Source organism: Bidens hawaiensis, unplaced genomic scaffold (assembly GCF_021521415.1).
Source record: "Bidens hawaiensis isolate Kalapana, Puna unplaced genomic scaffold, B.hawaiensis_p1.1 tig00000001_1, whole genome shotgun sequence".
NCBI lineage: Eukaryota > Viridiplantae > Streptophyta > Magnoliopsida > Asterales > Asteraceae > Bidens > Bidens hawaiensis.
In genome coordinates, this window is record NW_027491014.1 from 4,771,085 (window position 1) to 4,843,173 (window position 72,089).

The 72,089-nt window shown below is 35.3% G+C and overlaps 3 protein-coding genes across 3 annotated transcripts; all 3 read right to left on the reverse strand.

Moving 5' to 3' along the window:
* Nucleotides 1-5,598: 5,598 nt before the first annotated feature.
* Nucleotides 5,599-12,427, reverse strand: LOC143536652 (uncharacterized). Its single transcript, XM_077030830.1, has 8 exons — nucleotides 12,246-12,427; nucleotides 11,532-12,142; nucleotides 8,462-8,610; nucleotides 8,013-8,213; nucleotides 7,465-7,750; nucleotides 6,926-7,128; nucleotides 6,511-6,792; nucleotides 5,599-6,426 (listed from the first exon to the last, which is right to left on the reverse strand). Exons 1-8 carry the CDS (start codon nucleotides 12,425-12,427, stop codon nucleotides 5,599-5,601), a joined length of 2,742 nt encoding a protein of 913 aa, XP_076886945.1.
* A 16,704-nt stretch (nucleotides 12,428-29,131) lies between these two features.
* Nucleotides 29,132-32,134, reverse strand: LOC143596994 (uncharacterized). Its single transcript, XM_077075835.1, has 3 exons — nucleotides 31,454-32,134; nucleotides 30,800-30,900; nucleotides 29,132-29,954 (listed from the first exon to the last, which is right to left on the reverse strand). Exons 1-3 carry the CDS (start codon nucleotides 31,966-31,968, stop codon nucleotides 29,302-29,304), a joined length of 1,269 nt encoding a protein of 422 aa, XP_076931950.1. The 5' UTR covers nucleotides 31,969-32,134; the 3' UTR covers nucleotides 29,132-29,301.
* A 19,330-nt stretch (nucleotides 32,135-51,464) lies between these two features.
* On the reverse strand, nucleotides 51,465-52,316 carry LOC143537596 (uncharacterized). Its single transcript, XM_077031585.1, has 3 exons — nucleotides 52,073-52,316; nucleotides 51,841-51,987; nucleotides 51,465-51,550 (listed from the first exon to the last, which is right to left on the reverse strand). The coding sequence occupies exons 1-3, from the start codon at nucleotides 52,314-52,316 to the stop codon at nucleotides 51,465-51,467; spliced, it is 477 nt and encodes a 158-aa protein (XP_076887700.1).
* Between the last annotated feature and the right edge of the window lie 19,773 nt (nucleotides 52,317-72,089).

Below are 72,089 nucleotides of genomic sequence, written 5' to 3' on the forward strand. Positions count from 1 at the left end.
ACTTGATTGATGACGAATTAAGGGTTAATTGGACGAAAACGAGGCCGGCTAATAACAATTATGAACGATCAGATTCGGATTGTTAAAACTGTATAACGGTTAGGGGTTTTGATGTCGAGGGGAGGAGGAAGCTGTCCGCAAGTTCAATTGCAATTGTTTTTTCTTTCTAGCAAATTTTGTCATTGTTTCGAGTTTAAAACATTAAATAAACGTTGTTTTTGAGAAACCGAACCTCCGGCTTGTTGTTTTCTTGTCTTTAAACTTTATTAATCTTATACATATATATATATATAGGATGAGTATCTTTATAGAACTGTTAAATTATTTAAGAACTTGAAGGATCCCTGAAAAATAACGTTTTTTTATAAAAAAAGTTGTATGTTAATGTTATTTGAGTGTAGTTTTATCAATTTTTATATCTATATTTACAATTACACTATTGAAAATTAGTTTTTATACATATCTATGATTTTTTTACACTATGTAAATTTGTTAGTACATAAATTTTACATATATGAAAATTTGTGATTAATATATGTAATTAAAATTTTCTATATAAAATATGATAAAACAATTCTTAAATAATGTTAAGATATAAAAAAATTAAAAAAAATGTTTGGTCGTTTAGAGTTCCTAAGAGTTCTTAAATTTTTTAGAGTTCTTAAATGATATATATATATATATATATATATAATGATATTCTCTACCACTCTCTTAACAAACCGAACTATATTCTTTGTTCTAAATAAATTTTCGTTTAACCTTCTCATATTATATAATGTTTCTTCTTATTTACTTCTAAATTTAACACAAGATATAATAATAATAATAATAATAATAATAATAATAATAATAATAATAATAATAATAATAATAATAATAATAATAATAATATTTTAATCAAACTTTTACTTAAAACAAAAGCGAATCTCAAATCCATCATAAAACTTGTGAATATAACTATTTCATCAATAATTGATTAATATTACCCTTAAAAATTAGGATCACTTGTCGACGCATCTCGAGGAGTTTGACTGTTTCTACCATAACTTTATCATATCTCATCCTCATTAATCCACTCGATAATGTGAGTAATCACATCCCCCTTTTTATAGTTTTATATTTTGGGTGCGTTATGCTTTCACAAGTAAATCAATTTATGATTTTCACTGCAATTCCACTATTTGCATCGACACGAAATTGCTCAATTAATTGATACGTGTGAATGTGATTATGTGTTTATTTTTTAGTTATGTTGGTTTGTATCTCATCCTCATCCTCATTTAGTATGATCATATGCCGTCGGAGTAACTCGACCCATTTGGGACGAGGGAAATGACCCTTTTATATTATTGGTATCCTAGTTGTAGTAATTCATATTTATCGCAAAGAGTTGTCTTTTTTAAATATATATATATATGTACACACACACAAAACCATGATTACTTGCTCAACTTTATATTGACAAACTATATATTTCACGCATGACGCATGTATCTTTTTAGGATGAAGCAAATATTGAAGTTTAGATGATACCTTAGGGTGCCATGATGAATATGACAAGTTTATTTTTTAAAAATTTGATTGTAATGTTATTTTCTTTTGAGACATTATTTTTGGTTTGCGTGCTTGATATATTAAATGAGTAATTTAGATATTGACACGTGTAATTTAAATTAGTATCTTTTGAGCCATGATACAAATTATGTCATGCCTCGACATGTTCCATCATAGGTAGGGGTGTGACAAGTTGAATAACAAAAGTTGACTCGTATAGGAATAAATGAAATCTAACTTGTTGCTGCTCGAGAAATTAAAACATATTAGAAGCCACAATTATCATTTATTTGTGACTGATTTTACTCAAAGTTGCTGGCTTATCTCAAGTGATCAAACACATAATCAGATCAACTCATACATATAATCAGCTGCATTATCTGTTTGTAAACGCTTAATTTAGTGCAAGGCCCCGTTACCGGTGCCCTACATTGGACGTTGGATTTACTCATAAACACAGTTCTAAATATCAAAGTTAATTAAATATTTCGCGGAATAATATAAAATCAACCATTCGTTACAAACATCCAAAACTTGTCTTCTAAAATATAACGTAAATTTATAACATTTAAAACATCATGACAAATCTTTAGATGCCAGCCTCTTCAATCATGCCATGTGTCCATCTCAAACCAGTTGTCTCAATCTGTTAAACTGCGTGCATACTAACAGTCAGCTATGCTGAGTGAGTTCTAGTTAATCACATAACTTACTTTACATACACATATACGTGCCTGAAGGTACGCATTACATACATAACCTCTTCATCATTCATCCATACACATTCATAGCTAACCTTACATTATAAAGGGCATTTCACCCTACGTACCTCGGATATTATTAGGGTCCGGTGCGCTCCATCCTCGGATATTATTGGGTCCGGTCTCCCTTCATCCTCGGATATTATTAGGGTCCGGTATCCTCAATCCTCGGATATTATTAGGGTTCGGTCACCCTTTCTTCCATAAATCCATACCATACCTTTCTATATACATAATTGTAAGTTTCATACGTACATGCATCATTCATTCTTCATATACGACGAATATTCATCAAACCAATGCCTGGCAGTACATGCAATATCCGAAGATCGTTCACGTACCGACAAGCAATCATTCATACATTTCACATAACACATATATGGCATACACTTATCACTTAGGATAAGTGTATTAACTAATCACATCGAGTATGCACACAACCCCGAAAACAAAATAAGGAATGGGGCGGAAGAACTAGAGAGAAATCTTAAGTGTGTGTTTTAGGTGGTGTATGGAATGTGTGAGAATGAATTAAATGAGGGATTAATGGTTTATATAATTATGGATCATGGGCTTAAGCCCATGGTCCTTTCCTCTTTCTTTCATAATCGAAGTCCATAATCCATATCCATTTAACCCAACACTAGCCCAACTCGTATTCTATTTCTCTAAACTGATAACGACCCACTATAAAATAGACGATATTTATTCTATTAATAAAACCGAAATTAGGATGTTACAATAGTGTTTTTTAAAAAATTTATAACTGATATCCCATGAATGGTTATGATCAAAAATGAAGTTAATTACTCCAATTTGAAGCGAGTCTTGAAACTGGGATTCAATATTCTTCTTTGAAACAACCTGTTAGGAAAATACGAAAATATTAATCAATGTTAAATCCATTTTAATATAAATTTATAAAAGTCAGTATTAAATGAAAACAAAGAATCCGAATTTTACCAATTTATCACTCATTCTATTATGGTCGTATAAAACAAATGCCTGTCGATGCCCAGTACAAATGGCCTTCTTGGAAGGAGTTCTAAGTAACCATCTACTTTCATCTTCAAATAAAATAAAAACAAGCCGTTGATAAGGACGAATCTTCAAAGAAAACATTAGATCAGTGAATCCATAACCAAAAGAAATAGATTTATCATTTTTTTAACTCCACTGTCAATGATCCTTTGTAATGATGAATTTCAATGGTTTTCGGGAACCCTTTAAATATAATAGAATTTTGCTGGACAAATTCTTTTGGAATTTCTTAATAACAAAATTAAAACTTACAAAAATTAGATACTGCATGCTTATTGAAAAATGTTATTATGGAGTTAAAAAATAACCTGATTCGGTAATTTGGGATCTTCGATAAGCATGACAAAAGAGGTTGTCATTATCAACATATTCTTTCTACATGAAACACCATAATTTAAATATAAGATATTAGTTATTGACAAATTAATCTTCAAAATATAATAACTATAAGAATCGGCAGAACTTAATTATACATTACAAATAGCAAAAGTAGAAATCAAGGAAAGGAGGCATACATGAACGACGGCAGGAAGAAGGTCAATGTTAAACCTAAAATATGTTTCGTGATTTATGAATCTTTTAAAATAATAGTCTAACTTAAGTAATAGGAGGTAATTGAAGAAAATATAATTCTTGAAGAATCATTTTTAGTTAAGAAATTAAACACATTTATTTGTTACTTAAAATAAAATTCGTAATAACTAACATATGAAAATATAAAACATATATGGTTACATTAAGCTAATAGTTGTTGCTGGTTTGTTACAAAATATTATCAAATTACCTTAGATAAACATTCAAACTTAAAATTTACAATAACTAAAATTAAACAGTACCAACAAAAGACATTAACCAAACAACTAAACAGGTTCTTTATATTAAAACATCAGCAACACCTTCAAAACTTATGCCAACACAAACTTCAAATTCCTAACCACCTGAAAAAATACAAAAAAAAATAAAAAAATTCATTAAAACTAATTTTAACATAACAACATGTTTAATAATGAATAACATCTAAGGATTGTTACTAAGTCTAAAAAATTGTTATCTATATAATTCTTTTATTAAATCTATGAACAATATGTAATGTAAAGTATTAATATATTACCTTTTACTTCCTAAACGGACAACAAAGTTTCGGAACAACAATCATAATAAGTTTGATAGTGTAAAAAGGTCTTTAACATCTACTACTTGTATTAAATATAACAACAATACGTAAAGAGTTATATTTTACCTTAATCTTCGTCATCAGACTCCAAATTTTAGGGAAAATCATCATAATCACTCTCATAATTAGAACATTCTTCTAACCATTTGACCTTCGAACTAACCTCAGCTTCGAGCTCAATATGCGCAAGTTCTTTTCTTGCATTTGCTAACTTTAACACGTCAAGCTCCCTCAACATCACCAAATCATCACACGACAATAGTTGTTTCGGCTTAAAATTCTTATACTCTCCATTCTCAAACCATATAACAACCTTGTTTTGATAAGGGTAAAAGAACCACTCGGTTACATGTTCATAAGGTAAAACCTCTTGATAAAGATCATGAAAGAAATCATGTAAAACATTAATCAAATTAGTTTCTTCTTGACATGGCAAATTCTTCCTAAGACCGATCTGATGTATCTGATGCTTAAACTGATTATCGAACAACATTACTGATTCAATATTAACGTTGTTAAATTTCTAAAGACAAATTGATACTTACGGAATACTTGACAAAACCTCCAGTTCATAATCGTTGTCATTATTGAAGTTTAGGTATGTTGCTTCAAGTTAATAATTTTAAAGAAGAAGAAGATAAAGAGGATTAAAATGGAAAATAACAAAATTGATATAAGAAATGACGGTTGTAGTGTTCCAAGACAAGTATTAATGATGAAATATATCTATTTATCATAATGTATAGTTAGCCTATAGTTATTAATATTTAATTAAATATTTTGATAAATATCTTAAACATTTTACATTTAAAAGTAAATATTAAAAAGCTAACTTATAAAACGAATTTTAAGAAAACAGTTTTATATCCGGTAAATTTGTTTATAATATTAAAAATAACAAATTATATATAACTAAATAAACAAATGAAATAAAGGATACCAAAAAGATATTACACAAAACAAGTTAAGAACAAATTTTGTAAAGTATAAAACAAAATAAATTACATTATAACCCTTACATTTATTTTTAGATTCCAAATTAAATTACAAATGAAAGTTAAACAATTAACAATCTATGTTTGCAAAAATCTCCTTGTAAACAACATTTGTTGTTTTGTTTATAAGCTTTGATTTTTTGTCGAATATCACTAACTTAATACCATCTCTAGTCTTCACTCTTGACAAAGCAACATATAGCTGACCGTGAGAAAATACTGGATCTTTAAGATACAATCCAACTCTTGACAATGATTGACCTTGACTCTTGTTGATTGTCATGGCAAAACATACGGCTATAGGAAACTGTTTTCTTCTTAATTTGAAGGGAAGTTTCTTATCAGTTGGTGTAAAACTTACTTGACTAATTAGAGTGCGGTATCCGATATTCGTACTAGAGACAACTTTTGCTTTGATTACACGCCTACCGAGACTAACAGCTTGAAGCCGCGTTCCATTACATAGACCCTTTTTATGATTAATATTCCTTAACAGCATGATGGGAACACCAACTTTAAGACACAACCTATGATTAGGCATTCCAGACATCTTTAAACCATTTAACAAATCAGGGGAATACAACTGTGGATCAACAGCGTCGGAAACGTCTTCAGATTCAGCCAAACTGTCGGAACTTAAATACTGGACTTCGTCACCAGGAAAAAGGGCTAACATACGGTCGTTAATTTCTTGACCCACCTCATTCAAAGGTGCAAGCAGAGCGCAGTCCTGAAAGTAAGTAAGTTCGTTGAATCTATTTAATATATCAGGATATACAAACCTTATTAAATCACCAATCGGATCAACTGAGTTCAATATCAACAGATCATCTGGAATATCAATAATCGATTCTCCGTCATTTGGACCACCGAGTGTTCCTTGACCTATGTGTAACAGCTAGTCCACAAACTCTTTGATGTTTTCAATGTCTGAAAATCGACATCCAACTGTAAGCCTCATGTTCCTAGTTAGTTTAAGAACCTTATACTTAGACCAGATATAAGAAGAATTGATGCAAGCATTGACACATTCACTTCTGGTACCGTTAGTTACAACGGGCAAAATTTGACGAAAATCACCACCAAAAACAACAACCTTACCTCCAAAAAGTGATTCGGAAGTATTTGCAGAATCACCATTCATAACATCCTTTAAAGTTCTGTCTAAAGCTTCAAAAGCATGCTTATGAATCATTGGTGCCTCATCCCAAATTATCAAGCTTGTTTGTCTCAATAACTCATAGACGTCGGTATTTCCTTTAACCTAATTATAAGAAAAAATAAATACATAACGTAACCTTTTTAAAGTGAATTTATATTCGAATAACAAATAAAACGATATATAATAAAAGAAACTAATAATATTAAAAGTATAAAAAATTATTTTGTAATATTACCGGACAGATGGAATCTTCGGTCAAATTGATGGGTATCAAAAATCTCGAATGTGTTGTTCTTCCACCCTCCAAGAGCAAAGAAGCAATCCCGCTTGAAGCAACATTCAACACAACTTCTCCCTTTGCTCTTATAGATGCAGATAATGTCTTCCACAAATAAGTTTTTCCAGTACCACCGTAACCATACACAAAAAACACGCCACCTTTTTTTATCAACCAATGCGTTCATTATTTCATTATAAACCCCTCTCTGTTCATCAGTTAACGAATCATATAGATGATTAAATTCGTTATTCATTGTCTCTGTATCATATGAAAGCTCTTCCACCATCAACGAATTAGTTGCTCTTGAAATTGTTTCTATATCTGGAAAAGGCATTTGTTGATGTCTTCTAAGACTTGAGTTGTTGCAAATTAAAAAATTTTCAATTTCAAGGAGTGCTAAGTTTTTTAGCTGCTGTTCACTAAGAATCAAACCTGAAATGAAATTAATAATGAAATAAAATTAATTATAAAATTAAAATAAACATAAATCTTACCAGGGTTGTTTTGATCTTTTTGTTGTTTGTATAGAATATCGTCAACTAAAAGTTGCCAAGTACTTTCCCAAACAAAATGAGGTCTAGATAAACTATAAGTAATCAACATTGTAGCAAATAAATTCCTTAAATAATATCCGCTAGAAGTGTGACTTGCTTCTTCAATTGCTTCTATGTATTCCTTATCATCATCTAAAAGACCTCTTTTGTAACATGCATCTCGAAACGTTTCACAAACAACTCCATCAACTGTTCGAATATCTTCAAAACATTGAGGCCCGTTAACCTTATTTAAAAATATTCTTAGATAGTAAGCTTCGTCGAATGCGGCTGGAACAGCATGAACTCTACCGATTGCAAAACCCTTCTGCCGAGGTTCCCATTTACGACCTTTTTTTTCAAACATACCTTGTTGGAAACTCAGCATACGTGAGAGTCTTTGCAAGGTCATACGTCTTATTACATTCAAACCAACCGGTAAACATGGAAGAAGCATTGGTTGTTTTGTTTAAAATATCTTTAATATCTTCGTTCGCACCATATATTACCTGCCGTTCACCGGGTAAATGAAAAGCAAGCCTCATAACAGACGGAAACCTATAATGCACGTCAAATCCGAAAATCCTCCATGCAGCCTCGCATGCAGACACATATCTGCAATCATAAAACGCTTTGATTTCATCTAAATTAGGATCTTGGTTATCACCATTGTTATTTTGTACAAGAGAAATTGTTGCTCTGTCTGGACCCTTATTAATGTATTTAAACAAATACTTTATAGATCCGTCTTGATTGCACCACTCAACGTTAACATGTGCTTGAAATTTCTTTATTGAGTCTTGTTGTATGGGACGACAGTTCTATTATCCATCGATATATCTGACTTAACAACATATTGACCGTTATCTCTTCTTTTGTATACCGGAAAACCGTTTGAATCAACAACTGTCTCATCATTTAAAATTTTTGGAAAATTCTTTGAGCATCTTTTGTTTACCATGCAGGTGCATTTCTGGTTAGCATCACCACATGGACCATGAATCATATGATCAGATACAAGCTTGTATAGGTCTGGATCACTGTCTTTGTTTGGTATCTCTGCAGAAATAAATTTATCTACATCTTTTGGATTATGAATCTTGCTACCTGGATGAAAAAATATGCAAATATGGGCATGCGGTAGACCCCTTTTTTGAAATTCTATCGTGTAAACAGCAGCAATAAAGATAATAAAAATTATTTTCAACAACAATTAAATATTATTAAGATTTATAACATACAAGTAGGTATTCTATTATAATTGTATATTCATAGAATTAAATAAAATTACCTGCTTGAACCTTTCCAAACAAAGACTTATCCTTCACCAATTTTATCATTGTGTAACATCCCGAAATTTCCAAAATGATATTAATTATATTACTTAATAATAGAGGGAAAGTTTACTCGGGTTATCGGGAAATAAATAAATAGAGTAGGAGTTGGTATGGGTCAGGCTAGTGTTGGGTAATGGATATGGGTTATGGACCTGGGTTATGAAAGAAGGAAGGAGAGTCCATGGGCTAGCCCATGATCCCTAAATATAAATACCATTAACCACCATTTAATCATCATTCTCACATATTCCATACACACACACCCAAAACATACACAACCCAAACCAAGATCCGAAGGCGAAAACCCGAGCTTGTTGGTGCTGGAACGTTGTGACGGACCAAAACAACATCAAGGCTTAATCGTGATCGTAGTTCGACTCGTTCAAGGTACGTTTATAGTTAGAAATCGTTCGTATTGGTTCGGGTTGATTTGAGAAATGATAGATCTGAGTTTGTATGGTAAAAACGAATCCAACAAAGCTAATCTTACTGAAAATGGTTAAGATTTGATGGGTTAATCGATTGATAAAAGAACCCGTAACCTAGATGCCTAAATCGCACCCCTTAAACATCGATGTTAGGTCGATTTGATGGTTGGGGTTTGTAGGCGCTGGTCAGACGATCCCGTGGGTACCTAAATCGAGTTATTTGGTTAAGAAACGAAGGTGATTAAGGGATTTAAGAACGAACAGTAGCTGCAGACGACAACTTCGCCTGCAAGCTAAGTTCGCCTGATGAACTTCGCCTGCAAGCAAAGTACGCCTGATGACAACTTCGCCTAAAGCCAAGTTCGCCTGATGACAACTTCGCCTAAAGCGAAGTTCGCCTGATGACAACTTCGCCTAAAGCCAAGTTCGCCTGATGACAACTTCGCCTAAAGCTAAGTTCGCCTAAGGTTTAACTTCGCCTAAAGTCAAGTTCGATTAGAAAATAGATTAAAAACGATAAGTAAAAGTAAGCTAATACTAGGCCACCAGATTAGATCAGGCGAGTATTGATACGTGTAACTTATACAGTCAGCCGAGCTCAGTTAAAGAAGGGATTTACAACTATCAGAGGAAGAAGCAGAGTTCAGGTGAGTTTCTAGCCCCATTCCTTGTTATGTTTTCGGGGCTGTGTGTATACTCGATGTGTTGTTAATACATTTATCCTAAGTGATAAGTGTATGCCATATGTGATATATGTGATGGATATGAATGATTGCTTGTCGGTACGCGAACGATCTTCAGATATTGCGCGTACTGTCAGGTTAAAAATAAAGGTACGAATATTATATATCGAAGATGTATGAATATTACAAATGAATACTTGTCGGGGCGTGAATGATCTTCGGATATTGCACGTAACGACAAGGGGTATGGTTGTTAAATGAAGGATGTAAAGAACGCCTAGAATGTTTTTATGCTATGATGTAATTATTGTATATGTGAAGTATGTGTATACAGGTACACGAATGGTATGTGAGTTCTACGTTCGACATAGTAAGTTAGGATGGAAAATCCCTCTAACTTTTGTTGGACATAGACTTGGCAGGTGATGGCGTAGTTAAGGACTGCGTGCCTTATACGTGATGTAGATGATAGATGTAAACGTAGATAGAGACGGTAGGCCTTATACGTGTTATAGGAGATAGACGCCAACGCAGATAAGGACGGCGGACCTTATACGTAACGTAGATAAGGACTGCGGACCTTATACGTAATGTAGATAGGCGTCAGCACAGGAAAGGACTGTGGACCTTACACGTGCTTTAGCATGGTGGGAGGACTGCGGACCTCGTACGTGCTATGAATTAGGTTGCAACATAGGGAAGGATCGTGGACCTTGTACGTGTTGTGGATGTATGATGGTATAGGGAAGGATCGCGGACCTTGTACGTACCATGAATGGTGAACATAGGTAAGGACGGCGGACCTTTTACGTGTTCACGACCTTGAGTACAGGTATAGACGGCGGACTATGAACGTACTCTCGGTAGACTGAGGTTAGTGATTGTAGATATGTATGTACGTATGGTAGTAAGTATGTATGTAGAACAGAAGGGTAATTGGTTAAGTATGGATACGTATCTTCAGATATGTATGTATGTGTATGTATTGTGTGGCGTCCGATTAACTAGAACTCACTCAGCGTAGCTGACTTTTAGTATGCACGCAGGTGAGTAGAATGAGACAGCTAGCTTGAGCAGGCACATGGTGGGCGAATAGGAGACTGGCATCTGAAGACTCAAGATGTTTTAGTGTAAATGACGTTTATTTTGAAAGACAAGAATGTTTAATTAAGGCAAGTTTTGGATTGCTGTAACGTTTCATGAAAGTTTTTATATTCCGTGAAAGTTTTAATGAACTCTGATTTGTACGAATTGTGTTTATGAGTAAATCCGACGCTAAAGTAGGGCTACCGGGTTCGGGGCCTTACACATTGCATCAAGCTTGACCTTGAATAGCCGACATAATATATCAGGTCTATCTTCCGAGTTTAAGTTTTTATCCTTAAGAAATCTTTTAACTTCTGGCCAATTGGGATTACATGTTATGGTTATGAAAAAATCGGGATAGCCAAACCATCTACAAAGACACATAGCGTCTAGATAATTTTGCATCATATATCTTGTACCACCGGTAAACGAAGATGGTAGAAAAACACGTTGACCAGCTGTTGAAACATTAGTATTTCCAACAGCTTGCATACCTTGTAAACTTTGGTAAGTATCGCACCTAAGTTCATGTTGTTTACCTCTTATAAAATGTAATCTTTGAGCCTCAATCATCGTATATTTATCAACTAAAATTTGCTGATACAAACGCCTACCATTTAACATAGTTGAAAACGTATTTGGCCGATCTTGAATACGATAAGCAAAAAACTCATGCATTGTAAGCTTCTTGCGTGCTGCGGTTGATGAAGACGAAACATTCTTATGAAGAATATTAACCTGATAACCATCCTCACCAAAAGGATGAAATAACGGGTATTGAAGAGGTGTATAAGATGGATGAAGTTCACTGATACGCTTTAACGAACCAGACTTCTTTGTAACAATTATATCTCGGTTGTCAACAGCGTCACCAATATCGCCAACAATTAAAGCAGCAACTTTAGAACTGGATGGTAAGTTATATTGTCTGCCATCATGCTGTCTTGTTCCAATAATACGCAACTTCAAAACTAGTTGTGGGTTTTCTTCAAAACAATCTCGTACCATTCGATAAGCTTGGACCAAATGATTATTTGAATCTAACATTGTCTTCAAATAATTAATAATATGCTTTTCTTGGTGATCGACTTTTGAATCATTTTCACTGACAATAAAAACAAAATTTATTTATTGATCAAATACAAATAAAATTAAACTAAAAGAAAAATATGATAAATAAAGTAGAAGAATAAAGTGAAGGTATTTACCCAAATACACTTTGACGATTTGAAATCTCGTTTTCCGTGTCATAAATGTAAAGTTGAGAAAACTGTGCTTTACGTCCATCTACCGGTAAAAGACCTCCTAAAAAATGATAGTTTTCACCGCTAAGTCGAAAAGTATAAGGAGCATTGCCTCTATTTATGGAATGGTCAATCTTTCCTCCCATAGACGTAAAAGAAAACATAGAATTGAAACGTCTAATGTTTTTCAAGAAGTACTTGCTGATTGCTGTTTCACCACGAAATAATTGAAGATAACTTTCATCTGGTTGTATAAGATCGGGAAGTTCGACTTTTCCATTATAACAACAAAGGGAAAAAGCTCATTCTTCATTAAAACTGCTTGGTCTGTTAACTTCGGCTCTCCACAACAATGCATTGAAACTTGGACACATAACGTCTTGATTTCCATGATCAAGATATTCTACAAAATAATATACCATGATATGTAGTTACTTCGTGTAGATAAACACATAATAATTGATTGAAAGAAAATTAGGAAATATATAATATACCTGATGATATTCCTTTATAAACATCTAAAACATTTTGATAACCAACAAATGTTGCATGTTCATTTAAATCAGCCATAGGTATAGGTACTATAGGAGTTCTTTTTCTTGACCTTCTACGAACGGTTCTAGATGACTCAGGAATATCATCAACAACACAAGACGCGTTTGAACCTTCTTGAACATTACTTCCAAATATACGACCTGTTAATAATTAAATCAATAAAAGTAATTATAAAGGTAGTAAAAATTATTTCGACAAATATACATTTAAAAAAATTAGACAACCATTAGCATGTAATAAATTGATTTATTTAAAAAAAATTAAAAATGATAATAATACTTATAAGGAAAAAAATATACCTGAAGAGGTATTTTGTAGACCACTTTGGTTCATGTGAAGTGAAGCAGTTTTTTTGGCATCTAAAATTGATCTTCTTTCTTTCCTTTTGGACGCAGAAGAGATGACAACTCTTGTACATGTTTCAGGATCTTCAAATTAAATATAACAATATAAATATTTAAGACTACGAAAGTGTTTAAAAAGAAATGAAATAATTTAAAAGAGTATATGTAGTTATGTGAAATACATTTAAATACTTACCGTTGTTTACTACATTTGGATTTGTTGATGGAGACACATTCTTCTTATTCGATTGTAAACTCGTTACTTGTGTTGACGTGGTAATACTTCGCAAAGTGTCGAAGATTCGATTAACTGTATCATTTTACATATTAAACATAAACATGAGAAAGAATAATTGATAACCAAAATATATAGTGAACAAAAATTTATTAACATACCAGGGACACAAGAATTTAGGGATGAATGTATTGTATGCGGATTAGAATTTGCAAGAGATGATAAACTGGCAATTTTTTTCTGGACATAAAATCGGTCTATTAGAACCACCTGAATTAAAAGACAGTAAAATTTAGTTTTCTTTTCCAAAAATGTTTTACTATAAAATAATAACTTATTATACTTTACATACTCGGGATTTGGTTGGTGTTGTAATTTGAAAACGGATTTCCGTTTAAATGATATGGTAGCGTGGCAATCGGTGTTGCTTGATAATACATGTAATTGGTATCATTGGAAATGGTAGACAATGGTGAATGTTTACTTTGGTATAAATTGAAACATCAATTAATTAATAAATTACAATTATTGGTTAATTAAAAAGAAATATAAAACCTATATCATTGCTTAATTTTAAGAAACAAATAAACAAAACATAGCCTACCAGAGGAGTTATTCTTTACACCAACTGAAGCAGTTCTTTTAGCATCTAAAATTAATCGTCTTTCTTTTCGTTTGGAAGCCGAATGATTCACAAATGGTGAACATGTTTGAGGGTCTTGAAATTACAAAGATAATAATATCAATATTTAAGCAAAGTATATAGTATATTTTTTGAGTATAATTTATTTATATACTAACCGTTGTTTTGTACATTCGAAGAGTGTACATTTGAAGTTTCAATGTGGTTTCGGTTTAAATGATATGGTAGACCTAGAATGGGTGTTTGTTGATAATCCATGAGATTTGCATTACTGGAAATGGAAGACAATGGTAATCGTTGACTTTGTACTACATCATAAAGATATTATAGATTACAAAAATCACATTATTGGTTATTTAAACAAAATATAAACAATATAAAATTATTTAAGTGGATATAATAAACTGTAATTTTATAACATACCAACGTTAGTTAGCTTATTTTGAGAAGATGATGACGCTTCCTTTTTTCTTTTATTTTTGGATGTGGACATGTTGAAAAATAATATAGCACAAAAACCTTACACTTGACGTAAGCCGACTTGAACGAACCCTAAGATAGAAACATGGAGTATTATAAATTAAACACTCAAAACACCATTAGAGTCTCTAAATGAAACTCATTATCATTTACAAAAAGCGGAATACCGTATATATATGTATGGATATTGATTAATGTTTTAATCAAGATTAAAATGTATAAAATAAAACGGGAAAATATGTATTTGTGAGCCACAAATTTAAATAAAATATTTGTTAAACATACATTGTGACAAACAATAATCAAATACAAAATCAATGAAAAAAAATTTACCTAAAATGTTTGAACAAAAGATACTTAACTTTTTTTCTGAGGAAAAAAATGTATAATCCTTCTAGAAAATGGCTGCCCTTTGTTTGATTGTTCAAGATTTGAATGATTTATATATAAAAAAAATTTGTAATTTATATTAATTTTCAAGGAAACAATAAGGTAAGTTATATATTAAGGAAAGTTTATTTTAGTAGGGTAATATGATCATAATTAAAAATATATATGGACCAAAATAAACAAATTTATGATTTTATGATGCTAATATGTGACAATCTTTTCTGATCTTCTTCATATTATTTTGTTACTATTTGTGATTACATAAGTTATAAGTATCTGTATACAAAAATTATAATAATAAGATTTCATAAAGTCATAATACAAACCATACATAAACAAACTTAAATAAGTTATTTGGTTACAAAAGCATAAGGATTAACATAAGATATAAACCCTAGTAGAAAAGTGGCGGACTAAGAGTTAAAGTTTAAACATCATAAACAACCCATCATAATTAACCACCAACATGAGTGAGTATCAACGAATGAGTAGCGGCGTTGTACTCGAAAACAGCTAAACTTCCAATCTGAAGAGCATTGGAGCGAACAAAAGCCAGCCAATGTCTAACCCGATACCTCTCATTATAACCATTGAGTTCAATAGCAATTTCAGTCTGGACATCAACACCATTTGGATTTATTAACATCAAATCTATTTCAACATCCAAGTTATTGTTCCGTGCAAACTCAACCGGCAAACGCTACAAAAAAAAGTATAATTACAAACTTATGTTACTAAACAATCCATAACATTAAATTAATATTAATGTATAGTATAAGTTTACTTACAAGCCTTTTCTGAACAACCACCTCCAAAACGTTTTCTTCGAGAACATCAGGAACAATAATATCCAAAACCGGCTCTTCATCATCTTCCACTCCATCATCAACTCCTATAAATATAAATTTAAGTTATCAATGTATTAATAATATAAACTGTAATATAAATTATAAAATAAAATAAAATGTAAATAACTACCTTCCAGTAGTAGTTGTTCATTTTCATCATCACTTTCGATGTCTATCACCATTGGAACATGACCATACTCCGGATGATTCGTCGGACCGTAGTATACAAACTCATCATTGAAATTGACACGTTCAATACCACGGCTATCAAAAACATACATTCTAAATGTCCACGTACCTTGAAGACGTTGAAACACCAAATAATTATTGACAGACAGTTTACAATGAGCGGACATGTCTTCCCACATACCAGCGAAAGTAAATCTTGGAGCAGTCAGTTGGACGCATTGGATGGTTAAATTCCATAACATCTCATCTGCAGACTTAGCAATGATCTCGTCATACCTTCCAGGCTCTAATCTAAAGTGTTTTTGTATCTGATCATCTCTCAATGGCTACAATAAATTATAAATAAAACGAAATATATTTTACTAATTTTATTATCCACATTTTATTTAACAAAACATATTGTTCACAATTTATTAAAAAAAACAACAACGTTACTTACAAGATATTTAAGAGTGGGATAAAGAACAACAGCATCAAGAACCATGTCATTTATATCTGGACTATCTCTAACGTAAACGAATGTCCATTCATTTTCGTTAACGGGAGAAAAAACCAAAACATCTCCAAATATCAAACCGTTGTCTTCCACAAATTGATTCCAGCCATTTTGAAAAACAAAACTCCCGTTTAAAAATTCATTTGAATAAATCAATCTTTGTCTTTGTGATACACTACAACCGGGTGCATATTAGCACCTTGCTCAAAAATTCTTTGACAGAACTGATATGGAAGTACCTTAAAAGGCATATGATGTGGTAATTAAACTATAATGGAATAATTAACAAAACGAATAAAATATGTAGTTAATTAAAATTTTACAATTACATACCGTCTGTCCATTGGAATTACCAAAGAAAATGCAAATCGAGGGAATAACAATCTGTTTTTTACAAAAAATATATATAAATTAATAATAACATCTTACTAATAAAAACAGTAAATGATTATTTAATTTAGTCCACCGGATTTAGTAATAAGCCGAATACAAACAACTTTATGCAAATATCTTAATTAAACATTAAACAAATCCATGAAAACATTAAACAAAGACTAAACAACAAAGCAGTTGATATTAACAACCTAATAAACAATCATGGTTGTTTATTCACTAAAATATTACCGTCATCATCCTCAACTGTAACACCCCGAAACCGCAGCGGAAACGTAAACGGGATGCAACAGACACATCTGATATCAACAGCATTGCTTATAAAGAAAACACCACTACATTAATTCACATCATATTACATCGTTCCGAGTTTAGTTATCGTCTAGGCGACAGCACATAAGTTTTACCAATAGTACATTAACATATTTAATACAAAATGATCACTAAGCTTCCACAAAAGCACGCGTCATCAAGCATGTAGCACTTATTCCAGTTTGGGAGTACCTAGAAAGCATGTAAAGAAAACGGGTCAACTACGAATAGTTGGTGAGTTTCACAATTTGAATAAACCATGATAAATCCATATCATAATATAATAGTATCGATGTAATTATGCTGAGCCCACAAGCGAAACCTCTGTCTGGGGACACTGTTAACCCAGTACAGTACTCATTCGGGGACAATGTTAACCCAGAAACACTTCTAGGGACATCTGGGAACACTGTTAACCCAGTACTGTACCCATTCCGTACAATTCCCGTATAATCAAGTATTTATAAATACACGCAAATCCATGCGTTCAGTATGTACTTAAACATTTTATTAGTAACATGCTTTCCGCCCCGGGAAAATATTTAAAAACAATTCAGAAAAAGGGGCTCGTGAAACTCACCTTATCGTAGGCAGTTAGGTATCACAGTACACCAGCTACTAGTCCGTATCTGTAATACGATCCCTAAGTTCGTTACTATACAATCACTATTAACATAACTTTAACCGTGTTAACCGGTACATCTGGGGACACCGTTAACCCAGTACTGTAACCGTTCCGGGGGCAATGTTAACCCAGAAACACTTCTCAGGACTCAGATTGTGATATCGTTTAGAGTTCCCTAGTCAAAATTACTAATGGTTTGTTTTCCCTGTATTGCGTGCCTAGCACGGTTATCTGTTTTTATGTTTCAAAAATGAGTTTGGTCACACACGACCCGAAAATAGTGGTTGATTGGTAATTTAATTAAAGATGTGAAATTAGAGCTCGGTTTAGACGCCCCGATTGACCGCGGGACCCGTTTCCGTCCTTAGCGTACCGGAAACTGTTAAATCGGGTAAAAATTACTCAAATCATCCGAATTATTTTCGGATGATTCATTTTTACTTATTTAACTCATTTATATGAAAATAGTTCATTTTTAGGGTTTTTATACACCAGCCAGCTCGCTTATGCGAACTTTACCGGTTTACGCGTTTTAAACTTTAAAAGTTTATTTTTGCACCAATAATTATCCGTTTAATCCCGGATCTTGAAATTTTGCACAAATCACTTTTTGACAGTGGGGAATTTTATAAAAATATTTCCAGAATTAATTTATATATTTAGAATTTATTTATCTATTTTTAAACACCATTTACACACTAAATATGTCGTAAATACCAAACGATCTTAGAAAAATCCCAAATTTTCCTGGATGACCCCTGCCATCTCCATAGTCCCCTGTAATTTTTCCAGAACCCAAAATCCCTTTTTAAATGCCATTTTCACTAAAACCGAGCTAGAAAACCCTAGAACTCGTTTAACCGGAAAGCCTACTTAGACTTCTCCAACGGACATAAAATTTTGTGTGTGAATTATACATGTTATAAAAAGATTATCTGCAATTTTCCAAAATTTTTCATGATATTTAACTATTTTTAACCATTTTTAGCCAAAACCGAGCACTAAATTCACCAAATATTCATCCTTTATCCAAAAATTACCAAAAATTCACAGAACTCATATTTTCATGTGTAGATCATCCCTGTAAAATTTCATGACCTAACTCTACACGAAACACAATCTGTCCAATTCATAACCCTTATACAAAAACCGAACTACCTTGAGTTTCTAGCTTCAAATCGCAAGAATCTCGCTTTCTAGCCTTTGCTATCAACTAGATACAACACCTACAAGCACAATAACACCACTCCAAGCAAGTTACACCCACAATCAAGCCATTTCTTTCATGGTTTCGGTTATGCTTTAAAAACAAAGATTTAACCGTAAAAATTCGTTTTTGGTTCGTTTAAATCCTTTCTTGAACCAAGATCCCTTGTATAACCCGTATACATCACTTGATCATGCAAGAATCGGTTTCATCTCGGGTTTTCACCCTTTTTTGCACTTGAAACCTCATTTTCTTGTAATTAAACTCGAGAAACGAAGATAAACACGTACATAACACGATCTTTACCTCGTTGTTCTTGCTAGAATTCTCGGTTTTTAGGTCAAGAACTTGAGAGGATATGAAGATTGTGGAAAGTGTTGGTGTAAAAAAGAAAAATGAATGGGGTGGAACCCCTTAGTGCCGATCGGTCTTCATGGGGGGTGGGGTGGGACCCACCTCTCCATTCTAGGCCACATGTTTGGATTCCCGTAATCCGGATAATGTTTTGGATAATCTGGTTCAGTTCGTTTTTCGGTTAAATGTTTAATTCGGCTTAAAACAAGGCTATAACGGTCGTTTTTTGGCTTAAAAATGAAATTTATATAAAACCGATTTAAAAACTTTAAAAAACTCATACCATGACATTTATTAACTTGAAACATCATATTATTGATAATTGTGCATCTTTTTCGGCTTGATCAATTGTCTCTTGCTCGGTTTGGTATTAAAGGTTTCGTTTAATGTACCGACGTACCATTAAATCGAAATTCTTTTTCTGTGTCGTACTATACTTATCCTGAAGCATTAATGCTTCGTAAAATCACTAAATATCATATATCCCGTCTGTAACGTAATCCTCGAATCGTTCGGGCTTCAATAACCGTTAATCGGTTAATTGTATTTCCAATGCGATTAACTGTATAATCGAGTATAATTCGTACTATGAATCATACATACTCGTATAAACGCATTATAATTCACATATTCATTATTAAATAACACATAAATAGTATATACCGGTTAGGGTATACCTGATTTCGCCGGAATCATTACATTCTCCCCCCGTAAAAGAAATATCGTCCTCGAAATTTTACGCGACGACTACTTCCTTTTGAGGAAATAGATAGGGGTATTTCTTCCGGAATTCGTCCTTTCGTTCCCAGGTATATTCTGGGCCTCGTTGCGAATTCCATCTAACTTTGACCAACGAAATCTTATTGTGTCTAAGTTGCTTGATTTTCCCGTCTACTATTTCTATGGGTTCCTCTACTAAATTGAGCTTATCATTTAATTGGACACCCTCTAGAGGTAACACCGATGTCTCATCCGCCAGACATCTTTTCAAGTTCGATACGTGAAACACGTTGTGAACTGCACTCAGTTCATCGGGTAGTTCTAATCGGTATGCTACGGGACCGATTTTTGCAGTAATATTAAATGGTCCAATATATCTCGGGGCTAACTTCCCCGCCTTTCCAAATCTGACTACACTCTTCCAAGGTGATACCTTCAAATACACTTTATCACCTTTCTCAAACGACAACGGTTTTCTACGGGTATCGGCATAACTCTTCTGCCGATCCCGCGCAGCCTTCAGATTGTTCCTAATTTCAAGGATTTTGCTGCTCGTTTCCTGGACCAGGTCTGATCTAATAACCTGAGTGTCGCCCACTTCAGTCCAACAGAGTGGTGATCGGCACTTCCGACCATACAATGCTTCGTAAGGCGCTGCCTTTATACTGCTATGGTAACTGTTATTATAGGAAAATTCAACGAGTGGGAGATGTTGATCCCAATTTCCCTTAAAATCCAGTACGCATACACGAAGCAAATCCTCCAGGGTTTGGATGGTCCTTTCAGACTGACCATCGGTCTGAGGGTGGTAAGCTGTGCTTAGATCAATGCGCGTTCCCAGCGCTTCTTGCACAGCTTGCCAAAGATTGGAGGTGAAATGGCTATCCCGATCGGAGATGATTGAGATGGGTATCCCATGACGAGACACAATTTCATTTATATAAATCTGCGCAAGTCTCTCAGTGTTATAATTATTCTTAATCGGGATAAAATGTGCCGATTTGGTTAATCGATCCACGATTACCCAAATTGCATCATGTCCTCGAGACGTCTTAGGGAGATGTGTCACAAAATCCATCGTGATTTGCTCCCACTTCCACTCGGGAATTTCCGGTTGTTGTAACATCCCCGAGGGTTTCTGGTGCTCCGCCTTAACCCTCGCACAAGTCGTACACCTACCGACATACGTTGCTATATCCTTTTTCATACCCGGCCACCAGTAGAACTCCTTCACATCCTTGTACATCTTATCCGATCCCGGATGTATGGAATATTTCGATCTATGCGCTTCGTCCATGATTAATTCACGAAGGTCATGGGGGGTCGGGATCCAAATCCGATTTTTGAAATAGAGAATTTCGTCCACGTGCTGTTCGAAATTCTTCTCATTGCCGTAAAGTCCCTCCTTTTCCAATTGTTCCTCTTTCAACGCCTCACGTTGAGCGACTCGAATCAGGTTCGAAAGGTTCGACTGGACTATCATTCCCAGCACTCGCACTCGCAATGGCTTAACCCGATCTTTCCTACTCAAGGCATCGGCTACAACGTTTTAAGCTTTAAAAGTTTATTTTTGCACCAATAATTATCCGTTTAATCCCGGATCTTGAAATTTTGCACAAATCACTTTTTGACAGTGGGGAATTTTATAAAAATATTTCCAGAATTAATTTTTATATTTAGAATTTATTTATCTATTTTTAAACACCATTTAAATACTAAATATGTCGTAAATACCAAACGATCTTAGAAAAATCCCAAATTTTCCTGGATGACCCCTGCATCTCCATAGTCCCCTGTAATTTTTCCAGAACCCAAAATCCCTTTTTAAATGCCATTTTCACTAAAACCGAGCTAGAAAACCCTAGAACTCGTTTAACCGGAAAGCCTACTTAGACTTCTCCAACGGACCTAAAATTTTGTGTGTGACTTATACATGTTATAAAAAGCTTATCTGCAATTTTCCAGAATTTTTCATGATATTTAACTATTTTTCACCATTTTTGGCCAAAACCGAGCACTAAATTCACCAAATATTCATCCTTTATCCAAAAATTACCAAAAGTTCACAGAACTCATATTTTCTTGTGTAGATCATCCCTGTAAAATTTCATGACCTAACTCTACACGAAACACAATCTGTCCAATTCATAACCCTTATACAAAAACCGAACTACCTTGAGTTTCTAGCTTCAAATCTCAAGAATCTCGCTTTCTAGCCTTTGCTATCAACTAGATACAACACCTACAATCACAATAACACCACACCAAGCAAGTTACACCCACAATCAAGCCATTTCTTTCATGGTTTCGGTTATGCTTTAAAAACAAAGATTTAACCGTAAAAATTCGTTTTTGGTTCGTTTAAATCCTTTCTTGGACCAAGATCCCTTGTATAACCCGTATTCATCACTTGATCATGTAAGAATCGGTTTCATCTCGGGTTTTCACCCTTTTTTGCACTTGAAACCTCATTTTCTTGTAATTAAACTCGAGAAACGAAGATAAACACGTACATAACACGATCTTTACCTCGTTGTTCTTGCTAGAATTCTCGGTTTTTAGGTCAAGAACTTGAGAGGATATGAAGATTGTGGAAAGTGTTGGTGTAAAAAAGAAAAATGAATGGGGTGGAACCCCTTAGTGCCGATCGGTCTTCATGGGGGGTGGGGTGGGACCCACCTCTCCATTCTAGGCCACATGTTTGGATTCCCGTAATCCGGATAATGTTTTGGATAATCTGGTTCAGTTCGTTTTTCGGTTAAATGTTTAATTCGGCTTAAAACGAGGCTATAACGGTCGTTTTTCGGCTTAAAAATGAAATTTATATAAAACCGATTTAAAAACTTTAAAAAACTCATACCATGACATTTATTAACTTGAAACATCATATTATTGATAATTGTGCATCTTTTTCGGCTTGATCAATTGTCTCTTGCTCGGTTTGGTATTAAAGGTTTCGTTTAATGTACCGACGTACCATTAAATCGAAATTCTTTTTCTGTGTCGTACTATACTTATCCTGAAGCATTAATGCTTCGTAAAATCACTAAATATCATATATCCCGTCTATAACGTAATCCTCGATTCGTTCGGGCTTCAATAACCATTAATCGGTTAATTGTATTTCCAATGCGATTAACTGTATAATCGAGTATAATTCGTACTATGAATCATACATACTCGTATAAACGCATTATAATTCACATATTCATTATTAAATAACACATAAATAGTATATACCGGTTAGGGTATACCTGATTTCGCCGGAATCGTTACATCAACCATGCAAGGAGATTATAAAAAAGTTTGAATAAGTTGAACACGAACTAACTAAATAGACTTAGGGTTATAACCAAAACATAAACAACAGATGTCAAAGTTTATAGTTAACAATAATCATCGATCGGTTAGAATTAGGGCTAAATACACAGTAACACCTAGAATTAATACAATGAAATTATTAGAGAAAATAATACTTACATTTTCCATATATTGAGCGATTTGTTAAAAGCTTCGAAGTTCTCTAGTATGGTGATTCAACCTCTGTTCGTCTTTGCCGACATAAACTACTGAAAATTCGAAGACATACAATTTATTATGATAACTTAGTTTAAATGTAATTGAAGAGTCGTTAAGTTTTAAATTCATAAAAAAGATATGTTTGGGCCTAAAGTAATGGGCTATTTCAAATGGATCAGATTACATTCAATAAAAAATATTGTTAAATTATAATTTTATTTGATATAATAAATATTAATTTATGTCTAAGAATTATAGTTTTTTTTTAAACTTACTAAAGTTAAAAGACGATATATTGTTAAGATAATATAATTATGTTCAAAGTTTATTTTGTTAACAAATATAAGTATAACTAAAAATCTGGTAAAGATATATGTATGTTAAGAAGATACTGTTAATATGTATAATAGAATTTATATTCATTTGTTATTTGTGTTACTTTTTTTAAAAGTGTAACATAAATACTAAATATAAAAAAAACATGTTATAGAAATTGAACCAAAAATATATAAATAAGGTGTTATCAAAAAACAAAGGTTAGCAGCACATATAATCATATTTATTGAAGATGCTGGATTAAAAAAAACAAAATTTTATATAAGATGATGGATAATATTATTGTAAATAAAGTTCAATCGATTAATATAAGTTATGTTTGTGCCACATTCAAAATTAATGGGAGAGTAATTTTATGTTTTTAATAGATTTTATAAACAACCAAAAAACAACAATTAATAAAAGTAAATACTACGGAATTTTTAAACAAACATTTCAATTAAGGATACGTATTGGTGGCTCATTCACTTTTCCCATTTATATATGTGTTCCCTTAATGTTTATACGTACAAAATAGTTCACTTACATATATGTCTATTTTTTTACGTACAGGTACACATAAAATGAAATTGAAACTGATGTTAAACAATGCATATGCACATGTAATTTGCTAACTTACATATATGTAAAAGCCTATTTATTTTGTACGTATATGTAGACAAAAAAAATAAAAATAGAAAACCAATGTTAAACAATATATATACACAAATATAATTACTAACTTTTACACATATGTAAATAGTTAACTTGCATATATGTAAACATCTATACTTTTATTACACAAATGAAATTTACTAACTTTTACACATGTAAATAGTTAACTTGCATAAATGTAAACATCTATATTTTGTTATGTATTTATAGATTATAATAAGATTCCTAAAAAAATAATAATCTCTAACAGTTGTTTAATTCCTAACATATTTGTGAAACATAAATATTGGGGAGGTAAGAGACGATATAGAAGAGAGAAAATAGGATAAAATTTAATTATATAATTAGTTGGAGAAATAAATATTACTACAATACCCTTTTGATTTTTTTTTTAAATTTTAGTTAGCAATAAAAAATGAGTGGCTAATATTGGTTCTTAGAGTTCTTAATGAAAATGAAGTTCTTAGAGGAAACTAAACCTATATATATATATATATATATATATATAATTAATTAGATTGGAAAGTTAATTAAGTTGTTCTTTAAACAAATAAGGAAATTCAAACTCTACAAATTGTAATAATGGGAAAATTAAATGTGATATAATTTCAATTTATGTAAAGTGTGTATATAAATTGTATTTGGATAAAATATGTGTTACTAAATTGGACGTTGACAAAAACAATACAAAAATAATAATATTAATGTAGGTAATTTAATGTAAATTATAATCTTTCAAATAAAGAATATACATGAATATTTAAAAAAGAAAATACATCAATATAAAAAAATATAAATCTTATAAACTAATGATCAATCCATGAAAATAGGTCATATGAGCCAGGACAATAACCTGAAATGATAAAGTTGAATATATCATATTATGGAAAATTTGAATTCTAACTTATAACAGGAAAATTTGAATAGTCTTACCGGAAAAAAGAAATAGTGATAATGACCATAGTATCTCCTTTTTTATGAATCTAAAGTGAAATTAGGTTATATCAGTCGAGACATTAACCTGAAATGATAAAGTCGAATATTAATGTTGATATTATGAAAGATTTGAATTATAATTTATAAATGGAAAATTTGAATTTCTTCTCAGAAAAACAAAATAGTGATAATTAACATGGTATCTCCTATTTTGATTTAGAAGGTAAAATGAAATTACCTTACACAAGTGGGGAAAATAACCTGAAATAATAAAGTTTGTTATAACATTGATATTATGGAAGATTTGAATTATAATATATAACCGGGGAATTTAAATTGACTTACCGGAAAAACAAAATAGTGATAATGTCCATGGTATCTTCGATTTTTATTTAGAACCTAAAAGAACAACATGTATAACAAAAACACAAGAAAAATATATAACTTCAAATAAATATAAAACCATTGTTATAGATATAACACATCACAGGAAAAAAGTAACCTAAATTGATTATAATAAAATCATATAACAATGAAAATCAAGATAAAAGGTTAGAGGAAAACATTGCTGGAAACAAATATAATATTGCCGGAAAAGCATATTTAAAAAAGTCTGAAGTTTATTATAAAATATAACCTTACCGGAAAACGATTAATACAAATCAAGATCTAGACGAAAGGAATATATGAGAGGGTGGAAGAATAAGCCGGCTATAGAGAAAAAGAGCAAAAAATGTTTAGGGTAAAAAATTATTAAGGTTTAAATATAGGGTAGGAAATGATTTGGCAAGAGTATGAAAGGAAATTGGTGACATGGTATTGAGGTGACAATGATGTGAAGACCCTAGAATGTTGACAAGTGGAAATTGCTTCTTACTTTAATAGTTTTTATAGATTTCTCTTTCTTATTAATAGTTTTGTATTTTATTTTTTCTTTTTAATATTTCATTTTCTCTTTTTAATAATTTTTTCTTGATTTAAAAAATTAAATACCAACATAATTATGTTGATTTGGTTTTATATAAATATATTGTATTGGTTATTAATATTAGGTTTTTTATAAGTAACCAATTTCCACGTTGATTTTGAATAACGATTGCAAAAATTAAGGTTTTAAATCTATTATATATTAGTTAATTATTAAGGTTTTATAAGAAATGATATTATTGGATGAAAAGGCAATATTAACTTAAATTTAAAATTTTAATAAACTTTAACTTATTAAATATATATGATTGTATACTAAATTACAAGTTTTTTCTTTCATACCTTAAAAGACAAATTCACTATTGATGTATTCTTAGTGTTTATGTTAATTTAAATGAGTGGGTTTCTTTAACTGGTTAAAGTATCAAACATGGTTCAGGTCAAAACAGTCTATGATTATAATGAGTTTCGGTCACGGGTTGGTTTAAAAAGTAACCATTTGTAACTTCTTTTTTTAATTGATTATTTAATTAACTCATTATATATGTTAAGTCTATCATCTTAAAAATTCACAAAAATATAAACACTAGACTACATGTTTTGTGTTTCAGGTGGATAAGACAACTTCTTATATTTGGAATACAATTGTTAGACATTAGCACACTGTTAATCAGGTGACAAATTGACTTTGTATATCCTTCGATTAATGAATATTTCAAAAATATAGATTCTTTGGTGAACGAGTTATACTTGCACAAAAAATGAGGTCGTTCAAGAAATTAGCAAACGTTTGTTATCCATGTTTCCGAGGATGAAAATATTACCATTTTTAGATTGCATCTATCAGACATAAAATGATACATTACAAGAAAGTATTAGTTTCCTGATGTTTTAAATGGTCTCAAAATTTAAGGTTGTCAAGTCATATATGTTAGTAATAAAAGCAGATGTTGAAGTGATGTTGCTTAAAATTTTAACTAGATAATTGGTCTATGCAATGAAAATAAACTACATATGAAAATACAGTATGATAATTGTGCTATAGAAGCCAAATTCATATCCAGAAGTACTATTGAAACTCATACTTTTATTTTTAAAAAAATCCTACACCTTTAGATAAAATATTTAATTTCAAAGAATGAAATTTTCACTTTATTTTTGTTTTGCAATAAAGATTAATAATAGCTAAGGTCAATTGTTATAGATAGTTATTTTGTTTTTTAGAGAATTAATTTTAGCTTATGGTCAGTTATGTGTTGCATTATCTAGAGTTAAAAGCAGAAACAATGTGTAACTACTAAGTTTTGATATAAAATGTAAAGTTACAAATAAAACACAAAAATTGTGTATAAAGAAATATTTTGAGATTTATGAATTTTGTAACAACTTTTTATTCATATACTGTGTATTGTGTAATTTATTCTACCATATAATATATCTTTATATTTGTTGAACATATTTTTTGTATTTTACATTGGGTTATTATTTAAATAAATTTATTTATTTTAACCCGTGCGCTAAACGTGTAGCTAACCTAGTATAATAATATATTGTTCTTTATATGTATAATGTATTAAAAAATTAACATATTTAAAACAATGTTTATTCAGTTGGGAAAACCTGAACGTGAGTAAAACCCGAACGTTGAATCAGAGTCGACGCGACCATAGCGGGTTAAACAGAGTGTTACGACGGCGAGTCGACACGAATTAAGTTGTATCGACTATGTTCTTACAGTATAAACAACGTTGGTAAAATCCAAAAGTTGACAACCAAAAAATAATTTCGACAAATCAACATATGAAAAAATAAAATATTTAAAATGACGTTTATTCGGTCATTAAAACCTGGGTGTTGATAAAACAAGAACGTTATCGGTCTTAGGCTTTGCGGCAGTGAGTCGGTAACACAAGTGTTAGTAAAACCCGAGCGTTGCGGCGATGAGTTGACAAGATTTCAGTCGGTTTTGATTACGTTCGTTACGATATCGGAACTACATAAAAAAGGTTCGTAAAACTCGGGCATTAGTAAAACTCGAGTGTTGTCGATTTCGGGCATTGCGACGCTGAGACAATGCTGGTGAGTTGTTGCAATGAATCGACGCGAATCCAATCGATTTATGTTACGTTCCTTATAGCATAGAAAAAAGAAACAAAAAATGATAATAACAACGTGATGTGGTGCACTGTTTTTCCGCCTCACTTAGATCAATGGTAGCCTTGCGTCACCAAAGTTCTCATTTATTATATAATAATACTAATAAATGACTTTATAGTTTTCATGGGTATTTTAGCCATTTTGTTAAAATTTAACAGAAAAAGTTAACAAAAGTTTATGTTAATACTTAATACCTAAACTTGTTTCAAATTTGAAAGCTTACAATCCAAAAGTGTCGTTTTACTCAAAACTTATACACTAGTAATTGTGTATCATAAAAATTTTGCCCTAGGATGAAATGAGTCAACATGAATTTTGTATTTTTGCATGGAAAAAAGGTGATTTAACTAGATTTCCGCATACCAAAATCTCTAATCATGTTTAAAGTACTATTTTGATGACAAAGAACCCGAGATCATCACTATCGACTCATAATACATTTTACAATTTCATATATAAAAAGAAAGAAGAAAGTTCACAACAACAGTTTTCAATATTTGAAACATAATTGTTCATCAAATATTGACACGTTTAAAAGTATAACAAGTCTTTTGTTTTTTAATAAAAACTCAAATACATATTTCTTTCTCAATTAAAATACATATTTCTTAACTAAATTCACACACTCTAATATATACAAGTTAATCTAACAGAGTTTTTCATGCAAATAAAAAAAAAAAAAAGGCTAATACTAGTCTTACTAATAACGTAAGCTTTCCGGGGATTTGTATATGACCACAAAACATGGAAGAATAGCCCTCGGATTAAAAACGTACAACTCCTCAAGGTTAGAGTACAACCCCGCATAGCCTGCCACCGAATCATACGACCCCTCCTCTTCCCGCGGCACATTTTCCGCCACGCGCTTCACTTTCCCGGCGATAACCCGACAAACCAACATCGCCCTCCGCCCATGACCGTTACCCCCTAGACAATCATGTGCTCGACCACTGCTTGCAGTGGTCCGCACCCCAGCCTTTGCGCCACCTTCTATGCCACTAGTTCCAAAGCACTTTGGGCTCTGAAACCCGTGGCGGATGATGGTGCACACCCCGCAGCCAGGGACGGTGACGCAAAGGCTAGAGGAGTTGCGGGACCCAAGAGAGCAGGTAATGGTCGTGCAGTGGAAGCGCAGGAGCTCGTTGCCGTCTGCGGCGCAACGAGAGGCGGTGGCTGTGCCACGTGCCTTGACCGCGTCGCGGCAGTCCTCGAAACGTTGGATGGTCCGACGTGTGTTGTGGACTTTTAGTATCCGTTCGATTGTGAAGATCGGATGGTCAGTTTTAAGCCAGCTGGATTTGAATATTATTTCCACTATGTTCCGACCCGAATCATCCGGACCCAGTTCTGAGACTGTAGCAAAATTAAATAAATTATTAAAGTTAAATAAATGGTCTGCAAAATATTGAAAATGCAATTAATGCCCTTAAAATGTACCTTCTAAAACTTTCATATTTTAGAATCTTTACATATTAGTGTCGGTGGGTGATCTATCAGTAAATCTATTCTTCTTTTTTAAATATTATTGTGTGTTTTAGAATTTCTTAATTTATGAAATGTAGCAAAATATATATACTCATCATATTTAATATCAACCAGCTATTTCAACCCGTTAAATACGGATGAAAAACGGTACTAATTAAATTAAGTCGGTATAGATTTGAATTGTTACGGTACTGAAATTAAATAAACTTTAATAAAGTTTAACGCGTAGATAAAAATACGCATGACCTTGAGTTCGTAACTAGAGTACGTACTGTCAATATGTTTACAGAACCAAGTTGAATCAATTTCTCTTTCTATAATTATTAACAAGAATTTCATAATTAAAATGTTTATGTTCCGCTGGGATGGTACCACCTTCATCAATGTGGCAGTCTGTCCACCCTTAAGTTATCAAATTATATACTTGATGAAACTACCATAATGCAATGACTTTATAACCTCAATTAATAAAAACTTTTACTGGTGTAATGGTCCACGATTGGATAGTTAATGGACCTCACGGGACTCTTATGTTCACTTCGTTATTTATGTTTATGACGTGTCATGTGGCAGCTTATCATAAATGGCAACTAGATATTATTGAATTATATATATATTTAAAAAAAATACACAATTGTGGAAAATATATGATGGATGTTTAATTAATTTAGTATTTAATTAACAAAAGAATAATATGTTAATTAGTAAATTACCAGCATGCCTAACAGCTTGATGATGTTCCAAGCTCTCCATTTTTGGAAATACCTCCCCACATTGAGAACATACACAAATGGTACTTCTTGGTATCATATACCTGCCCACATTAAGATCACACACATATATTAATTATTATTAAATCTACAACTTATATTTCCAAACAAATTCATAAAGATCAAACAATTTTTTTAAAAAAAAAATCTATAAGCATTTTGTATAACTTTTATTATAATTATCGTACTTCAAATAATAATATTTTTTATTAATAAAATCTACAAATTGTTTTTTCTTACAATTAAAATAAAACAGTAAGCTAGAAAATGAAAAAAAATCTATAAATCCTTTGTATAAATTTATGATGATAGTTGTAATAAAAATAATAATATTAATAAGGTGTGGTAATTAAACAGTAATACACAAGCATATATTAATCAAATCTACGATTTATTTGCCCAAACAAGTTCAAATAAAATTGTACAACACAAAAAATGAAAGAAAAAAAAAATCTATAAATCATTTGTCTAAATTATTTTGATTTTTGAAGTAGTAGCTAGTAATAACAATAATAATAATAATAATAATAATAATAATAATAATAATAATAATAATAATAATAATAATAAGTTTAAGATTATGAAATTGAGATAGACCTTGAAGGATCAACAATGGCATGGCACTCATAACATCCAGAAAGCTTTCTAAACTGCATGCTTCTTGAAGAAGACGAGTAACTACTTCCATGACCAGTGGATCTTACTGAACTAGCTAAAGACCTTGAAGAAGAAGACCCGCCGTCAGCCACCGCTTTTTTCCGGCTAAGAAGGCCGGAATCCATACCAACGGAGCTACTTTCCGGCGAGTTATCAGCTCTATGAACTACACGTGTATTCCCATGCACAACATCTCTAAAACTACATATGGAGCTGCAAGAACTCAACTTGGTGGAGTACCCGTTGTTGTTCGGGTTCTTAACCAGGTCATTAATCTTGTTTAATCCCACAACATCTATTTGTTTGCAAGTTAGCAAGCTCTTGAATTGATCCCATGAAGATGATGTTTGGTTTTGTTGTTTTGGTTTGGATTTAGGTTTAGGTTTTTGTTGGTGATGTGTTGTTTTATTGGTGGTGTGTGCATTTTGGGGTTTGGAGGAAGTAACAAGTGCCATGAAAAGAGAAGCTTGAAGATGGAAGAAGATTATAGTCTTTCTTTTTCTTGATATAGATATATATTGTATATATATATTGAGAGAGAGAGAGAGAGATGCTTGGTGAAGGTGTTTTGTGGCCTTTAATGGTAGATGGGATCCAAGAAGGGGGTAGATTGACCGAGCAATGGAGAGGGTGGGACTATATATTAATTTATTCTTTTAGAGTTTTATTGCTATATCATTTTTATTTTCTTTAGGTACAAATATTGAAACAATATGAATTCATTAAGATAGTCATTTAGATCTTTGGAGTTTTTAAAGGTAGTAATTAAGAGTTTGAGATTAATATTTGTGCATGTGATGTGTTTATTACAGTTAACATTGTAGCTTGTTTGGTACAAGTTCGAGTCTCGTATGGGCGAAGAAAGCAAATGATTGATATGTTCTTAGCATAGAGGGATTGATTCGGGCAATATATTAAGGCGGTGCATCTTTTTGATAGCATACGAGCAACAAGGTAAATATGGTCCCCTTTAACTTATGAAGAAAGTGTCTAATTAATATCTCAGTTATTAAAATATCTTTGGTCGTTTATTTCATTTATATTTTTCTTCATTAATTTGTTTTGTTTGAATTACTTGTGTCTTGTAAGTGATCATTCTCTTTATTTTAATAATAATGGTATTTTAAAAAAAATCATTAAAATATCTTCATATGGTAACAACTCACGTCTTTTGACATGTTATAGTCAATTAAATAGAATATTTGAAGTTTGTTTACTTGAAACAATGAATATACATGTTTTATGTTTGGTTTCTTGATTTATATGTTAACATTCACACCAGATTGTTTATATTTACGAGAGCGGATTCTCTATATTGTACGGAGTAGTTGTAAATGAAGAAAAGGGAACAAGTTACTGTTTAAAAGTAAACTGGTATTGTGACCCCCGAGTTGCGGCAGGGGTAAACCATGAAAAAAAAACATATTGATATAAAACAAAGCAATACAGTTTTAGCGACATAACGCCTCAAGCGTTAGATTAATAAACATTCAAGCATATTTTGACACAAACATTACAGGCTACGTTCTTCTATAATTATCTTTTAATACTACTTTCTAGTTATCACTTTACAAAAGGTTGTACCATGTTGAAGCTAACCGTATCGAAAGCAACCTTGAAAACGTATATATACGCCACATACTTCCATACATATACGGTCGTATATGCATAATACACATCCGCCGTATAAGTGTGGAACTTATGCGCCCGTATATGCTTAACACATATTTGATGTATAAGTTAGGATAACTTATCCGCCGTATAAATTGAGCTTTACATATCCGTCGTATAAGTGCTGCACATATCTGCCGTATATGTATACATAACGTCGTATATATGTAATCCGTTCCTTTCTTATTCGCTGGCACATATCCGCCGGATTTGTGCAGGTCAACCCCTCTTTAACGTGTTTTTAGGGTTCTTCAGCGATTCTGGCACCGTCAGCCACCGTTAACCACCATGGTTGGCTATATTTTGATTGTTTATGCCCCAGGTAGCTTCAGGTGGTCTAGATCCAAGCTAAGGTGACCCTTAAACTCGTTTTTGATTAATTAAACACCCGATTAAAGCTAGATCTAGATTTATGTGGCTCATTCGGCATCCTGGGGCTACGGTGTCGGGTTCTATAATGTTGGGTCAGCTGAGATAAAAGATTCCTTCCAAGTTTCATGCAAAACTGACTTCGTTGCCCATCTTTTCACAAACCGAACACTACTCGTTTCACCTGAAACGAACCAACTAACCCATTTACTAGCAAGTTCATTACTTTATCAATAATCGTGACCGTTAGATCATCTTACAAATTTTCATTCAAATATTTCACGAAAACTAAACCTTTTTAACAAAAACGTACCTTTGAGGCTTGTGTTCGAAATCACTCGAATATAGTAAAACCATATCAAACGAACTCAGAATTAAGTGATTCAAGCGGCCACGGAACCGTCTCGCCACGATCTACAAAGCTATAAGTTCTCCGTTGCAGGAAACCACCGCTACAGTTGCCGAAAAACCAAAACACGTGCCGGAATCTTCATTTTTAGCTGTTACGGTTTTGCTGATAAAAACCGGACTTCCCGACCTCTGATCAAAGATCTGATCAGTGGGAATCTTCATTTATATGCTTGAACGCTTAATTAAAATTTGAGACTAATCCGAAAGTTAGATCTCCGGGAATCGCCGGATTTTCGTGGGTTGTTCTCTCATAAACGGGAATTTTGGTAAGGAATGAGTTTGGAGGCTTTGATGGTTATAAATGAGATAGTGACTATATTTATAGAAAGAGGGGTTCCATGTTTAACTTTTCATCTAATGACACTTAACACCCTCATACTTTAGATAATTACATTTATCTTTTATACTTCATTTAAACCCCGATTCATTTAAAATATCAAACGAAATTTGGGATGTTACAAGTCTATCCACCTTATAAGAGGTCTCGTCCTTGAAATCTGCTTAGTCCTTGTAAAAGAAAGACTTCATGTATTCACATCCTTTTTTGAACCGACTTAGCTTCCTATCTTATGGGTTTATCCTTTGTAGAGTGATGTTCATTAGTTTTAGCTGTCTTAGGTAGCTTGTCTATGAAGTCCTCAATGATACACTTCCTTAGATAGACTTAGAAAGTCTCCATCATTTCCTTAAGCATGATTTTCTTTCTTGTCTTTCAAATAGAAACATTACACTTACCGACACACACTTAGCACTGAATGACCCTTTTGTCCAATTACAACATTTAGCAAATATACTGATGAGCAATATGTTCAAAACATAAGAAAACCTTTCCAGTTTCTACTTAAGGATTATTTATAAAAATCCCTTTGTCTATTCCCTAAGATAGAAGACTTCTTGCAATTTTTGAGCACGTCCATTGCATAACTTGTCAGAGAACCTCCTTTCATTCTCAGCTCTGCATCAACATGTAGGGTTCATGAGTCCATGATGGTACATCTTCCCCTTCTTGACTACTCACGCCTCATCATGTTCTGACCCTTATATGGACATTTATAATACTATTATATTGCTACCTTTCTAGTTGACTACCCTCTCATGGTCACATGATTATCATTCACAACATTAATCATTCGTGTTAAGACTCAATTCAAATTAAACGTAAGTCTAAACCATCTATACGCTTTCCTTGCATGTCTTTCCATCTTTTGTCCTTGGTTTCTAGCATCCTCGAGCGGTGTGACTTTCGGCTCCACATTCGTAACACTTGTGGTTGTTCTTATCCGCATAGGAAAGGTATCATGTCGTCTCACAGTTGTCACATGCCATGAACTCATATTCACTTGAGGTATGTTTAAGGTTTTCACTTTCATCAGTATTTGTCTTAATTGTAAACAACATTTCTCCTTTTGAAGCCTTGATGTAAACCGAGTATCTAGATTTATCTAGGATTTGGCATCGAAGATCTCCATGACGTGGAATCCTCAAGCGACCAAATCTGATTTTTACATCATAAGCATTATCTTCCAAATCTCGGTGTAACTAGAAAATTCATTTCTTTTTCATCTTGATCTCATTATTTATAACTTCTATTGCGCCTCGCAGATCTCGCTCATGAAATCCGAGGTGCTAATTAATTTATAAAACTTAATTGTCGTGATAACCTCTTCACCTTTACGACTTAGTGCATCAGCGACCACATTATCCTCACCAGGGTAATACTTGATTTTAAAATCTTAATCCTTTATCAGCCTAACCATCATCTTGGCCTCATATTCCGTTCTTTCTACTTGAAGTGATATCCAAACTCTAATGACATGTATCAATGGTACACCTTGAAAACCTAGCATACAGTTACTCTTTCTTCAGCGTCTCCAACACTTCTCTCAAGTATTCAGCATGGTCGGACTTATTCCTTGAATATTTCAAGTTTATCATCAGATTTGTTCAACATCGGATGACGTACTCTATTCATCATAACCATATATGCTGCTGGAGAATTCTTCAATCCAAACGATATCACGAGAAACTTGTAGTATCCACATCGAGTCCAAAATGTTGTCTTAGGGATGTCTGCCTCTTCCACTTTCAATTGAAGATCACCAGATCTGAGATCTATTAGGGAGAACCAATTAGCACCTTGCAATTATCGTACAAATCATCAATTCGTAGAAACGAATATTACTGATACACCCTGCAGTGAAACACCCAACATTAAAACACCTTTGCCGAGGAGTTCTTGTTGTCGGGAAATTAACTCTTTCATCTTGGACGGTGCCAGACGGTAAGGTGCAGTCGCGATGGGTTGTGCTCCTGGTATTACTTCTATCAGGAATTCTACTCCTCGTTCCAGTGGTAACCCAGGAAGGTCCTCTAGGAACACTTTTGGATAGTCAGACACTACAAGAACATCTTTCACTTCTTTCATCTCAGCCGTAGCTTTGAACACATACGCCAGGTAAGCATTGCACCATCGCCTTAACAAACCGTCTGCTTTTGTCAATGAAATGATGTTAAGCCCTGGACTTTCCTTAATACCATAAACTGTCATTTACCATCATCCAAAAACTTCAACCTTATCAAGTTACTCTTACATGCTATATGAGCCTCTATCTCAACAGCAAATCCGTTCCTAAACAACATCGAACTCTCTTAAGGTCAAACAATAAGACTAACAAGGAACTCACGTCCCTCTAGTTTCCTTAATCATTCTCATACCTTAACAAAAGTATTGCTAGTGGTCTCTTCCATAAAGTCTTAGGTGCACAACTACATTCTTCTTAGTGTCTTCCTCTCATATTCGCTACATTATGTAGCCTCATCTTTTCATGCATTTTCAATTAGGATACCTTGACGATCACCCGTCATTCTCGATCATCTCAGATTTCTCTTCATTCGCTTCATTACTCACGATCCCAGCAAGTTCTCCTATGGAGTTAACTATTGCAGGCATACTCCATGTCTTGACTCTTTCTAGTTGGCTTATCTTTGTTTCTTTCATGTTGCTTCCACTTGGATTTCCTAGTTTGGGTTGCCTTTGATGCTTCAGCGAACATTGTTGACATTGTAGTGCGAAACAATTAAGCAACTCCCTTAGTGTATATGACTACAAGCTCCAAGCGTGATCCTTATTCATTAGTTCCTAAAGTCGAACTCTTAGTGCTTTCGTATATCGCTTTGTCACATCTTCTTCAAGAAAGGTGTCTAGTTGGCACGTGTCTTAACATAGTGTCCAGTATGACCTCCTCGTGCTCGTCCTTTTGTATCAGTCATCTAACTTATCTCTAAGGAAACACAAACATTATCACTCTAGGAATTATTTAGCACATGATTCGTAAGGTTAGTAGTTAATGATAGTGGCCAAGTGTAATTAACTCTTTACATTACTCATCAGGTTCTACATACTTCCCTTTATGATTTCACTTGTGCTAGTTTCTAATACTCACACAATCATGAAAATATACATATAACCTACATTCTTATCCCTAGCAATTAAGCTAGCATACACACATTCTCTCCTTAGAAATTAAGCAAACAGTCATACATTTTTCCACTTTCATTTAACATGCATATACATATATTTCTAAATTTTAACATGAACTCACGTACCTTACCATTACAGAGCTTTCTTGAGCAACACATGGCTTTCTTGAGCTGGCATATTCTTTCTTTTATTCTCTATCTCATTCTCTGTTCGAGTATAAGTATATATGATGCTTATTTCTCTCAAACTTATGCTCTGATACCAACTTGTAAGGCCCTGGTCCCATTTTTCTACATTGGCGTTGGATTTACTCATAAACATCGTTCTAAATATCAGAGTAAAATTAAAACTTTTCGCTTAATATAAAAACATTAAACATTCATTACAAAATATTAAAATCTTATCTTTAAACTTTCAAATTATCTTTAACATAAAACATACATTTTCTTCACTAGATGTCAGTCAGCTCAGTCCGTGTCATGTGTCCCCCTCAAGCCAGCTCCATCATTCTATTTTCCTGCGCATACTATCCGTAGATACATATTTCATACTTAACATACTTCTTTCATTCATACATACACACATACATGCATTCATAATTCTATATTTTCATGCTTGCGTTCTTTCATGTTTAAATTCTTTATTACTTTCATTCATACATAATTATCTATACGTTTTAAAGAGAATTTAGCCCTACATACCTCAGATATTATTAGGGTCCGGTACCCTTCATCATCGGATATTATTAGGGTCCGGTGCCCCTCATCCTCGAATATTATCAGGGTTCGGTGCCCTTCATCCTTGGATATTATTAGGGTCATGTGCCCTTCATCCTCGGATATTATTAGAGTCTGGTGCCCTCCACGTCGGGGATATGATCTAAATCAGATCATATCCGCGAAGTAGAGGTCTAACTTCCGCGGATATGATTTGAATATCAAATAAAAGCACCGTTCTTTACATATAATAATATTTAAATTTTATAATAATATTATTTGTATATATTTATTATATTATTATACATTATATTATTTATTAACTATTTATAATAAAATTATTATAAAATATTATATTATTACATAAAATTATTGTTATAATATTATTATTATAAAATATTATATTATTACATAATATTATTTTTAATACATTATTTAATATTAGTTTCTTTTTGTATATTTTAAATAAATTCTCAAAAAATTAGTGTAGAGATGGAATATCAGGGTGCATTTAAACGTTGTGGCAAAATTTTTTGGTTATCTTAAACTCTCATGTCTTTGCATCGTACTTTGTATATGTTTTGTGATAATGTTTCGGCTATATACTTATCAGGAAATCTTGTTTGGCAACATCGTATTAAGCATGTCGAGATCGATATTCACTTTGTTCGCATACGAATTCGGCTTGGTAATAGTCGTGCCATTCACACTCCTGCACCATATCAGTACGCTAACATTTTCACCAAAGGTCTTCCTCATCCTTTAATTGAAAGCTTCAAAAAAAATTTGTGTGTTAGTACCACTGAAACTGCAGGGACGTATTAAAAGATACATTTAGTCTATTATTATCTATAACAATTGATAAGTTTGGTGTCGCTAAGCCCTTATTGGGCCACTTGACAGTACCATACTTGGCAATTGAATTTTTGTTTTTTTTGTTTAAATTTCTTTTTTTTTGTTTTAGTTCTAGTATCATCATGAAATAACGAAAGCCGACCAAACGTTGTTTTTGTGGTTTTTTGTTTAATTCATTTCAGGTACCGTAAAAAAATGATAAAAACCAACTGATTCCGCCTAGACTCATCGCCTCAACGTCTGAGACCGACAACTCTCGAATTTTGCCAACGTTCGAGTTTACCGATGGACACAACCCCGTTCGTGCACCTCAACTTTTTATATTATCCGTTTATGGCTCTGGTACCGTAACGAAAACTGACTGAATGTCAATTTGTTTTTTCTTTAGTTCTGGTATCCTAACGAACGTGACGAAAACCAACATCGGTCACCTTGACTCACAACATTTTTTTGAAATCTGGTACCGTAACGTAACACACGTAAGAAAACCAACCGAATGCCAATGTTTTTTGTAGCTTTGGTACCGTAACGAACGTGGCAGAAACCTGTCGAATTTGTGTACACTAATCGTCTCGACGCCCAGGATCAACAACGCTCGAATCTTCCCAACGTCTGGGATCAAACGACCAACGCCATCCATTAGTTCACCTCAAATTTTATATTATTTTGTTTTATTTTTGGTTTTTAGTTATGATATCATAATGCACGATGTTGAAACCGATCGAATTCACGTCGATTTATCGCCACGCCCGAGACCGACAACATTTGGGTTTTATTAACCTGCCCAGCACCCGAGAAAAGCCCAAGTTGATTATATTAGAATTGGATTTGAGTTGTAATTATATTTGTACTTTATCTTATTGACCCGAAACTAGATCTTTGATATGGAATTGATATGATAACAAGATGAACAAGAAGATAATATGAACAACAACACTTTGATTCAAACTCTAACTTGGATTGAATGATTTAAACGTTCTCATTGTTGCCCTATTTATAGATTACATGAACCAATCATAAACTGACACTTTTACATGGAAGTTACAAACTTCCATATCAACACATCTAGACCCTAGACTTAACAGACTTGTTTAAGTATAACTTAAACATACTTTTAACTAATTACACTATTGTCACACCCCAACCTAAGGCGGAAATGTCGGGGCGTGAGCTGATTGCCACAGCTCTCAAGGTACTATCAAGAAATTATAAAGCGACAATATCTAATTAATTTATTTATTATCAAACATTTATATACAACAAAATAAAGATAATTACAAATACAAAACTTTTTATTCTTGTATATGTTTTATCCTAAAGTCATCTCTATATGAGCTTCAGTTCGCTAAGCAATCCAAATCTATAACCTGCAAATGCGTACAAAATATATGTTTATCAACAACACATGTTGAGTGAGTAGATCACCAGTTTTGACACAAACAAAAATGGTAATAATATATAATGATATAAGTGAATAAAAATAGGCAAAACTGTTATATGTGAGTATAACCAATTAAACCATAGCACATATATAAACAATCAACCATAAAGAAAGGGCTAAACCGTTGCCATGCGAATGGGCATTGGTTACCAAAAATGAGGTGTCGGTGAAACCATTGCCAATGCGATCGGGATCCGGCCACTACGACGGTCGTATGATCATACTATAATGAGATTATGTTGGACCTCTCCGAATGCGATTCAAGTAAGCAAGTAAGAAAATAGCAAGTAACATACTATCATTCAATTGATAAACAACACAAAGATCACCGTTTGCGTTTGAGAAATAATAAGATAAATAATCTGATAAATGGTACGCAAGTGTCCCCAAAACATTTAAAAACAAGTAAATTAGGTGAGTGATTACTCACATGATCGGTTGAACGAAAGAAATAAGTGATGATGTGTGAGAGATGAACCCTTCGGGATATACCATCAATGATTCTTAGTTAAAATAATATAATATTATGGATTAATTAATAATGAGATAACACCTATAAAGAGTTTAGGATTCCGATGTGATTTAAGTTATGTTTGGAATTATAATATTATGGATTGAACGATTGCTTACTATTGCTATTATTATTGCAAACCAATATATCTGTTATCCTTTGTTTGGAGGAATTATTACAAAATACCATCGATCTTATACTTGATAAAATAACTAATTAAATACTTTAAATAAGTAAATTATTTAAATATATATAAACATGGTTTAAGACAATATATATAAGTAAATAAATAAATTATAATAATAGTGTTTAAATAAAAACATACTTTGAATCGTCAACGGAGCTTTAAAGATAAGAGTTTTATTTAACGTTTTTAATATGTTTATTACATTATCGTTTAAAAAAATTAACATAATATATATATTTATATATATGACGAGTTAGTAAAGACGTTCAACGGCTAGAATACGTGAGTTAAAAGTGTCGGGTTTTAAATAAAAAGAATAAAGTCCAGTATTATTAAAATATACCTATAAATATAAATATATATGCATATAAATAAATAAGTATATATACGTAACAAAAGCTTTTAACGGAATTTTGACAAGGAACGTAACTCCATGATATTGGTTTTATTAAAATAATGTTTATTTAATACTTGATGTTAACAAATTTATAAATTAAATAACCATAAAAAAAGAAACAACATAAAAATATATAAAGCCGCGTCCAAGGGGGCTTGAACCCGCGCCCCTGGCCGGCTCAAACATAGAGCACACTCACCAAACCAAACGAACCAAGCTTACAACTGGTTAAGGTATGAAAACTATTTATTTATACTGAATTGATATTTTTCCCCAAATAGTTTATAAACCCTAAAATCCTAAATCGATCAATCAGTGTTATATGCGTTTGATTAAGGTTAGGGTTAACGTTACAGAGATAAAAACGAACATGTTGCTTAAATTAGTTACCTCATACACTGATGTATTGATGGCGTATTTGATAGCTATCCCCTTGGCCTAAACAAACTTGCGAACAGGAATTAAACGATGATTGTAACACAATTGATTATATGGGTTTGATAAATGATGTATCTAGGGTGGAGCAGACGGAAATAATTGAATTATAACAATCGTTTTGGTGTCTAAAGAATAACAGGTTAGGACGGCTAAACATATTTAGGTAATACGTATAATAGTTTTTATTGTTTCTTAATTAAAATCGTCAGTGAGTCGTATATGGTAATAAGATCAAGATGCATAAATCAATTTCATAAATTGGACGAGAATTAAGGTACAAGCAACTTAAACGGGTTAATGGTTAACGGGTTTGTTCATGGATACGGGTCTAGGTAAAGTGGTAAACGGGTTAGAGATGATAATAAACCAAATTTGCACTTTTAGTCCCTAGAATATGGAAATGAAAACATAAATAGATAATAATTTAGTTTAGGATAAGTTTTGCCATATCTTGAAAGTTATTATTAATTAATTAAATAAGAATATAATAATAATAATTAATTTACTCAATAAAAGCGATAAAATTTCCCGAACATCAAAATGAGTCGGGTAATCTAAAATGGAAAAAAAATCGAGTTGTTACAACGACGACCCTTGTACTTCTTGATGACGAGTGATTAATACTACATATCTTGTTTCCTTATTTTTATGTATCGTTCTCCTAATATAAAGAGGTATCGATTTAATGGAAAGGCAAAACAATTATATAACCTACTTTTACACACATCAAATAGTTCTCTTCTAGAACACTTTTTTCATTTAGGGGTTTTTTATATACACCATGGGGTGTTTTGGAAAGTTTGGAAACACCCACCCATTAAGCCGCGGATCGGGCGATAAGCCGCTTAATGGTTGAGTGTTTTGGGAACATGTGTTTTTTTTGTCAGTTTGCTGTCTTTTTTTGTTATTTTATTATGTTTTTGTCTTTTTGTTGTCTTTTGTTTTATTTATTTTCTTTTGTATGTTTTGTTTTTTTGTGGCTCGGGTGGAACCGTTTTTTGATCGGTTTTGGAAGGTGACAACGAAACAACAATTTTAAAATAAAAAATGTACAAAATAAAATGAACGAGATTTATATAATAATAATTAGTACATAACGACTAATGTTTGTTTTCTTTTTTTTGTATGTCGGGTGTAACAGATTTTTGATCGGTTTTAAAGTTATAACGAATCAACAATTTTAAAATTGAAAACGAACAAAATAAGCATAACGCATAACCAGATTTATAAAATAATAATAATTATTACATTACGAGTTCGAAAAAAAAACCAAACGAGTTCGGGCATAAGTAACAACATTAATATAATATAATATAATATAATATAATATAATATAATTAAAAAATGGTGACGCGACACTGGAGGGGCTACAGCACCATTACACCCTAAAAACAAATTCTTACCATTTGATGACTGGGCGCTACGTGTCGCAATTTGCCTAATTTGTAACCGCTCCACTACACATAGCTTTAGTGGGGTGTAACCAATTTTTATTTTCAATAATTTTTTTGTTTTCAATCTATCGGTTTTAAAATTACAAAGAAACAACAATTTTAAAATTGAAACAAAACAACATAAACAAAACAAAATTATATAATAATATTAAATACATAACAACGAGTTCGAAAAAAAGAAACAACGCGATTTAAGAAAGCAAATTTTTAAATCTGCGTGTGGTGGGCTTGTCCCAAGCATCATCGTCTTCGTCGTTCTACTGTCGTGACATCTCAAATTTTTTTATTTGTATTCGTTTATGTTTACCGACTCGAGAATGTAATTCGAAACTTTCTTATTAATAAAAACTTGTATTTATGAGTATTTAATTTTGTTTAATCCATTTTATATCCTCGTATTATTTAAACTCATCAAACAATATTGTTTAAATATGAATTACTTCAATAAAACCAGTAGCTTAAACTAGTTTGAGAATTTTTATTAATGAAAATCCCAAACTCGGGTTTAAGCGGATGTAAATCAACTCGATCTTGACATTAAATAAAGTTTGGTTCCAACACATCACAAACTTAAAATTTAAATAATATAAAATGAAACATAAATTAAAGATGTTAGGAAATATTTTTGTTGATTTGAACAGTGACTAGCTCGTTAAAACGAGAAGTTTGACCTTTACTCGGTTTTTACCCGAAACTTGGTCTAAAATGAAAAATATTTAAAAGTATTTTTTTTAAAGATTACTAATACAAAATCATAAACAAACAAAAGAAAAGTGAAAATAAAAGAAAAAACAACAAAACAATAAAATAATGAAAAAAGACAACAAAAGACAAAAAAAGACATTTTTTAAAAGACCTCACCAATATACGACGAATCGGTCGTTAAACCGCGTAATGGGTGGGTGTTTTAATTTTTTGGTGGTGTCTCTAACATCACCCTTCATTTATATCGAGTACAAGCTATCGTAAAAGGAGACTACAGAGACAAAAAAAAACAGTAATGATGTGGCTAAAAAGTGCTTTTTTTATTATTTTATTCATAAAAAATAATATTTAATATATAAATGTTTTCGTTATGAACATATGGAATGCAACCATCTTATCGAGCTTCTACTTTCCTTGAATATGGGACTCATGCTATCATTAAATTAATAGTTCTTTTTCACTTAAGGTGGGTTTGATGAAGGGAAAATGAATATAAATAATTAAAGAAAACAAAAGGAAAGGAACAAAGATAAGAAAACAAGGGGAGATGTCAACCGAAGAAAGAAACAACTACCACTAACATGTTTATACTAATCCAAAAACTAAAAGTTAAATCCAGTATCTGTGGGTGATCATTGTGAAGAAGAGTGACATGAGAGATGATGCATGAGGTGCCTTGGGCGTTAACATGTGGTGTGTTTAAGCTTTAATAAAAAGTTTATTTAAAAAAACACATGGCAGTTGGTCTTCTTGTCCAATGTTATAAAGGTGATGGCCAGATCTTTGGATCTTAAGGTTTGAAGTTCGAAACATGGCTCATGGACGCAATGATGGGTTTTTCTATAATGGTGGTTTTCCTCTTTTTAATGTTCCTGAGTGAGTTATGTCGGATATTATGGAGGTTCTAAACACTGTTTAAAAAACCAGTAGAAAAACACAAAATAACATGTCTCTTATAATAATAATAACTTAGATGTTTTCTTCTTTTCATATGCAGATGTTTTCTTATAAAAAAAACATTTTATTTGTATAATGATTATAGTTTCTTTATCGTGCATGGAGCCGACAAAAAAATCTGGAAATCTTCTCGACACAATTAAGATTTAGGATCATTTTAGTTATACATCTATAATAGTCTATGATGATATTAAGGATGACAATGCATGGGTCGGGTTTGGGTGATGTTTATTTCCAAACTCATCTCAAACCTGTCGGGTTTTAATCGGGTATTACCTGTTCGGTTTCAGGGTTTCCTATTGGATTTCAGGTTTTAACAAAAAACCATTTGAACATACACAGTCCAAAACCCATTGTGTTTTAGCTAATTTTATTTGCTATTGCATTTCATTTCGTCTACTGAGAGTTTTAACTAGTTGAATTATTGTATATGTTATTCTATTTAATGCGGTGTACTGTGACTGACTGATACATTTTTATTTGATCACTTGATTAGATTGTGTTTCACATATACATTTTAAAAAGACGAGTGCTGTTTGGAATCAATTCAAAAGATACAAAGCTAATGCAAAAGAAAACAACATGCATAGTTGAACAGAAAATTATATTTATAAGCATAGACAAGTTTCAACAAATATTATATTATAATATACTCTATATGTATCCAATATAAAAAGTGTACATCGGGTAAATGGATCAATTTTATTGGGTAATCGGGTCAAGTAATCAGGTATATTACAAATCCCAGATTCGTCCCAAACTCATGAAAAATTTCAAAACTATCCCAAACCCGTCCCAAACCCGTCCCAAACCCTAATAAGTCGGGTATTAGTCGCTTCAATTATGTCAGGTTTCGGGTTTTCCTATCGGGTTCGAATTTCATTATCAGATGATATAAGGTCTGTAAAATCTATCTTTTCTTGTTTTTCTACTCTAGTCAATGAAAGTAAAATGTATCATATTATATTTATCTTTGCACACAAGTATTTGTGTTTTTCTTTTAGTTTTGTATAGTCATATCTACTTTTATTATTACATAGTTTTTTTTTATAATAAAGTTGTCGTTCTTAAAAATATATAAATCTTTTGATGGCTAGTGTTTTCGAGATTTCGTATGCAAGGTAATTTGAAGAAACACAAATCCACCCCTTAGGCCTAATGACTTAGTCCAATGGTTATGGTTAAGGGTTATGGTTAAGTATCTCCCACGATGGGTTGGAATCCTTCTTGGGACAAACGAGTGCTTCTGGCAAAACAGAACACCGTGAGCTCGTTTCGAGTAATATGGGGGGGGGGGATTTCCTTTCGTAACCACCATCCAGCGTGAGAATCAGTATTTTTTATGTGGTAAGAGTATGTAGAGAGAGTATATGATATTGGATGCTGGATCCTTTACCGTTTGGAGGTATTGTGGTATTTACAGCCGGAGGAGAGAGAGTACGGGCAACTGCCTTGTCAGGCTTTTCACTAATTATATTCTCTATTCATGTGATTGTGGAGGTTGGTGGGCATCATGGCCTTTTAATATTGACGTGGTTTACTATTTTGGACCGTCCTTTATGTGTTGTTGATTCCCCATTGGTTGGGCGATATTCCCGATGTATATTCTTCCTTTTTGTCCCATACTGGTGGAGATCTTGGCGCTACCATTCCCGAGGTGTCAGAGAATGTTTATTATATTTTTTGCCAAATTTCTGGCGCCATGATATCCGCCTGGCGCTTCATCTCTTCACTCAGCGGGACCTTATAATACTTTAGGGTGGGTTTAGTACCCTACCCCTACAAGTCCTCCTAGTCCAGAGAATGTTTATTATATTTTTTGCCAAATTTCTGGCGCCATGATATCCGCCTGGTGCTTCATCTCTTCACTCAGCGGGACCTTATAATACTTTAGGGTGGGTTTAGTACCCTACCCCTACAAGTCCTCCTAGTCCTTAGTTGCCCTTTTTGAAGAAAGGGGGGCAATGAACTTATCATGGGTTCTGAGTGTTTCTTTTAGGTGAAACTTATTTGCCACCAATAGTGGTCTTTATTCAAGTGGAGGTTATTAACAACCATCCATCGCCGTATGCTTTCTGGCAGGAGATTGTTAATAACCATCCCTTGGCGGAGCCATTTTGGCGGGAGGCTGTGGATAGCCTTCCCATGGCGGAGATTTTTTTGGCGAAAGGCTTACATGGCGGAGCCTTTTTTGGTGGGAGGCTCTAGATAGCCTTCCCATGACGGAGCCTTTTTTGGCTGGAGGCTTTAGATAGTCTTCCCATGGCGGAGCCTTTTTTGACAGGAGGCTTTTGATAGCCTTCCCATGGCGGAGCCTTTTTTGGCAAGTGGCTTTTTTGCCAACACTTGGTCATTCATCTACTCTTGTTGAAGAGTTGAAGTGTTATTTGGTGGGAAGAGATGAAATAAATGAATGTCAGTGATACGACGGTTTGATTTGACAGTTTGACGATGGTTACATGTTGCAGTGCAGCTTTTTCGTCTGTGTCAGGCGCGCGGGCAAGAATCCTGGTGACGCGCCCAGCTGTAACACATTTTCTTGCCATATCCTCGTCGTGCCGCCTGGTTATTGGGCCGCGTGTCTTCCTTCACATCTGTACCCCTCTCCAGCATTAGTTGCGATGGGTATAAAAGGAGAGGTTCCACCTTATTCTTCCCTATTCACCAAATTTCTTTTGCTTCGTCTTTCTCTCTTTTCTTCTTTCCTTGCTATTATTCCTATTTTGGCCGAGTCGTCTCAATCCTCCAAAGTAAATAAGAGTAACACCATGGAGTTTGTTGGTTGCCGGATGTCCTCCGAGGACTTCGACAACATGGTTAAGGTTTACCGCCTTGGGCCTGACTTTGAGCCCGAGTTGCCTGCTCCAGGCAAGACGGCTGGACAGCCTCCCTCCAGCAAGATTGTCGTGTATAAGGAGTATTTTCTCCTTGGCAACTTCCGTTTTCCCATTACTCGTTTTCTAGTTGGAGGTCTTGGATGTGTTTGGGTTGCATTTGACCCAAATCAATCCACTTGGAATGGCTCGCCTCTGCCATTTTTAAGTATACTTGTCGCTGCCTTGGCATTACGCCAACAACCGACAAGATGGCGGCCTTTTTATCAATGGCGCCTATCTCAGGGCTGGTATAACTTGTTTACCCGTCCTGGCGCCAAGGCCATTGCTCTGGAGGCGCCAAAGAGTTTGCATGAGTGGAAGAGTCTTTTCTTCTACGTGACTGCGTGGGTGGTTCCACATGCAATGCATTTTGCGGAAGTCAAGGACCTCCCGGAGCCTAAACCAGTCCCTTATTCTAGGATGGACTGATTTAATACTTTACAGGCCAGCCTTTCCCCACTTCGTCCTTATCAGGAGGGTGCGCTGGTGCTGTTTGGGATGAGCCGCATCTGGGACGATGTGACTAGGGTTCCATTTATCCAGAACGGTGGCCAAGGTTAGTGGCCTATTTATTTCCCGTGGATTTCTTTTTGTTCCTTAAATTTTTCACGTATTTTTTGTAACTTTTGTTATATTGCCGAGGTAAAGGATCCTCTGTTGCTTTTGCTCCCTTTGCCCAAGGGTACCAAGATCCTGTTCCGACAGGAGTTAGGTCCCCGTGAGGAGCCCATCCTTATGAGGACAGCTCCTAACTTTTTTGTTTCCTCTTCCTATGGGGCAGTCACTACCACCGCGACCGCTGCCACCTCTCAGCTTCGTTAAACCAAAAGAGGGTAAGTTGTGATTTCATTCTTATTCATAGGTGCTTTTCTAACACTTTTTCTTTTCAGGTAAACATTCTCATATTGTGCGCTTTCCTAAATGCGGTGGGAAAGCTGCATAAGCTAGTGGTTGGAAGGTGGTTGCGCCTCTGAGAGGTTCCGCCGTGAGAGACGTTGTGCATGATGATGAAGACGACATCCTCGTCTCCGATGTTCCATTTGGACCTCCCATATCTTCGTCGGCGACATTGCTAGATTCGTTTAGTTTTGGCGCCGGCACACTGTCACTCCCAACCGCCTGTAGCCAGGCTATGGGAGGTCTCCCTATGCCTTCAGTCTTTTAGCCTAGAACTGTTGTGGACACGAGTCCGCTCGCCGTCGCCCCAGTTTCGACGGATGGTGGTCTTGTGATACCTTTAGGCTCTGCGCCTGGAACTATTGTGGATACTACCGTATCTACCAGTTCACCGTTTTGTTCTTCTGCTACCAATGGGGTGTTCACTGTCCCACACCATGTGGCATCTATGCCGGCGGCCGACGATGAGGAAGAGGAAGAGACTCGTCTTTTCAAGAAGCCTCGCCTTGGCGGGTTTGTGAAAATGAGTGGCCTGGTTAAGTCTCGAGGTACGGTGTGTTATGCTTATCCTCATTATTGAGTTGCCATGGTGTTGACTGTCTTTGTTTTTCAGGGTTCTCGAAGGTATCTTCTTCGACGGATGCTCCTGTGGTTTCTGCTGTCACCATTCCTTCGGTGACGAGTTTTGTTAGTTCGCCTATGAAGACAAGTGCGGGCAACTTGTCCGAGGCGATGCCTACTGTACAATCGGTGAGTTTGCAGATGATGACGAGTGTTGTTGGCCCATCTGAGGCCGATACCATTGTGACGATGGTTCCTGTATCAACGGAACCTGTTATTCCGTCTGAGTCTCAGTCTAAGGTGTCAATTTTTGAACCGATGAATACAACTTTGGACGAGTTGTCTAAGGTTCCCATCGGCGAATCACTCGGTGTATCTTTTGCTAATTTTCTGAAGTCCAAGGAGTCCTCGCCGGTCAAGACTTTTGTTCTTGACGATGATGAGATTGTTAAACCGCCTCTTTTTGATGTTGGGGCGGTGGTTAGCGGTAAATTTTTATTTTCCGGGTAGTGGTGGTGGTGGTTCTAGTGGCAGTGTGTCTATCATTGTAGATACAGACCCCCGCGATTCTATTGAGGCTAACCAGGTTCATCAGACTAAATGGAAGATCACCCGCGAAGCCAATTTTGAAGACCCTGCTACATGTATAGAATTTTTTAACCATGTTTTCCCTCCTGGTGAGCGCATTGCTCGCAAGTTCCAGCTTCGGGATAGTTTGACGTCTGATGCCATTTGCAACCATGTCCAGTCTCTTTCTTGCCTAGCCGAGCTAGTGCGTGACAACCGAGCCCTTTATGCGGAGAAAATTGAATATTACGCTACTATGAGAGATATGGAGCAGGCTGTGAAGAATACCGAGGCGGCCACTTTGAAAGCGGGTCGGGAGGCAGCGGAGCACCACCAGGCTCTGAGTGTTATTGAAGCAAAGCTGTCAAAGGAGGAGGCAGATTTGGCGGAATCTGTCTGTGAGCGCGCTGAGCGCTATAAGGATTTCCAGGCTACGTGCAGGAAGTCTAATGATGATATTGCTGATGCGCGCAGCCGGGCTCATGCTGCCAAGGAGGCCGCCGCCAAACTCGAAGAAGAAAACGTCAATCTTCGTAAGCGGATTGACGACTTGGAGGCGGAGGCAGCTTTGAGGAAGGCAGACGCGGGCAAGCTGGCTGATACACTTGCCACTAAAGAGAAGACCATCGAGTCTTTAACCGCTGGGTGTGCCGCCGCTGCCGCTGACCGCGATTGGTTGTTGAAACAAGCCATCCGCAAGGTATGTCGTGTTAGTTACCTATTCTTTTTATTTGCTTCATACTAACTTGTTTCTTTTGTTATCTTTAAGGTTTCCCAACACATTATTAATGATGATGACATAACGAAGAGCGTTGGGCATCTTGCTACCGTTGCGCAGTAACTAGGGCACAAGGCTGGTTTCCAAGAGGTCGTCACGCATTTGCGTGATACTCTTCTTCCTGAAGCCTATGTTCTTCATGACATTGATGTGGAAGTAGAGTACAAGGCTGCTGAGGTTGAGTATGTGGATCTTTCGTTTCCCATGTTATCTGTTGTTGCCCAGTATGCCAAGGAAGAAAATGGTATGCAGTTGCTGAGAAGGCTGTTGAAGCCAGAGTAGGCTAGTCCTTCTGCAGGTCATGATGATGGTGGTAATGATGCTGCTGCGGCTCAAGATCAAGCGGGGAAGAGATTAGACGACGTCGATTAGGTCTTCTCCCATTGATTTGTATAGTTGGTAGGAATGTAATTTCCTTTGGCGGATGTTGGTATCCGCTTTGCAAATATTTTTTTGTATATAAATGGAATGAAGTTTGTTGAGATTTTTGCGTTTGTCGTTTTGCCATTTGAAATGCGGAGTATCGTTTTCATTCATTGTCAATGGCCCTTGGCCCGTTTTTACAAGGTGAAATCGATTTACATGTAACACCTTCGCAGCTGCGCCGCGTTCCGTGTTCTTGGAACCAGTGAGCCATCGAGTTGCATCAGTGCATAAGCGCCCTTTCCTAGGACCTCTTTTATTTGATAAGGCCCTTCCACGTTGGTGCTAATTTTCCTTGCGCTTGGGCTTTTGATGCCTCGTTGTTGCGAATGACGTAATCTCCTGCATTGAATTCACAAATTTTTACTCTTGCATCATAATACTTCTGGAGTTGATGCTTGTAATTTTTTCCCGCATTGTCGCCAATTCTCTTCTTTCTTCCAAAAGCATTAAGTCAAGGGGCCTTTCGCTTTCGTTGTCGGCTTGCAATAGGATCCTTGGCGATGGCACGTCGACTTCTGTCAGGATCATTGCTTTTGTGCCATAGGTTAGGCTGAACGGTGCATCTGCGTTGCTTGTGTTATTTTGAGTGCGGATCGCCCAAAGGACATGCGCTAACTACTTGACCCAACCTGACCTATATCCCTCCGACGTTCTCTTAAATCCGCCAACGATGCTTCGGTTGGCGCGTTCCACTTCCCCATTTCCTTGTGGATGGGTGACAGAACTGAATGCCTGAGTTATGTTTAACTCTTTGAGCCATGCCTTGATGCGTTGGTCTGCAAATTGTGTCCCATTATCGCTGACCAGGTTCATGGGTAGTCCAAAACAGCATATGATATTCCCAAATGAAATTCTTGATACTGTTTGCGTTTATCACTGCAACCGCCTTTGCTTCGATCCATTTGGTGAAGTAATCAATTGCTACAATCAAAAATTTCACTCGAACTGGCGCTTCAGGGAACGACCTTGTTATATCGATCGCCCATTTCTGGAATGGCCAAGATGACGTCACTGGGACCATAGCATTTTTGGGGCGCAAAGTGTTTGATGCATGGTGCTGGCATGCGTTCCACCGCCGTAACTCTTTCTCTGCGTCAACGTGCATGCCTGGCTAGTAATATCCCGTGTTCATTATTTTTTTCTACAACCATCCTTTGGCCTGCGTGGACTCCGTAAATTCCTTCATGTAATTCACCTAACATATAGTCCATGCCTTGCACATCGACACATCGGAGGAGTGGTCCCAGGTAAGATCGTCTATACAAAACGCCATTTTGAAATGTGTAATTGTGCGCTTTGTGACGGACCTTCCTGGATTCTGCTTTCTTGTCCGGTAGGATGCCCAATGACAAGTAATTGATGATTTGGGTCATCGAACTGAACGTGCTTGCGGAGCATACACAAACTTCTCCTGTGGTGGTGGAGGGGTTTGTCAGCACTTCTACATGGACATCTTTGGCAAGGTGTTAGAAGCTAACTGATGCAAATTTGCTGAGAGTGTCTGCTTGTTTATTATCACTTCGTTTCATATGCTTTACATTGCATGTGTTGAAGGTTCCCATTAGCGCCTTTGCTTGCGCTAAGTACGAGGCCATCTTCTATTCTTTTGCATCATATGACACTTCAATTTGGTTTGCCACCAACATCAAATCAACGTGTTCTTCTAAGTGTTTTGCTCCCAGCTTTTTGGCGATTCTCAGCCCTACCAACAATGCTTCATACTCTTCCTCATTATTCGTGCTTTTAAACTCCAAACGTATTGCATACGTAAAGTCATGTCCCTCTTGATTGGTGATCCTTAACCCTGGGCATGCGCCTTCATCATTGGATGCCTCATAAGTGAAAAATTTCCATATTTGCCCTGTATGTTGTTTAACTGGGGGTTCCATCTTCTTTCGGCATTCTTCCTCTTTCCCTTGGGGCACCTCTGTTATAAAATCTGCCAAAAACTGACCTTTGATCGCGGGTCTGGGTTTGTATTCGATGGCGTATTCTCCCAATTCAATCGTCCACTTTGCTAATCGTCCTAATAATTCCGGCTTGGCTAATACATTCTGTTGGCAATAGTTGGTGAGGACATTCACTGGATGTCCCTGGAAGTATCTCCGTAGGCGGCACGCTGTTTGCACTAGCGACAGAACCAATTTCTCCAAGGTAGAGTATCTTGTCTCCGCGTCTGCTAATGTGCGACTGACATTGTAGATGGGTGTTTGAACACCATCCCTTTCTACCATCACAACGCGCTGATTGCTCTGTTCAAAGCCGCTAGGTATATTACTAGAGGCTCTTTGGCTTGTGGCACTGTTAATGTTGGCAGTTCTGCTAAGTGAGTTTGATCTCTTGGAATGCTGTTTCCGCTTCAACTGTCCACCAAAACTGAGATTTTTTTAGACAGTTTCTGAGAGTTGAAAGGAATGGAAAAGATCCGTCTGCATGACTTGATAGGAATCTGTTGAGCGTGACCAATCGCCCGTTCAGTGTTTGCACTTGCTTGATGGTTCTTGGAGAAGGCATTTTCATTACCGTCTCTACTTTTCCGAGATTGGCTTTGAAACCCCCATTGATAATGATAACCCCCATGTATTTCCCTTCTTCAATCCCGAAGGAACATTTTCTTGGGTTGAGTTTCATGCTTATCTGCCGTAACGTCTTGAAGGTTTCTTCAATGTCTTTCAACATTGTTGCTCCTTTTCGCTTTTGATTACCAAGTCGTCCATGTAGACTTCTAAATTTCTCCCAATTTGGGACTAGAAATCCTTATCCATCAGGCGCTACTATGTGGACCCTGCATTTTTGAGGTCGAATGTCATCATTTTGGTTCGGAACGCCGTTTTGTCTTAATCTCCCTCTGTCATGTGGATTTTGTGATACCCTTTATATGCATCCAAAAAACATTTGTACTGGAAGGGGACAAGCACATCTACTTTGAGGTCTATTTCTGGTAAAGGATAACAATCCTTTGGGCACGCTTTGTTGAGATCTTTGAATTCTATTGACATTCGCCATTGGCCATTTGCTTTTGGTACCATTACTGGATTTGCCACCCATGTCTGGTATTGTATCTCACGGATTATTCCCACATCTATGAGTTGTTTGACTTGTTCATCATAGGCTTTCTCCTGTTCCGGCCCCATCTTCTGCCGCTTCTGTACTATTGGTACAAAAGCTGGATTAACTTTTAACTTATGTTCCGCCTTAGTTCTTGGTACTCATGTCATGTCTGTTGGAGTCAATGCGAACACGTCTATGCTGTTGACAAGTAACCTCTTTAACGCAATTCACGTTTTGTCAGAAAGAGTAAATCCAATGGTTACGGTTTTCTCGGGAAACTTCCCATTATGGATCCATTTCTCGACCTCTTTGGACATGTTTGTTTTTAACATCTTTTGTGGCGGTGTTTTCACATCCGCCACATAACTGGCTTGGATCATTGCCACCCCTGCAGGAGTTGGCACTCCTAATATGCCATGGGTTGTTGATGGATTGGCGTTGAAATCCCCAATCGCCTCTTTTCCCAAGATTGTTTCATAGTGTGGATGCGGGGTTTCTATGACCAAAAGGTCCACGTCTTCAGTTCTTATGTGTATCATGTCACTGAGTGTAACCGGAAACGTCAACTGTCCCAACGAGTATTCAATATTTTGGTTGAAACTTGTAATTGGGGCGTTGACGGGGACCAGCATGCGCCTATCCTTCTCTTCCAACAAATCGAAACATTGGCAATACATGATATTCGGCGTGGCTCATGCATCAATGAAGAAGCGAGGCGTCCAATAATGTCCAAAGACTACTATAATTACTAATGGCGCCTTTTGGCTTGCTCCCCCTTTCACTTTTGGGAAGATTACCTGCTCTTCCTTCCAAGCGGCGTGTTCGACCTGATTGCGCTTTTTATTCGTAGCTCCACCTGAGATCATATTAGCCTGCGAGTCTTTGATTTTCTTTTCTGTTCTTCCACCATTGCGAATTGGGGGGCGCCTTCCACTGCCTTTGATGTTCTTGACTAGGTGCTCCAATCTTCTATTTTTGACGTACTCTTCGATGGCATCTTTTAAGTTCGAACATTGATTAGTTTTGTGACCATGTTGTTCATGATAGTCACAATAACTTTTCATGTCCGAATTTGGCCCTGGTTTGATTGGAGCGGGATTCTTCAGTTCAATGCCTTCTGTATACATTATCCGCGCTGAGCTTTTGGTCAGCGGGGTCCACCTGCTGGACGAATGTGTTTGCGCCTTATGTTTGTTTTTGAATGACTCATATGTTGTGTTTTCTTTTGGCTGAGCTTCATGGTTCAGCCTTGACCATACGGAGGATACTTTCTTGCCTTGCCGGACCCTGTTGATATAATTCCTTGCGTCGTTGCGCATCAACCCTTTACCCAAGATTTTTTCTATTCACGCTTACCTTTTTGTTGCGGTCATGATGGCGTCCCAGTTGTGCGGCATGCCATCTCTACCTGGAAGGGTTCGGATGAGATCATCACATCTTACATTTTGGCGAAAGGCTGCGTGCATGAGTTCTTCGCCAACACCTCCAATATTCAGCCCTTCTTGGTTAAATCTGGTGATGAAGTCCTCCAGGGTTTCATTATCCTTTCTTGTGACATTAAGGATATCGACTGGGTCGCTGATGTGGTGTCGTTGTTGACTGAAATGTAGGGTAAATTTGCTGGCAAGTTCGTCCCAGCTTATGATTTGGCGTTCTGGCAACCTTTCAAACCAAGCTCTCTCCGCTCCTACTAGTGTGAGTGTGAATATATGACACCATAGTGGCATGGACCATCTTGACACTAGCCCGACAACTATATAGGGTTGTAAGTGATCATCAGGATCTGATAGGCCGTCGTACTGGCCTACTGTTGGCGGGATTGGACTTTCTGGTAGTTCCACCTCGGGGATTCTTCTTAGGAACTTCGATCTTCCGGCCGATGTTGTTGGCCGGTATGGCTTGGAGAAGTCTTCATTTGCGTCTGGATGGTACTTTATAAGTTTCTTGCAGTCGCGTCTAGACCTTTCCAACTTTCTTCATAGTCTGGATCATCTAGGCGAGAGTCAATCATTTGGCCTATTGCTTGCTGTTTTGCCAGTTGGTGTTTTTGTTCGAATTGGATTTGACTCCTCTTCATTGCCATTGTAATCTTCCTCTGCGTCATTACTACTTGCTTCCCCGTCATAGAGCGTTCTTGGCCGAATGACCGCCGTCATTCTTTTTTGTACTCTGGCCATGAGCTTTTGTTGTTTTTCATCTAACCAGGCCATCATTTCTGGTGGCAAGGTCGCTTAAACGTGGTCGCGTTTTTGTTTTTTCTGTAATGGTAGGCCGAAGGGTGGACACATCAGCGATGCCTTCGGCGCTACCCATTACATCAACCACTTCCATATTCTCTTGTTAGTTGGCCTTTGACTGTTGGCCAACCTCTTTGGCAGGAGTTTTGCCACTCATCTGGATCAAGAATGGAGTGTTTGTAATTTTACTAGTTCTAGCAATATGCACGGATGGCGCCAATGAAAAAACACAAATCCACCCCTTAGGCCTAATGACTTAGTCCAAGGGTTATGGTTAAGTATCTCCCACGATGGGTTGGAATCCTTCTTGGCACAGGCGAGTGCTTCCTGCAAAATAGAACACCGTGAGATCGTTACGAGGAATATGGAGGGAGGGGGGGATTCTCTCGTAACCACCATTCGGTGTGAGAATCAGTATTTGTTATGTGGTAAGAGTATGCAGAGAGAATATATGATATTGGATGCTGGATCCTTTACCGTTTGGAGGTATTGTGGTATTTATAGCCGGAGGAGAAATAGTATGACCAACTGCCTTATTAGGCTTTCTACCAATTATATTCTCCATTTGTGTGATTGTGGAGATTCGTTGTCACACCCTAACCTACGGCGGAAATGCCGGGGCGTGGACTGATTGTCACAGCTCTTAAGGTTACTATCATGCAAATATTTAAAATTCAAATATCTATTTATTTAATTCAAATAACAACATTATTCATTACAAAAAAAAAAATCCAAGTAAACAAAACATCAAATAATTCAAATGAACATTTAAAGTCTCAAAATAAACTCTTCTAGCATAAGTCCTTAAACAAATCTTCTAAGTCCACACTTCACATCAAACGGTAACCTGCATATGCGTGAAAATAATATAGTTTGTCAACATGAGGTTGAGTGAGAAACACACCAGTTCAGTTTACATATATATTAAAATACGTAGCTGCAACGCGTCAAATGAGATTAACAAATCAACTAATGAGCAAATAAAATGAGATGTCTAAAAGCACAAAGCTAAATCGACTAGCGTGTGATCATACTATTTTCTGAGATTATGCAGGACCTCTCCGAATGCGGTTCACATTGAGCACATAAACATATGGCAAGTATGGCGTGAGATTAGTTAACACATAAGACAACAATTGCAATTTTGTGTATAGGTAAAGTGTGAAAATATAAAAAGTTACGCATATGTCCCAAAAACAGTATGAAAACGAGTAAAAAAAATGGGGAATGTGGTACTCACCTCAAAGACGAACGAGGATGATTAAGATAGTGAGAATGAGGAAACGAATCACACGCGAACAACGTTAAAGCCTAAGAGAATAAATGATATACTTGAGATAAGGATTACAATACGAGTTAAACGATAACCATTTAATATTATAATAATATTATGTTTGTAAGGATTTTTTGTTAAACCGTTATTTTGATTTATGAAAATATATACTTAATAAAATGTTACTGTTGGTTTTATAACTAAATTACTTGATTTATATATTTAATAAAACGTTAGTTTTTAAGTAAAAATATTCTTTATATATTTATGTATCTTTATATAAAAAAACGTATCTTTATTTATATCTATGCATATATATATATATATATATATATATATATATATGAATATATATATATATATATATGCATGAAAACGAGTCTTAAAAAATATATGTGAACGAAAACGAATATTAAAAGGTCGGTATTTAGTTAAACAATTTTGTTTAATCATTATTATTATTATTATTATTAAAATGGATTATTAATTAACAAAACATAAAACAATTATTTTCCAAAAAAATCGGGGTGTGGGAGGGTCGAACCCGTGACCTCCCACCCCTAATGTTCAAGTGTTGACCAGCTAGGCTACCCAGCCATATGCATCATGTCTCGTTTTCAAAACAATAAGAACATGATCTGGTTCTGGTTCCCCCATTTGCCAAGAACCCTAGAATTTCGATTAACCCAAAACGTTAACAATCGATCAAAGCAGATTTAGGGCTATTGATCCTTATGAAAACACGCCCTAATACATGTAAACATTACCTTAATTGGCGAGCAGAAGAGGGTGAACGAGTGCGGAACAGGGCCGGCCAAGTAAACGGGATGAACGAGTTATGAACGAGCAATATAATTCAATTAAATAAAGGGGTTTTGTCGGCGATCAAATAAGGAATGAATCTTCACAATTATTTGCATTATTATCGCGGTTATCGTGTGTAACAAGAATTGGGTGTCGGTTAGGCTTAAAAAAAAAGGAAAAACGAGTCAAGATGGTGAAATTAACATAATTAATTCGTCAGTGAGGCCGCGCCTAACATACATAAACGATTTCCTAAATCAAAAGTTGATTATAAACGAATTTGGAAAGCTAATTGATTGATTTCTTGATTCGGGTACAAGAAAACTTGAATGTGGATCGGGTTTGAATATGGATACCCACTTTAAGAAATGGATTATAACAAAATTCACATAAAGGCCCCTCAAGTTAGAAGATGGATAAAGAAATGGATAGAACTTTATATTTTGGGTTTAAATCATCAAAGTTAAATAGATGTAACGATTAATAAATAACATAGTAATTATAACTCGATAAGTGCGGGATTTTATTAATTATTGAGCCCGGACCCCTAAATGGGTTGGGTAACGGTTACAAAATAAAATGAAAAACCCGAAATGTTACAGTATCCCCTACTTTTGGGAATTTCGTCCCGAAATTAGAGAATCAACAACGAAAAGATGAGGATACTTGAGTTTCATCTGGTCCTCACGCTCCCACGTAAACTCGGCGCCTTGCTTAGAATTCCAAAGAACTTTCACCAAAGGAATGCGGCTTTGCTTAGTAACTTTATTCATATGATCCATAATCTCAATGGGTTGCTCCACGAAATGCATAGTCTCATCGATACTAACTTCATCAAGAGGGATGTGGAGATTACCCTCGGCAAGACACTTCTTGAGGTTAGAAACATGAAACGCCGGGTAAATATTAGAGAGTTCAACAGGAAGTTTGAGACGATACCCAACAGGACCAACTCTTTCAATAATCTCAAAAGGACCAACGAAACGAGGAGCTAGTTTTCCCTTCTTTCGAAAACAAACAACTCCCTTCCAAGGAGAAGCTTTGAGTAAAACAAAATCACCAACACTGAACTCAAGGGGTTTACGTCTCTTATCAGCATAACTTTTCTGACGACTATGAGCAGCAAAGAGATTTTGACGGATTTGAGCAATACGAACAGTCGTTTCTTGGACTAGTTCAGGAACAGTGATTTGAGATTCACCAACTTCGTTCCAACAGATCGGAGATCGACATTTACGACCATAGAGAGCTTTAAAAGGTGCCATACCAATATTAGAGTGAAAACTATTATTATAAGAGAACTCGATAAGCGGTAGATGAATATCCCAATTTCCTCCAAAATCGAGGACACAAGAACGGAGCATATCTTCTAAGGTTTGAATCGTTCGCTCGGATTGACCGTCAGATTGCGGGTGATAAGCAGTACTAAGATACAATCGAGTACCCGGAGCGGATTGAAGCGACTTCCAAAAACGAGAAGTAAAACGACCATCACGATCAGATATAATGGATAACGGAGTTCCATGATGACAAACAATTTTCTCAACGTAAATTCGCGCTAATTGCTCGACAGTATAAGTCTCTTTGATGGGAATGAAATGAACAGACTTGGTCAGGCGATCAACAATTACCCAAATACTATCATGTTGCTTGCGGGTAGAAGGAAGCTTAGTGATAAAGTCCATAGCAATACCTTCCCATTTCCACTAGGGGACGGGAGGTTGCTCGAGTAAACCAAAAGGTCGATGATGCTCGGCTTTCACTTTGGAACAAGTGAGGCATTTAGAAACATACAAAGCGATATCATTCTTCATACCAGGCCACCGATAGACATAAGGCGTACATCTTATCCGCACCGGGATGTACGGAATATCGTGACTTGTGAGCTTCGTCCATAATAAATGTGCGAAGATCATCACGATTGGGGATCCATAAGCGGTCCAGAAAGTAAAGCAGACCATTGGGTTTAGTTTCAAGTTGGGTTTCGGCACCACACGAAATCTCGTCATACATATTACCTTCGGTGACAGATTCGTGTTGAGCATTGAAAACGCGCTTTTCGAGATCATTTTGAACAAGAACGCAAGTAAGAAGTATCAATTTGAATGGCTTCTTACGACTGAGAGCGTCGGCCACGACATTCGCCTTTCCAGGATGATAGCGAATTTCGCATTCGTAGTCTCTAAGCAACTTGGCCCATAGACGTTGTCTCATATTGAGTTCTTTTTGGTCAAAAATGTGTTGGAGACTCTTGTGATCGGTATACACCACACACTTTGTACCATAGAGATAATGTCTTCAAATCTTCAAGGCAAATACGACAGCACCAAGTTCGAGATCATGCGTCGTATAATTTTCTCGTGAACCTTGAGTTGTCTTGAAGCGTAAGCGATAACCTTGCCTCGTTGCATGAGAACGCAACCAAGACCTTGGTTAGAAGCGTCTCAGAAAATGATAAAATCTTCATTTCCTTCTGGAAGACAAGGATAGGAGCATTGCAAAGCATGTCCTTAAGAGTTTCAAAGGCTTCTTCTTGCTTTGACCCCCACACAAAGGTTTTGTGTGTTAAAGCGGTGAGGGGCAATGCGATCTTGGAAAAGTTATGAATGAAACGACGGTAATAACCCGCCAAACCGAGAAAAGAACGAACTTCGGTGGGAGTCATAGGCGGCTTCCAATTCTTAACAGCTTCGATTTTTGCAGGATCAACATGAATACCCTTTTCGTTAACAATATGGCCCAAAAATTGAACTTCTTTCAACCAAAACTCGCACTTAGAAAACTTGGCATACAATTGCTCATTTCGAAGCAGATCAAGAATGGTATGGAGATGATTCATGTGGTCTCTTTCGCATTTCGAATTGATCAAAATGTCATCTATGAAAACAATAACGAACTTGTCCAAATAAGGTTTACAAACACGGTTCATGAGGTCCATAAAAATCGCGGGTGCGTTTGTCAACCCAAAAGGCATAACACAGAACTCGTAATGACCATAACGAGTACGAAAGGCGGTATTGGGAATGTCATCATCACTAACTCGGAGTTGATGATAACACGAACGGAGATCGATCTTCGAGAAGCATGCGGCTCCTTGAAGTTGATCGAAAAGATCGTCGATTCGAGGGAGCGGATAACGATTCTTAACGGTAAGCTTGTTGAGTTCACGGTAGTCAATGCACATGCGGAAAGAACCATCTTTCTTCTTGAAAAATAGCACATGTGCGCCCCACGGAGAAGAACTCGGGCGAATGAAACCCTTGAACGAAAGTTCTTGGAGTTGGCTCGAGAGTTATTGCATCTCGGAGGGTGCAAGACGATAAGGTGCTTTAGCTACGGGGTTAGCTCCGGGTATGAGATCAATTCGGAATTCGACTTGACGTACCGGAGGAAGACCAGTGACATCATCAGGAAAAACGTCGGGAAAATCACGAACAACCGGGATATCGGATAAATTCTTCTCTTTCCGATCTTTCTCCACCACGAGGGCTAGGAAGGCGACACATTTCTTGCGCAAACAACGTTGAGCTTGAAAGAACGACATGAGATTAATCTTAGATGTTGGAGTATCACCGAAAACCTTAAGAATACGACCGTTTTTTAGAGGTATACGAATGAACTTTTCGAAGCAAACAACTTCCGCACGATTAAGAGTTAACCAATCCATCCCTACGATTACATCGAAACTACCCATTTGCATCGGAATGAGGTCAATTTAAAACTCGACTTTGTTAAGGACTATGACGCAATCCCTTACTACCGAGTCAATCATAATAGAATTCCCGTCGGCTACTTCTACGGTAAAAGGTCTAGACAACTTATCCCGAGGCTTATCAATAATATACGCAAAATCCAAAGATATAAAACTCTTATCGGCACCCTTATCAAACAAAACCGAAGCATGATGATTATCAATGAGAAACGTACCATTCACCACATCGCTAGAACTCTGAGCTTGATTCACATTCATCATAAACGCACGACCATTGGACCCTTGAGGGGTTTGAGCAACTTGGTTCAAAGGAGGAGCTTGAATTGCTGGAGCTTGAGTTGATGCCGATTGAGGAGCAATGAGCTGGGGCACAGGAGGTGCATGGGTTTGAGGGGCATAGGCTTGAGGATGGTAGGTTTGCACTTGGTAGCCTTGGGCAGTGTAGTAAGGTGCATGGTATACTTGGGCTTGAGATGGATGGGTAACATAAGGTGGTGCAGGCATGACATGGGCTTGGTTAGCATGGGTGAGTAATGGGCAGGCATTATGGAAATGATTAGGGTCTCCGCAGTGGTAGCAAGCTCGGGTATTAGGAACACCGGGCTGTGCAGGGTTAGCAGCAGGTCTAGCAGTAGGTGGTGCAGACCGGGTTTGGACAACTTGAGAACCAGGCGGTGCACTACAAGTATTGGCAAGGTGGCCGTAACGGTTGCATTGAGTGCACAACCGGCAACGGGATTGAACCGAGTGATTGCGATTACATTTGGCACAAAGGGGATGTGGGCCAAAGTAAGCTTTCTTGTTTGGGGCATTTGGGTCATTTGGGGCTTGGTTGTTGGATTGGTTGACATAGTAGTTTTGGTAGTTGGGATTACGTTTTTGGTGGTTCTTGTTGAAGCGGTTGTTGTTGTGGGAGGGTTTGGCCTCAGCTTTGGCATCGGCAGAGGAGTCGGTATTTGTCTTGTCGGGTGTGGGCTTGGAATCCTTGCGGGACAAGGCTCCATCCCGAACGTGACTTTCAGTGAGGGAGGCAGCTAGGTCCATTGCCTCACCGATGGTTAATGGGTTACGACTCATTACGGCATCCCGGAAAGCGAGTGGGAGACCGCGAATGTATTTCTAAATTCCGCGGGTTTCGGGGGTGACAAGATGTGGCACAATACGGCTTAGTTCGCGAAATCGGCTAGAATAAGTGGAGTTATCGCCGCTAGAATAAGTGGAGTTATCGCCCCCGATTTGCTTAAGATCCCAAAACTCCGCTTCCAACCTCTGCAGTTCATGTTCTGGGCAAAATTCCTTTTTCATCGCCACCTTTAGTTCCTCCCAAGGCATAACCACGACCAAATCCGACCCTTGGTCGTTCCTTAGGGCATTCCACCATACAACAGCTTGATCCTTAAAACAGCTTGAAGCAAATTTGGTTCGTTTGACATCCGGACCTTCACAATGGATAAATATGTTCTCCATTTCTTCAAACCATTGGAGCTAGGCGGTGGCATTTTCCTCACCATGATAATATGGAGGTTTGGTGCTCAATAAGTTACGAAAATCATAGTTGTTGGGTGTGGCCGAAGTGGCTGAACCATTAGAATTGAGGCTTTGGATTTGGGTGACAATAGCAGGCATAGCAGCAGCAAACTCTCTCATGATTCTAGCAGCCAGACGGCGGTCACGTGAGCCAGATGATCGTTGGTGACGACGGTGATTTCTGAGTGACGACATTCTATGGGAAAATGAGAGTAAAGATTTATGAGTTGAAGGATCATATGTGTAATTATTTATGGGGAAACAAAGTTAGTTGAAAACATCAAGTTTCTGTCAGGTTAGCTTCACAAAAATATAACGAAATGCATCTAGGGATGTTGGCCTCCCATGAGCTTTCCATGGCAATTTGAATGGCCCAACAACAATTGACGATTAAACATTTGAGTTGGACAGCCCATGAGCGTTACATGGCAATTTGATTGTCCCAACTAATTAACGAATTATCAATGCAATATAGTTTTTCGGCCTGATAAGCATCTTTAGCCGACCAAACTAAATAACGAACTATCGAAACAAAATATGGGTAGTCAGAGTATCCGACAAAAATACGAAACAAGTTAATAAATGGGTAGTCGGGATTCCCGCCTAACCACTTGAAATAACGTAAAAACCATAATCGGAAGGTTACCGAATTTAAGCCACGAACCATCGTGAATTCGGTTTAAAAATGTACATAGGAATGCAACCACTAGTGTGGTCACGCTTGACAGCTTAGGGTGTCGATCACATGGCATTTATGGGTCTCGCTCGGGTCCATAGGGTTGAGTACTGTGGTCAGGTTATCACCCAGGTATGGATTAGCGTCTTACCTTTGGTTCTTGGAACCGTTTTGCGAGTGCCCAACTCACAGTTTCTCGCCCCTTTTTCTTATGATAGGGACATGCTATATAACCTAGCCCTAAGGAGAACGAGTGAAAACAACATGTGGGAATTCTTAAGGAATTTCCCGCAATTAAAAACAATCTAATATTGATTTTAAATTTAAATAAAATTTTTAAGTTTTGAGGCATAGCCTCGGAGCAGTGCGTGTGTGCATGACAATAATATAATAAGAAAATTTATCAACTAAGGGAAAGCAGTAACAATCATATAGAACACGTAAGGTAAGCAGATAAGCACGTATAGGGCTCCTAAACATCTGTCTAAGGCAATCTCTAACGACCTATCTTAAACCTTCGGCTCTGATACCAATCTGTCACACCCCAACCTATAGCGGAAATGCCGGGGCGTGGACTGATTGTCACAGCTCGTAAGGTTACTATCATGCAAATATTTTAAATTCAAATATCTATTTATTTAATTCAAATAACACCATTATTCATTACAAAAAAAAATCCAAGTAAACAAAACATCAAATAATTCAAATGAACATTTAAAGTCTCAAAATAAACTCTTCTAACATAAATCCTTAAACAAATCTTCTAAGTCCACACTTCACATCAAACGGTAACCTGCATATGCGTGAAAATAATATAGTTTGTCAACACAAGGTTGAGTGAGCAACACACCAGTTCAGTTTACATATATATTAAAATACGTAGCTGCAACGCGTCAAATGAGATTAACAAATCAACCAATGAGCAAATAAAATGAGATGTCGAAAAGCACAGAGCTAAATCGACTAGCGTATGATCATACTATTTTCTGAGATTATGCTGGACCTCTCCGAATGCGGTTCACATTGAGCACATAAACATATGGCAATTATGGCATGAGATTAGTTAACACATAAGACAATAATTGTAGTCTTGTGTATAGGTAAAGTGTGAAAATATAATAAGTTACGCATATGTCCTAAAAACAGTATGAAAACGAGTAAAAAAATGGGGAATGTGGTACTCACCTCAAAGACGAACGAGGATGATTAAGAAAGTGAGAATGAGGAAACGAATCACATGCGAACAACGTTAAAGCCTATGAGAATAAAGGATATACTTGAGATAAGGATCACGATACGAGTTAAACGATAACCATTTAATATTATAATAATATTATGTTTGTAAGGATTTATTATTAAACCGTTATTTTGATTTATGAAAATATATACTTAATCAAATGTTACTGTTGGTTTTATAACTTAAATTACTTGATTTATATATTTAATGAAACGTTAGTTTGTAAGAAAAAATCTTCGTTATATATTTATGTATCTTTATATAAAAAAAACGTATCTTTATTTATATCTATGCATATATATATAAGAATATATATATGTATATGCATGAAAACGAGTCTTAGAAAATATATGTGAACGAAAACGAATATTAAAAGGTCGGTATTTAGTTAAACAATTTTGTTTAATCATTATTATTATTATTATTAAAATGGATTATTAATTAACAAAACATAAAACAATTATTTTCCAAAAAAATCGGGGTGTGGGGAGTCGAACCCGTGACCTCCCACCCATAATGTTCAAGTGTTGACCAGCTAGGCTACCCAGCCATATGCATCATGTCTCGTTTTCAAAACTATAAGAACATGATCTGGTTCTGGTTTCCCCCATTTGCCAAGAACCCTATAAATTCGATTAACCCAAAACGTTAACAATCGATCAAAGCAGATTTAGGGCTATTGATCCTTATGAAAACGCGACCTAATACATGTTAACAATTACCTTGATTGGTGAGAAGAAGAGGGTGAACGAGTGCGGAACAGGGCCGGCCAAGAAAACGAGATGAACGAGTTATGAACGAGCAATATAATTCAATTTTTGTCGGCGATCAAACAAGGAATGAATCCTCACAATTAATTGCATTATTATCGCGGTTATCGTGTGTAACAAGAATTGGGTGTCGGTTAGGCTTAAAAAAAGGAAAAAACGAGTCAAGATGGTGAAATTAACATAATTAATTCGTCGGTGAGGCCGCGCCTAACATACATAAACGATTTCCTAAATCAAAAGTTGATTATAAACGAATTTGGAAAGCTAATTGATTGATTTCTTGATTCGCGTACAAGAAAACTTGAATGTGGATCGGGTTTGAATAGGGATACCCACTTTAAGAAATGGATTATAACAAAATTCACATAAAGGCCCCTCAAGTTAGAAGATGTATAAAGAAATGGATAGAACTTTATATTTTGGGTTTAAATCGTCAAAGTTAAATAGATGTAACGATTAATAAATAACATAGTAATTATAACTCGATAAGTGCGGGATTTTATTAATTATTGGCCCGGATCCGTAATTGGGTCGGGTAACGGTTACAAAATAAAAGTGAAAAACCTGAAATGTTACATTCGTGGGCATCATGGCCTTTTAATATTGACGTGGTGTACTATTTTGTACCGTCATTTAAGTGTTGTTGATTTCCCATTGGTTAGGCGATATTCCCGATGTATATTCTTCCTTTTTGTGCCATGCTGGTGGAGATATTGGCGCTACCATTCTCAAGGTGTCAGTGAATGTTTACTATATTTCGCCATGTTTCTGGCGCCATGCTATCTGCCTAGCGCCTGATCTCTTACTCAGTGGGACCTTATATTACTTTTGGGTGGATTAGTACCCTACCCTTGCACATTTGTATTTGAATTACCAAAGCTAAAATTCATAAAGGTTGATATTTTCGAGTTTTTGTATGCAAGGCTTGTTAGATTTGTATGTGGATTACCAAAGCTAAAATTCAAGTTATAATGAATGATAAAACAAATATGAATATGTGCATCAAACCTACATACTTGGATGCATTATTGTAATAATTAGACACCATGTATCAAAAAGCTAATGAATTATGTAAGGCCCCGGTCACGGTGCCCTACTTTGACGTTGGATTTACTCATAAAAACAGTTCTAAATATCAGAGTTAATTAAAACTTTCACGGAATAAATAAAACTTCAATCATTCATTACAAACATTCGATACTTGTATTAAAAACAAAACATAAATAGTTTATTTAAAACATCATGACAAAACTTCTCTGGATGCCAGTCCCGTCAATCTTGCCATGTAACCTTCTCTCAAGCAAACGGCTTCAATCTATTCACCTGCTTCCATACTAAAAGTTAGCAATGCTAAGTGAGTTCTAGTTAATTCAGGTAATATACAATACATTCACATACTTACATACATACGCATCCGAAGATACATATACATACTTAGCTTTTTTTTTTTACCTTTCTTCATACTTTCATACTTTCATAAATACATACATATATACATACATTTCTTCCTATAACCTTCGCAGATATTATTAGGGCATGTTCCCTTCATTCGCAGATATTATTAGGGTCTGGTCTGTTCCCAACATTCGCAGATATTATTAGGGTCTGTGCCCTTCATTCGCAGATATTATTAGCGTATGTTCCCTACATTCGCAGATATTATTAGGGTTTGTTCACTACATTCGCTCTACCATAATTTCATACTAGCATTCATACAATTTCGTACATACCTTTCTTTATCATTCATTCATACACAATTTCACATTTTGACACTTACCTCCCTTGGAAATACGTGCAATATCCGAAGATCGTTCACGTACCGACAAGCTTTAATCCATATTCACATTATAATATCTATCACATATATCATCCATGCATACACTTACCACTCAAGGTAAGTGTATTAACTAATCACATTGAGTATGTACACAGCCCCTAAAAGATAAGAAGGAAATGGGGCTAGAAACTCACCTGAACTCGGTTACGCTCACCGTTAATGGTTATTCCTTTATTTAGCTGTGCGCGACTAACTGTATAACAATTACACGTATCAATTAACTATTACTATCAATATCGTGATTCTAGTTGAATTATAACCCTAAATGAATAGGGGTCCGGGGCAGCACCCCTAGCAGCAGGGTTCTAGGGGCGGCAGCCCCTAGCGGGGACCAAGGGGCAGAGCCCCTGGCTGGGCTTCTTTGTAATTTAATTTTTACAAAGAATTCTTAATTTATTATTTTATTTGCTAACTCAAAAGTTCGAGGGTTCCTTTGTAATTAATCCATTTTATCTTAAGTTCACGGACGTTTCTGTCATTTTTTCAAAGTCTAATTTGTTATCAAGTTCTCAAATTATGATTCATAACGAATTGACCACTTATGGACCTTCATAAGGAATTGACAATCATAACGAATTGAACCTTTATAACGAATTGAACCTTCTAACGAATGAGGGCTCATTCGTCATTTCCCTGTAACGAATTGCTTAATGAATGACTTAAGGAATGTAGCCAATTCGTTATTATTTTTTAACGAATTGGCATAGCGAATGAGCCTAACGAATGGGGGCTCATTTGTTAGTCTTCCGTAACGAATTGCGTAACGAATTCGTTACACGCGCCTAGGGTTAGGTCAAATAATGTCAGAAACATTCTCTCACATCCTTAAAATCCACGCCGCCTTTCTGGCACCGCCGTACTGGAAAACAGGGCGGTGGTCGGAAAAACGTATTTTACACCGTTTTTCGTCCCGTTCGATCCAGATCCGAGCTAGGATGACCCCTAAGATTGTCTTTTAACCAATTTATACTTGATTCCATCCGAATCTCATGACTTTTACGGTTGAGGGTGTCGACTCATTGTTTCGTGACTAGATCTAGGGGGTTTGGATCCATATGATATCATAAAATCATTACCTCGGATCGACGCTCGGTTTTCCTTCTTGGTTTCGATTAGAGAAAGAGTGAGAGAGAGAGAGAGAGAGAGCTTAAGTGTGTGTTTTAGTTGTTATATGGAATGGGTGAATGAATGAATTAAGGAAGGAAAATGGTTTATATAGTATGGGTCATGGGCTTAAGCCCATGGTCTATCTTCCTTCCTTATTAACCCAAGTCCATTACCCATATTTATTTAACCCAACACAAGCCCAACTCTTAACTCATAACAATTAATATTATTATTTTATTAACTGAACGGAAAACGGGATGTTACAAATTAAACTTGCAAAGTGGACAAACTCTTGTAAAGGATTAGAGAAGTTTCGTATACATGTTTGCAAAAACTTTGACGAAAGTGAATCCTGTAGGAACCGTTCGTATACACGATAAACACAAAAACAATTGTATTATAAATGCAATATGGAAACAAAAGGAAAACAGTAAATTACAAGTACAAACACAAGTAAATAAAGAAATACATAACAAAATACAAACTGAAATGAAATATTAAACTAGATGAGGATTATGTTTGACATAGGGCCTTTAAACAAATTTCGATTCTCCCAGGAGAACTCGTTTAATTCCAGGATACAACGGTCAAAATAGGTGCTACTGTTGGAAATGAGACAATACTATATAGTATTTATAGAATTGTTAAAACAAAACATGTATAGAGAGTTAGAAACCTTATTGTTTGCTTTTTGTTTTTCTTTTATGTGTCTTTCTACTATAGAGTCCTTAGTATATATACTGGAAAACAAGTTGTAACAGATTTGGAAGAGTTAAAACAAAAATTAAATGGCATTGAACGTCTTCAATTCTTTTTTATTGTTTTTATTGATCTTGACCAAAAATTGTTACATTTTCAAACTTGCCGGTTAACTAAAATCAGAGAAGTTGTTGTTGTGCTAAACAACAGTTCGAACCATTGTTGAACAAGCCTTTAAAAACATAAAGGTTGCTCACATGCGAGTTCGGGAGCATACCTTCACGAACCCACTTGAGCGTGGCTTTATCATAATAATGAAAGGATAAGCCCTCCCATATACAAGCCACTCAAATTTTCATATCTTCTCCTATGTTGCACAAGTTGAAGTCCCATATTTGGGGCTCGATTTCTCATTCATTTTAGCTTTGATTTGACTTGTTGTGAAGACCTCACATCATAGAACACAAAACCTCAAATAGTACATACATTAATTATATAATAATATAAATATATTTGTCCAAATATATAGGAAAAAAAACATATTTACACTTAGTTTTTCCAACAAATCCACTTAAGAAGTTGAAAAAATCATTAAAATGGTTCACATGTGCCGTAAAGCACGAGTAATCTTAAGAAGACGTTTATGCTTTCATTCCAACACTCGATTTAATATGTTGTGCAGCGTTAGACAAGATGTTTCTAAAAGGACTCCATGTTTTGCATAGTACTCTTTCGTATTATTTGACACAAATTCACCTATATTGTAACACCTTATTGACTTAATCTTTAAATTTCCTTTTCGATGTAGGTTCTAACCATCTTATGAAAATGTATTAAGCAAGTGATTGCCTCATATTTATGTCTAATTAAGAAAACCAACACTCCGATACTAAAATCATCCACATTGATTTAAAATAGTTTGCCTTCAAAAAATAAACATTCTATTTGCTTGCCCAAAATATCACAATGACTTAATTCATAGCAATCAGTCTTTTTTATTAAACTACGCAGAAATAATTTTTCTGTGTGTTTAGTCATAAAGAAGGAGTCATATATATAATAACCTGAAATCTTTTTCAGATAATAATTATAATAATTAATATAGTTCTATATTATCCGAAACTCATTTGAGTAAACAATTAATAATTTAAATAAAATAAAAAATAAAGAAACATGGGCCAGGTTATTCTATAAAGAAAAACAAAATAAGAAGAATGAGAAAGATTTGTAGAAAAAACCCCTCAAATAAATAATAAAAAATTAATAAAAAATCATAACTCAAAATTAAATATAAAAACACAAAATATTTTTCACCATCTTCCTCGTTCTAAAAAAAATATTGAGTAAAAAAATTATTCTGCCTTTTTATTTATCATTGTGTTTTTTTGTTTATTTTCGTCATTTATTGTGTATTTTTTTCATTTACATTGTGTCTTTATTTCTTAATATTATGTTATATTACTCAGTATTGTGTTATATTTTGCGATTTACTGTGTCTTATTTAGTTATCATTGTATTTATTGTTTATTTTCGTAATTGTGTCTTTGTTCTTATTTTTATTTTATTTTTGAATTTTTTAAAGGATTTTTTTGTTACCACAAATCCTTCTCACACTTTTAATTTTAACTTAAATTAAATAAAAAACACAAATGAATTAAATCCTCAATACTATCAAAATCTAGGACTGAGCACAATACAATTAAGTTATTAGGCGAAACCGAAACTGAAACCAAAGTTATCGAATTTGGTTATTTTCGGTTATAGTCGGTTTTTTAGAAATTGACAAAAGAAGTTTTGGAATGAAAATGATGATTTTAAGCTTGTAATAACATACTAGAGTACCACATACATATCGAATTTAGAGAACAAAAATAGACGCGATTTTTTTTCATCTTCCAAGTCTATTCCCAGTCTTTATCATCTTCATAGTCTTCATCTCCATCAATCG

Excerpts from the sequence above, each read along its gene's own strand:
- LOC143596994 (XM_077075835.1), bottom strand. The coding sequence starts at position 31,968 with ATGGCACTTGTTACTTCCTCCAAACCCCAAAATGCACACACCACCAAT. Across the intron at positions 30,901-31,453 it reads GCCATTGTTGATCCTTCAAG|GTATATGATACCAAGAAGTA; the intron begins GTCTATCTCAAT and ends TAATGTGGGCAG. Across the intron at positions 29,955-30,799 it reads TCAAGCTGTTAGGCATGCTG|TCTCAGAACTGGGTCCGGAT; the intron begins GTAATTTACTAA and ends ATTTTGCTACAG.
- LOC143536652 (XM_077030830.1), bottom strand. The coding sequence starts at position 12,427 with ATGGGAGGAAAGATTGACCATTCCATAAATAGAGGCAATGCTCCTTAT. Across the intron at positions 12,143-12,245 it reads AATCGTCAAAGTGTATTTGG|TGAAAATGATTCAAAAGTCG; the intron begins GTAAATACCTTC and ends TTTTATTGTCAG. Across the intron at positions 8,214-8,461 it reads ACCAGAAATGCACCTGCATG|GGTCCAGACAGAGCAACAAT; the intron begins GTAAACAAAAGA and ends TACATTAATAAG.
- LOC143537596 (XM_077031585.1), bottom strand. The coding sequence starts at position 52,316 with ATGCACGTTGACGCAGAGAAAGAGTTACGGCGGTGGAACGCATGCCAG. Across the intron at positions 51,988-52,072 it reads TGCAGTGATAAACGCAAACA|ACCAACGCATCAAGGCATGG; the intron begins GTATCAAGAATT and ends CACAATTTGCAG. Across the intron at positions 51,551-51,840 it reads GTCGGAGGGATATAGGTCAG|GAGATTACGTCATTCGCAAC; the intron begins GTTGGGTCAAGT and ends AATTCAATGCAG.